Raw genomic sequence first — 53544 nt, 5'->3', positions numbered from 1 at the left:
TTGGTGCTTGTGTCTAAAGTTATACATAGATATCTAGTGGAAATTTTATTGCATCACCCAGAATACACCTAGATAGATGCCCATGGCAATATGTTGCTACACATACCATGCCATTGCAAAATGGTGTAGCAAAACATCAGGATTTCCTAGCTTTTTTAATACTTCGGAAGATATTTTTCATATTACATACTTCCATCAGATTCTAACTGAAAACTTTGTGCCACCAGGCCATGAAGCTGTACACATATTACTTTGATATCATTAAATTCCAATTAACTTTATCAATGTTTTCAGAGCCAAATTATTTGTAACTCGGGGCCACCCAACCGAAACTGAAATGCTTCAATCTGATCGACAGATTTGATATAATGATCGCTATCTTATCCTGTCCAGTAATTCTAAATTCAGTCGTCTTTCAACACGGTAGCTGTATAGTTTCACGACAGATTCTCCGGTTAATGCTAACAAAATGAGACTAGATGTGTGCATACTTTTGTTCTCAACTTTGCTGTTTTATGCGCACGGAGAAAGTAAGTCAAATATTTTGTAAACAAATGAGACGAGATAAGCTTATAGCACTCCACATACACTATACAAAATAAATCAGAATACTATTAATGATCTCAGTTGTTTTTTCAATGCGCTATTTCTGTTGAATGTTTCAATCAGGTATTCTGACAAATGCAATGAAGAAAGGAGTCTCCAAACTAGGGGAGGCTTGCATGAAGTCTGTTGGCGCTACCATTGAGGAAGTTAACACGCTGAAAAAAGGCCCTCCATTCCAGAAAAAGGCATCTTGCGTATTGGCCTGCATATTTGACAAGGTACTGGTAACATTAACGCTTTACATAGAGTTAACTTTAGATTTAACAGTATAGTTATGGGGGCTACACACAAACAAGTTTACTACTTGTCGCTTGATCAAAGTAAACTTGACTGTGTGTGGAAGTGTATGTGAAGACAGAATATATTGCCGACTTGATCAATCAAGCATCGTGCATTATTGCATTTGTGTGTGCACGTTCTTCAGTTCAGTCAAACTTACTGCGACCATCATAGAGTATGCAACCACTCAAAGACATGAACTCACCTAAAAAGTATGATGGAACTTGTGTAGCCACTATGGACAAACTGCAAAATGGATCAAGCCTCATGCAAATTGGACGGTAAAGTTGATTGTGTATAGCAGCCATTATGTTACTACCTTTCAACTACTGTTAAATCTGGGTTGAGAGGTTGCAGATAAGTGCAATTTACATGTTTCATTGGGTGACCGGATAACTCATGAAAATGACAATTCAACAGACCTATAAAAAGTGATGAAACAAAAACTAATCTACTAACTAACTGTTATATCTCTGCCTTTACTTGCAGATTTAGGGGGTATTTCACTATGTCGGGCTAAATATCTGACTAGCTAGCCGTTGGCTGGCTTTAAAGATCAGAATAACTTCGTTATTCAACGGTGACCGTTTCACCATTGTTGCCGAGCTTCCGGATAGATAACACTCGAAATAGTCTGGCAACATCGCAAAGTGTGCATTTTTTTGGTTATGTTATGTTGATTATCAGGTCATTTTAGATAGATTCGTGTCGAATTAATACATTGTTTCTTATTTTGAACACAATCAAATAATTCAGGATGGATCATACAAGCATTCAAATTCATTAGAGCTCTTAAAACTCGCGGCCTTCGCATCGCCGCCCTTTCACCTGCTTCTGTAAATCAAAAACCTCGGTATTCATAATAATTCGCAACAAAATTCGACTCACTTCTCCGCTGTCAAACTCGGAATGTTTTGACGCCATCTTTGATTCGAGGAATAGCGCCTAACGTGAGGTTCGAGCACTGATTAGTCAAATCGAACTTTAACCCGAGCGTTAGCGTTATTCAGATATAGTGAAAACGAAAAAATGACTAATCCGCGGATTAGTGCTTAGTCAGAACATAATCAGAGATAGTGAAATGCCCCCTTAGTGTGTTGGGAACTCTTGATTAAGTAAAAGGTTCTTTACAATAATTTCGTGTATTTATGTTACAATAAATAATAAGTCTGAATTTAGCTACACTGTTCATTACCCGAGGGTTGGTAATTCTCTGTTTCTAGAAGCTTGAAGTCTGACAATGATACCCCACAGGTAATAGCTACACTCTAGAGACATCTGTCGTACTCTGGAGTAAGCTTTCTGACTAGTGCCATCTATCTCTTGAATACCTAACTTTTTACCATACATCACACTAACTAACTGTTTCATCACTTTTAATGACTTTATATCACATTTTAAAGGTGTGTTGAATTGTCATTTTGAGGAGTTATCATGGAACCGTTTCATTGATATATCTATTCACATAAAATATTAACTATTTATGAGGAACAACTTATTTTGAAGGTTATTTTTTACATTAACCCCACAGAGGAGGCCCTGAGAATCATTTCCCTCAGGTCTGATGTCATCTTTGGGGATGCTTTGTGGAGGGTGTTTTTTAAGGACAGGAAGGAAAGGAAGTTCTGGGAAGGAGAAAAGTATGAGGGGTGGGTAGGAATCTAGGGATCTATTTGTTCAAGAGTGACGGGCATATGAATATATGCCCGTCACTCCTCGCAAGGCGATGGGTCAAGAGACCAGTTGGAAAGGTCAAAGGGTCTCCCCAAACCATCCTCTCTCGATCTGGCACGCCACGCAGCAGGTGGGTAGACGCACCCTGAACACATCTCACCCGATGAACTCGGGCACCCCTGCTTAATCACAAAACACAGTGAACCACTTGGGGTGATCCATGGCATAGGGATTGGTTATCCATTGAATGGTTCCCGAGGCAGCGGTACCCGAACCCGCCTCCCAAATTACCTTTTTTTTTATTTATTTTTTTTTATACATATTAACTCCACACAGGAGGCCCTGAAGAAAATAATTTCCCTCAGGGCCTATGTCATCTTTGGGGATGCTGTGTGGAGGGTCTTTTTGTGGAGAGGAAGGAGTGAACATGGGTCTTGAAGAGTCCCATGTTGTAGGAGGGAGGAAACACAGAGGCCGGCAGTTCGTTCTTCGTTCCACAGCCGAGCTGTTGAACTTAAGAACGAATCGTAGAAGCGACCCGTTCTCATGTGACAAATGTCAACCGTGTACAAATGTTGGGCGCGAGTTTGGCGTGTATCCCGACTACGCACCGGTGCCGAAGGGATCAATGACGCTAGTTCCTCAGAGCATCTTCCATTGTAATACCGATAGAACAAGGACAGCATACCTACCTGACGTCTGTGCTCTAAAGATTGCAGTCCGTTTGTTAAGATTGGGGAATCTATCAAACGGACCGCCCGTTTTTGCACAGAGTCAAGGGTTTTTTTCAGGTATTTAGGGGCTCCGGACCAGAGATGGCTGCCAAATTCGACAGTAGGGCACACTTGTGATTTGTGCAGGGTCAGCAGTTGTGTATTATTAAAGTATCTGCGGGCCCTGTACAGTACGCCCCATCCCGGTAAGACAAGAGATCCTGGGTTCGATTCCTAGTTGTGACCGTTATCTTTTTATTTTTATTTGTCTTGTTCTGTTTCATTTAGATTTATTAGTATTATCTTCTTCTTTAATGATAAAAACTATTTTCATCCATCTCACAACACTTCCCAATTAAGGATGTCATATTCTCAGTGACACATGGCAGTAGGACTGTTGTGTGGTGTTAATACAATAGGCCCGTCGTCCCACGGGTGGGTAAGCAATCCATAAACCAAATGCTGTAAGACCCTCCGCAGAAAAGTCCACACTGAGCTGCGATGCAGACCGTTACCTTACTCCAACGAACTTAAATGTCTGCGCAGGGTCTTACAGCACTCGGTTTATGTCCATTTGAAGTCTTAGTGAATTGGTTTGTATTACAGGCAGGAATAATGGAGGGAAAATCATTCTCAAAACAAGGCTTCATGTTTGCTGTAACTCCGTTTATATTCGCCCAGCCCAGGAAAATTAGAAGAATGAACGAAATATCCAATGAATGTGATAGAGAGGTAAGATTTTAACTTATTCTGTACTCCATCTGTGTTGTATCCTTTTCACCTCAAAGAACAAACTGGACGCCTGTGGAACACGATTCTGCAATTTCTAACTCCAGAGTTTTGAAGATTGCCCGAGTGCAATTTGGCAAGCGTATACAAAAAGTACCTCAAGCTCTTGTGTTCCTAGTAGATTTCCATAAATATTCTCTTTTCGGAGTTAATTATAATTCTACTGAATTTTCTTTGCTCTTGGATTTTTTGTAGTATTTATTTTACATCAACGATAATGATAAAAAAAATTGTTAAAAAAAATACCATTTCTGGTATAAAAACAGAACTCTGCAATTTGATCGTATGTCTGTAACATCTCCGCGAATATAGCTGAAACGGTGCGGCGAAACAAAAAACGCTCATAAAGGGTATGGCGGAAAATGTGTTCAAAAAGATTCAAACCCTGTCATATTTAATAAAAAAATTAAACTTTCTTACTATGATAACTCAGTTTTTTTTGTTTATTTGCATGGATTGATGTCGATGACGTTTTTATTTAATTAATAATAACAAATATTATAATTAGATAATACATTTAGTGTCACAAATCTTTGATGGGCGGACATAAGAGTATAACTGCAAAAGTGTAACTTTTCAGGAGAGCAAAAAAACATTATTATGAACCCAATTATCTCAAGTATTTTAAGTTAGTTTAATAGGCACAAAGTTGTTTATTTATGTTTTGAGTACTGGTGTAACTATACTGTTAATACCATTGATGCCGGCATACACAAGACACATTTTCTCATATAAATCGTTAAATGGTCAAAAATGCAGTTATACTGTTATGTCCGCCCATCAAAGAAATATGCCTTCATCCGGAGGTGTGACAGAGGGCGACGATGGTGCACATCCGGAAGAGACGATCGCTTCATTGTCTCATAAGATTTTGCAACAGGTGCGATTTTTCTGACGCCGAGTTTATTTAAAAAAAAAATTAATGCTAACAAAAAACTCACTCCCCACATTCAGAGGTTAATAAACACATTCATATCATTATAAGATCCAATGCAATTTGTTTTAATTTTTGCAAGTGTTTTAAAATTTGAGATGCAATGAAAGATGTGTTTGGTATCCTAGCAGCGGCTTTATTGAGGCAATTGAATTACACAGTCCAAATAGAGTAGCCAGGGTAGTCAAAGTTGTTACTAACGACGAACGACGATATCGTCATAGTAGTTGATGTGCATCACAATGGGATGCATGTATGTCACATCACGGTGGGATGTGAATCCGTGGTCCATAATCATGGCAAATAAGTCGGTCTCGACACCGCGTCGGTGGAGACCAGACTTGCTGACGTCGAACAACGATGTCATCATGGTAGTGTTAGTCTTCACCGTCTTACTCGTAGGTTCCAATGTGATGAGCATGTATTGAATTTCTAGAGCCTAATACGATTACGATTTTTATTACGTTCATTGAAATTGAAGCCTAGCCTCGAAGAAAGATCTAACCCTAAAAACACAATAATATGCTATTACCCTTATCACTTATACATTTTTCCTCAGTTTGACAACATGACATCATTTTTTTAAATATTTAATCAAAAATAGCGCACATAAAAACTGAAAATGTGGAAAAGGGTTCTATGTCGCATTATCACATATATAGATCCCTTTTCCACTGTACTAATAAAACAATGTTATGCATTCAAAGACATTTATTATCTACGTAAGGAATTTTAATTTATATAATAAAAATGATGCAAATGTGAATGGTAGCTGAAGTCGGGGACGCCCGAGCTAGTGAATCAGATACTCGAGTCGGGCCATGTCAAGAGTCAGAATAATAGAAGAGTATGTATGAGACGATGTATAAATGTGAATGAGGCAAGGAGTGTGTGTCAAAACCCTGTTTCATGTTTCGATTTGTATTATTTTCTTCTTCAATGGTTGATGGGTCTAACCTTCAAAATTTATTAAAGAGTTGTTCCAATAAAAAATTTTAATATAATATTGGTACCTATTTACTTACGATACGCTTGTCTGATATGAGTAGTTCCAATTTTGAATTTGAATAATTTTATGCATTACACGTTACTTTCGACTTACCCCCATGTACAGACAAACGAAATTAGTATGTTTAATGTTTCTTTTAATTTTAAAGATAACCAAATCAGCCAATGATGAATGCCAAGCAGCAGGACACATCGTGCAATGCTTGAAGAAACACATTCCTCAGGTGGCGGAAATAACCTTCTGACTTAGCCAGGCCAAGCTTCTCTTTGGAAAGTTGTCTACCCAAGGATTAATTCTGCCGGAGGACTTTGGCAACATTTTGTATAACTACTTTAATTTTCTCTGTGACAATATATGACTTTGTATACTGTCTTTTGTTTTATATTCCTGAAGTGGATAACCTAACCTAACAACTAACCCAAACGGTAACCGAAGTTTTGTTCCTAGAGCTGTTTAAAGTTTCGTTTCTGCATTTCTACTGTTTTCAATAATATATTTCTCCAATTAAATAAATAGGGCTAATGCAAAATATCAAACAAAACTATATTTTTTGATCTCAAAAACAGTAAATATGCAGAATCAAAACTTTCAACAGGCTGTTCTTCGGGACCGTCGAAATGATTGTAAGCAGAAGATCGTATGCAAAGATTGTAACTACAATTTGATCATAAATTTAAAAATGATCTTCCAATCTGTCTTTTATTGGAAAAATTAAAAAGGTGTTTATAATATAAATATTATAATATTATATTATAATGTATGTGCATTATTTTATTTGCAAATATTATGTACCTAGATGTATTTATTGTTAACTGTTGTTTAAATTTGTGTAATATGAAGTCTGTAAAAGCAGCATTTAATATGATAACGACAAGTATTAAAATGATTGTTCGGTATGCAGTGTACTGTACATTAAATAAATGATTACTCGTAAATTATATCAAATCTTTTTACTTAACATGACGCACAGAAACTATTATTTGTCTATGGTCATTTGAGAGTTACAATGATTTTGTTTATGATCATTTTGCTTTTGGTCATTTGAGAGTTATGATCATTTTCTTTACAATCATTTTGCTGACGGTCATTTGAGAGTTATGATCATTTTGTTTACGGTCATGTGATTATGATTATTTTGTTTACGATCATTTTACCTATAACCACTCAAACAGTTAATAAATGTACTGTCATTTATAGATTTTTACTGAAACATCCTCAACTCCTCAGGCCTCTGGCATATTTTGACATAAGGTCGGAGTATTTCCGCTTTGCAAGAAAATCCAAATAAATGGAATTTATCTGAACGCATCCGAAAACTAAAAACTTTCCGTTGTAATTAAAAAAAAAAATTATATGTGAAATGTTTTAAAATTACTGATAAGGAAAATTTTTTAAAAAACATACGTATTAAACAAATGTTACAACAGCAACCTCACCTTTTTGTCATTTCATATAAAAATAATTAATAAAAAATTCAATAATTTCGTAATCTTTTTTTCAAATTGCATTCGGAACTTTTGGTTTCATCAAGGTGCACATTTTAATTATTTTGTAGTAAACATCTAGATTTGAATATAAAGCATGGTGTTTTCACTTTCTAACACCGTTTATATCATATTTCTCACCATGACAAGAGTAAGGGAGATAGATACAAGACAATATGAGTTGTTCCCAAAAGCAAACAAATTAACCTGTAAGTAGATTAGCGAAGAGTAAACATTTAAAATAAAAAAGCCGGCGTTCATTTTTATCTTCAGATGTTTATTAAAGCAATTTTACAAAAGCAATCATTAATACACATAACACAAATTAATAACTTGACAACCTTCTGAGACCAGCAGATGATGTTTGGATTACCATTTTGACTTAACCATTCGATGACAAATAAGCGAGGAAAAAAAGTTTTCAAAATAATCATCAGCTAATGGCAGAGGTAAATAATGATTTTCTTTCAATGGATACAAAACTCTACAGCAATTATATAAGTTCAACTAATGCTAGTAAAATATACAAATAATATATATCAGGATTTTAATTGGAGGCGGATTGGATATAAACAACGATGACAGAACTGCAAAGGATATGTCATCCTATTCATTTATTCAATGATCCTTGTCAGTTTTAGTTCAAATAAGTTCACAACAACCAGGTAGAAAATTGACTATTACTAATTTAAATTCGATTATAAACAATGTAGTTTAATACCAATCAACAATGTGAAAACGGCACTGGAGCCAGTAAGACTATAGTGTCCCCAATTGGATCACCTGGCAAATCAGATTGGTCACCAAACACTGCTAAACCCATTTCAAGTAAGTTAGTTTTCTTTCACCAAGGAGATACTGAGAATATCTTCCACTTGTCAAATGGAACAATCTAAAAATACTGATGTCTAGCAAAGCCATGTTAAGGTTAATGCAACGTATATCATAATCTATGCGTTCATAGATGGAGTTAATTTAATTAACGCCATCTATGTAGATTATGACTTGCATTTACCCTTAGAGGACCTTTCGGATCAATTAACTTCAACATTTGTGTTCTTGATAGTTTTTTCATTGTTATCCAACCCACACAGTTCTAATTCTATGGTACAAACGAGTATGATGTATTGCATTAAAATTTCACAGATAATATAACAAACAAAATTAACATGATAACTATAAAGATGAAATCATACGCTAAACAGTGCAGTCTTTTCTACATCATTACAATACATAGTTGAAGGATTTTTCTCAATCTTCATGATAAATATCAATTAAACCATCATCTACTATGATCGGAATAAGTCCTGTACCGTCAACACAGAAAACACTAGATTGGACTTTAAACACAAAATTATAACTTACACCGCGAGGTGATTTTTCACGAAAATGGCGCAATATAAATTAGCCAAATATTATTATTACATATTATATACATACAGTGACACTCTCTTAAGAAGTTTTCCAAAGGACCGGACCAAAAAAACCTTCTTAAGTGTGTTGAAAATTTTTTAAATAAAGATTTTTTTATAGTATTGCAAACTAAGTTATTGGTGTTACTTATATATAAATTTCATAGGTAAAATTAATTTTAAATATTTAATTGTTTCCGGTTACGACACCAATACTTTCGTATTTTTTCAACCATAGCAGACACAATAATCTCGAGCTGCCACTAATCTCCCCCAATACGGCTCCTCTTGAATGACTCTTGGTACCCGTACGCCGCCTTGTACCACGAGATGAAAAATGATAATAAGTAGTTAGTAGGTTTAGGTACATATGTTCAAGTCCAGACGTCGGACTGTCTGAATTGGATAATTTGAATGGCGCCAATTTTCTAAAATATTTCCTAATAAAAAAGAGTAACCCTTCAATTGAGCCATGGTCGGTTTACTGGGAGTCGTATGAATATGGCTCATCAAAAAGAGCTACTCAATTGAGCCATGGTCGGTTTACCGGGAGTCGTACGAATATGGCTCATCGAAAAGAGCTACTCAATTGAGCCATGGTCGGTTTACCGGAGTCGTACGAATATGGCTCATCAAAAAGAGCTAGCTCAATTGAGACATGGTAGGTTTACCGGAGTCGTACGAATATGGCTCATCAAAAAGAGCTAGCTCAATTGAGACATGGTAGGTTTACCGGAGTCGTACGAATATGGCTCATCAAAAAGAGCTAGCTCAATTGAGACATGGTAGGTTTACCGGAGTCGTACGAATATGGCTCATCAAAAAGAGCTAGCTCAATTGAGACATGGTAGGTTTACCGGAGTCGTACGAATATGGCTCATCAAAAAGAGCTAGCTCAATTGAGACATGGTAGGTTTACCGGAGTCGTACGAATATGGCTCATCAAAAAGAGCTAGCTCAATTGAGACATGGTAGGTTTACCGGAGTCGTACGAATATGGCTCATCAAAAAGAGCTAGCTCAATTGAGACATGGTAGGTTTACCGGAGTCGTACGAATATGGCTCATCAAAAAGAGCTAGCTCAATTGAGACATGGTAGGTTTACCGGAGTCGTACGAATATGGCTCATCAAAAAGAGCTAGCTCAATTGAGACATGGTAGGTTTACCGGAGTCATACGAATATGGCTCATCAAAAAGAGCTAGCTCATTGCGCGGTTCGTCCGTTTTCGTTTGTGATGGATTCGCCGCCAAACTTTTAAAACTTCTTAAGCGGGTAGCTATTTCAGCTAAAACTACTTATGTGAAAAAAATTAATGTTTTTGCAGTTTTTTGTATAGAATTCCAGGGAACTGAAAACAAAACTTTTTAAACTTCTTAAGCTAGCTTCACTGTATATATGTATTTATATTTTAAAATCCTCCCTAGTCCCATTGTTAAAATTGATGTGACAGCGAATTTAACTTGCAGAGTATTGAACCAGTGTTGCCTGGTGCCAAGCCGTCGCTCCAGGCGCCGACCTGCCAAAGCACTGATAGTACCCAACACCTAATACGGCGCCCTTGAGGTTTTCACTAGCGGCAGGCACCGTTAATAGCAATGGATAAGTGATGTCACATGAATAATATTTTGTAATGGTGATGTTACATATAAAAATTTGTCATAACTTGACTTCAGAAAAAAGGAAGAAAGACAGAAGAAACTTATTATAATATTGCTTGTGAAGTTCCAGTGTTTTCAATGTTAACATTTCTACGTTTCCTTATGACATATAAATGCTATTATCATTAAAAATGAAGAAATTTACATGACACAATTGGTAAAAAAATAATGTAATTTCAATAAGGTGCTGTCATCATTTATTGTAATTTCAATAAGATGCTGTCATCATTTATTGTAATTTCAATAAGATGCTGTCATCATTTATTGTAATTTCAATAAGATGCTGTCATCATTTATTGTAATTTCAATAAGATGGTGTCATCATTTATTGTAATTTCAATAAGATGGTGTCATCATTTATTGTAATTTCAATAAGATGCTGTCATCATTTATTGTAATTTCAATAAGATGCTGTCATCATTTATTAGCCCTACAAAAACATCTCACCTACATATTAAAAAATTGAGTTTAAAATTATGGAGGAACGTTGCGCTAAACTTCATATTATATTCATTCGAATGAACATTTTGTTAGCAATATTTACAATAATAATTTCGAATGTCAATAATACAATACAAATGTACCATATAAAAATGGTTTACACTTCTATAAACTTAGTTTGGTGTTTGGTGATATCTTATTGAACAGTTTTAATTAATTATTTATACTTACTAATGTTAGAACCCAGTCAAAAGATAACCAAGGCTTATAGGTTTTTGCTACAAATATTAGATGATTTATTATTACAAATGAACATTTTAGTAGTAAATGCCCTATTTATAGTGAATTTTCCATTTTAATACTTTCATTGCAATTACGATTGGACATGTATTACAAATTGGCAAGACCAAATATACAAGAAAGAAATGGCATCATCGAATTATCGACGCTAACCTTTATACATTTACATATTATGTCTATAAACATGGAAATCTTTTAACTTTTGTTCATTGCATTCTATAATAGATTTAACACGTGTAATTTAATTCGCCTTAAGCTAGCTATACTAACGGAAGATTTCAATGTGAACGTTAAGCAATTATCTTAAGTTTAAAAAAAATTTAAAAATAAACAAAAATGATGACTGTGTGATTGAATTACGAAGCACAAAATAACAGCTATTTATTTTTGAATAAATTATCATTGAATCATTTAATAAATTTGTGATGAAAACTGTTAGCAATCTTGGCAACTAAATATATCATGCTGTATGGAGAAAAAATATGAGGGGAAACCTCTCTACAAACATCTTCTGGGGCTCTCTCTCTCCTATCAAAGGTTCACTATCATCAACCTACAACAACCTAGAGGCCACAGGTCGCAGCGCGGACAACTAAACTGAACTTTAACTTGAATAATCTATAATCATATTACTTCTGTTGTTTTAAAAAATCTCTGCAAACATTGTCAAGTCTTTTTTTCTCCAGACAGTTTTGCGATATAATATATGTTAGTTTTTTCAAGATGATATTATTATATTTTTACCTTTGTAATTAATATTAAGCTACCAAAGATAACTAAGTGAAACTAGTAACTATCCTAACTCTTCATTTCAGTCTTGGTGTTTGCGTTTATAACACTACGTTTATATCTTTCAGTTCAATTGCGGCGAAATCCCAAGAAATATCCTACAATTTTACAAAGATTTCCATTTAAAAAAAGGTCACATAAATTCCAATACAAAAAGTGTATTTTACGTAATTTGTTAACAAAGATGTTAAATTACATTTTGGCAGTGTTTTTTTTAGCATAATTAAGTTAAAACTCTAGAATAATTTTGTGATGAAAGAAGAACTTGTAAAAACCATGCAAAAAATTTTTTTTTTTCAAAAAAGAAATCTTTAGTTTGAAAAAAAAACACATTTTAAATAGAAAACTGTGATCAAAGCAAAGCTTTTGAAAAATAATTGGATATAATAAAGTTGGTTCTTTTTTTAAGTTTTGTATTATGTAGAATGCAGACAAATAATCAAAACATTGAACGAGGCTTAGAAAACATACATTGACTATTCACACAATTATAATTGTAGACCAAATAACATATCAACACAAAAGTGCGTAATATAACAAGTGATGATTTAAAAAAAAAACATGTACACACATAAATCAGCTACCATTATTTGCAAGTTATTTTTGTGATAAATAAATTGTAAATAAAATAATTTCACCAATACCCGTTCTTTCTTTGCAAAAGCTATTTTCATTTATGAACCAAAATTTATAGGAAACTTTAAAACAGCTATTTCATGATTTTATTTTTGTTTTTTTGAACATTATTGAAAAATGCATAATGTAACAAAACAAACATTCTTATACTTTTAGTAAACTGCTCAAAAAGCCAGAATTTGTAAAGATATGAGAAAAACATCTATTTAGTTATTTGTTAACCTGTTCAAATTTTGGTATAATAAATGTTACGTATAAAAAAAAGACTGCAAGAATCGGCATTAGAAATGAAATATTATCTGTTTGGATTACATACTTGTAACTGTAGTTAAAAATCAATTAATTAAAAAGATATCTACCTGTTAACATAACAATTTTTATACATTTATATTTACAATGAAAAAAAAAACATACAAATTTTCAATACAAAGTTTAAAATAAGATAAAATTACAAAATGATTACAGTTGTCAGTCCAGATTGTAGAATATGGTTAATTTATTTTAGAGTTAATATCCGATTAGTTGAAGTAAAGTATAATAGAATGACTAGCACTTGAAGCATATAAATATTTTTACAAAACACCCGACTGACAAAACCGTAAGACGTACAGCAATTACTGCTCACATAAGAAAAATATACCAACTGCACAAGAAATACTGGTAGGTTAACATGTTAAGAATTTAAAAGGAATCAAAGGGAAAACTTCAATTCACCTATATAGTTTGTGAATGTCTAGTTTGATGGAAATATCTATGTTTATATTATTAAACCAATATAAACTAGACTCCCTTTTTACACGGTGTTACATTCCTTGCATGTACTTAATACTCTGCATGTACTATGCGCAGAGGTTTGCGGAAAGCGGGTCAAGTCCTGCAACTGGCTAATAAACTCAGAAATCATTTTATAACAAATGATCACAACGTAGAACAAGCTCTACAATTTCAGAGACATACAAAGAACTCACAAAAAAAGCCACAGCGGTCGATAACAGAATTTTTGTTCAAATCCAGTAAAACTGAAATTTGAAAAGAAATACTCCACAGGCTCAGGAGATCTCTAGTGATGAAATCGATGTCGTAACAAACGGGCGTAAACGGGTTTGTCTATTATCTGATATTGAATAATGTTAGTTGTAATTTTTTAAAATAATATTAGGATACAATAAACAATAATAAATTTTATTTTTATACAAGGAAACCTATCCACAATTATCCACCTTGTAAAAATGGAGTCGAGTCCATAGTCGAATACATAACAAGGAAAACTTAGGAAGGAATTGGGCACTGTCAAATAGATAAGGAGAAACACAATTGACCTTTTTTGGATACGTTATGAGGAAGCAGGAATGGAAAGGGAAAGGTTGGTTATTTGCGAAGGAAAAGGGACAATTCATCAAGGCCCAGTTTTTTCGTTGAAATTCAAATGTAACATTCAGTCATCAAATGACCGTTCAGTTGTTGGCTCCGGAACTTCATAGATATTTCAAAGCCACCAGTGAAGTTATAAACAAATATTTTCTAAAGTCATATTTAGCGCAAGCGATTCTGACATTATCTTTCACACAGTTGCTTCAAACATGAGGGTTAAAATCGCTTTAATAAAATCATCGATTTTAGAATACACCGGTGTCCCAAATACAGTCCAACATGTCCCATGGACAGGCGCCATTTTTTATTTTTTTTTAATTTAGAGGTCCCTGTTAAACGCCAATTCTAGGTGAATTTAAGCTTTTTATCAAATTGTAATAATTGATTAACAACATGATAGTTGTCTTCCGCTGATAACAATTTGTTCAAAAGCTGAAAGGGACTTAGAATCGGCATTTAATGGGGACTTTTCAAATGTCAAAAAAACAAAATGGCGCTGAATGACCATTTGTTGACAACGTTACTATTAAATTTCTAATGACGTGAAACAACCCAACGCAAGTTAACTTTAAAATGGATTGTTTGAAAAATATTCTCTCAACTTTACCAGTGGTAAATATTTACAATCGGTATACCATCTTTGATATGAACGGAGATGTTATATTGAAAGAATAACTTTCTTGATAACGGAATTATCACCGCATGTATAGCACATTTAAAAGTAAGCAAGACGTTTTGATAACCCTAGAAGCTTGGAAAGTACGTATATGTAAACAATATATTGTTGACTGGTTGAAAAAGTATCTTGTTTAAAGTCAGAAATACAGTGTTTGTATAGTATTATAGTCCACAATTAGATCACATGCAAACTGTTTCATGCTCATACTGTGAATATTCAGGATTTTTTTTCTTCTTCAGGAAGGTCACAAAAAACATTCTTTTTTGTGCTCGATTGACAAAATGTTTGTGTAAACGTACCCCCACCTTCCAGATGTTTTGCAAACACAAGCGTTAACTAGTACGATTGACGCGCATAACCTTAGTGTGTAAAAAGTAAAACTAGGCTAACACTTATTAGATAAATTTTTTAAAAATACACAACGTTCGAAAAACTTAATTGTGAATTTTTCCTTTTGATTATCATGAAGTTTACGGCATGAGTTTGAGTGGTTTGGCTATAGTAAGGAACACTATACGGCAGATATAGGCTTGGGACCTGATTACAGTGCACTATTCGTAACAATGTGCATGGCCTCGGTAATGTAAAGTCGTGTCTCAATACGCCAGTTAAAGGTGGTTATAGTGCACTATTCGTATCGCTTTGACCTGGCCTTAGTCATGTAGAGCTGGGAGAGCATTATCGCCGACATCGTCGGCAGTGACTGTCAATGAAGAGATCCTGAAACAAATTAAATGTGATTATTTTAAATAAAATATGAATACATTTTATAGAACTGTTCACATCCACCCCGAAAAATTAGTTCAAACCAGCGCAAATATTTGACAGATGTTTATTTTTTTAGTTAATTTAGTTCTGATAAGTGAGACATTGACTAGGGATTTAGTTCTGATAAGTGAGAGATTGACTAGGGATTTAGTTCTGATAAGTGAGAGATTGACTAGGGATTTAGTTCTGATAAGTGAGAGATTGACCAGTGATTTAGTTCTGATAAGTGAGAGATTGACCAGTGATTTAGTTCTGATAAGTGAAAGATTGACCAGTGATTTAGTTCTGATAAGTGAGAGATTGACCAGGGATTTAGTTCTGATAAGTGAGCAATTGACTAGGGATTTAGTTCTGATAAGTGAGAGATTGACTAGGGATTTAGTTCTGATAAGTGAGAGATTGACCAGTGATTTAGTTCTGATAAGTGAGAGATTGACCAGTGATTTAGTTCTGATAAGTGAGACATTGACTAGGGATTTAGTTCTGATAAGTGAGAGATTGACCATGGATTTATTTCTGTTAAGTGAGAGATTGACTAGGGATTTAGTTCTGATAAGTGAGAGATTGACTAGGGATTTAGTTCTGATAAGTGAGAGATTGACCATGGATTTAGTTCTGATAAGTGAGGGATTGACTAGGAATTTAGTTCTGATAAGTGAGAGATTGACCAGGGATTTAGTTCTCATAAGTGAGAGATTGACCATGGATTTAGTTCTGATAAGTGAGAGATTGACTAGGGATTTAGTTCTGATAAGTGAGAGATTGACCAGGGATTTAGTTCTCATAAGTGAGAGATTGACTAGGGATTTAGTTCTGATAAGTGAGAGATTGACCAGGGATTTAGTTCTCATAAGTGAGAGATTGACTAGGGATTTAGTTCTGATAAGTGAGAGATTGACTAGGGATTTAGTTCTGATAAGTGAGAGATTGACCAGTGATTTAGTTCTGATAAGTGAGAGATTGACTAGGGATTTAGTTCTGATAAGTGAAAGATTGACCAATGATTTAGTTCTGATAAGTGAGAGATTGACTAGGGATTTAGTTCTGATAAGTGAAAGATTGACCAGTGATTTAGTTCTGATAAGTGAGAGATTGACTAGGGATTTAGTTCTGATAAGTGAGAGATTGACACAGGATTTAGTTCTGATAAGTGAGAGATTGACTAGGGATTTGGAAATCTGAACATAAGTAAAATGCACTAATGTTTGTCTAAAGTAAAAACAAAGTAAAACAGCTTACCTGTGGTTAGGTTGTGTGATGAGGAGGTCTCTAGGAAGTGGGATTGCTTCTTCCTAACAATAAACATACAGGCTTAAATTAGCTTACATTTTAAAACCCAAGTCAAATGTATATCATGGGTTAATTACTACAACTAGTAACTCCGAAATCAGCGATTTCGAATTACACAAAAACCATAACTTTATTCGTAGCCCACCTACGCCACAACACATATTATGTATAAATGGGCATGCGCTACTTTTTGTACAAATATTATTAATTAACTTCGTCCAGACCTAATGTGCTGTTTGTGCGCTTTGTTTTCTTCTAAACTACGCAACAGATTTTGATAGGGTTTTCACTATCATTTAGAGTATTTCTTCCGGAAAGTTTATAAATATAATACATGCATATTATATTTATTGAAAGTAGAGAAAAGTCAACGTTTTGTAATCAAGTCGTAAAAAAAATATTTTCAGGAACTTACATTGCTAACGCTGGCTAAACCTTATGAGACATCAAATAAAAAACGCTTACAAAAAAATTTGCATGGTATGTTTATCTTCTAAGGACAATCCCCAGCAACGCTGCGTACACGTAAGCTAGTTTATTTATAATGGAGTAGCTGACGCGTACCCGCCTTGCTCGATTTTCCCTACTTTCTATAAATATAATATGCATGTATTATATACATAAACCTTGCGGAAGAAATTCTCTAAATGATAGTGAAAACCCTATCAAAATTCGTTAAGTAATTTGGAAGACGTAAACGCACAAACAGACAGACGTGGATAGCAACATTGTATTATACTATTTAGAGATAACCACAAACTTTTAGCTACTTTAAAAGGTATAATTATTATGTATTCAAGGTATCCCCCATTGGAAGGGATTTAGTTTCGTTCAATTAAAATTTTAAAACAAAATAAAATCATCCTTTGAACGAATAAATCATCGAAAACGATGAATGAAAGAAAGCAGTAAACTCACAGCAAGTTTTCATTGGTGACAAAATTCTGGTTGTTGAAGATAGCGGCAGTGGGGTGGCCAGCTCGGAATCTAGCTGCAAGCCAAAAACACAATTATTCAAATCAAACAGCGTTGAAACTTTTCCGGAACATCGCTCTCATATCTCAGGAGAGTCGGGCAGACAAACTTAAATAACTATTTCTATGCAAATGTGACAAGTCATGTTTTTTTTATGAAATTGTGTGAAATTAGAGAATTGTTCTTAACCTTTGAACGCTGGCCAAAAATTTGAAGAACCGTGCGAAAATTACTGAAATTTTTTTTCTTAGTTTTACAAATGAGAATAAAAAATATCATTTTATTTTATTGTATCTTATTATTGTATCTTATAATTGACATAAATTTCATGTTCATGTCGTAATACGTTTTCCCAGCTTACATCTAAAAAAAAACTTAATTGTCAAAAAAATAAATTTATGTGAACATTTTTTTTAAATTTCCGATTTTATGCCCGGGTTAAATCTTCCCCATAGGAAACACTAAACCTTTCCACACACTTTTCCACAAATGATCATCTAGTCAATCAACATTATGCAAGTGCATTATATAAGCAAAATAAATACAAAACAATACAAGAACAACACGTCAACCCACCAGAGATCAAATGGGAAAATAATTCACCGAATCCAGATATTTTCATATCAGAGGGTTCGGCTCGGTAGAACTCCTAACAGGGCCTATAAATCCTACTGATCCCTCAACATAAATATTTCGTTATCCTACATGTATTCAAAATGACCGACTTTTGCATCTTTATATATAAATTTTGAATGAGAGAGCTAGGTATAATGCCAGTAGCCGAAATAACAAATGGTAATATTTTTATAGTCTGAGAATGCCAAATTCTTTTTATCTCATTTCCTAGATCTGTGTATTTTCTTATTTTTTCATTAACAGATTTTTGAATATTACAGGAATTTAGTATTATTATTTCTATCCAAAATAATCAAAAGGTGTTTTTAAAGAAATAAAGACTTTGATACACTATTGAAATCTTCTAATATTTTATTGTTTGCAAATTCAGTTGCAAGTGTCAGTTAAAATTTTCTTATGACAGTCATAGAGACAGTCATTTTCTTATGACAGTCATAGAGACAGTCATTTTCTTATGACAGTCATAGAGACAGTCATTTTCTTATGACAGTCATAGAGACAGTCATTTTCTTATGACAGTCATAGAGACAGTCATTTTCTTATGACAGTCATAGAGACAGTCATTTTCTTATGACAGTCATAGAGACAGTCATTTTCTTATGACAGTCATAGAGACAGTCATTTTCTTATGACAGTTATAGAGACAGTCATTTTCTTATGACAGTCATAGAGACAGTCATTTTCTTATGACAGTCATAGAGACAGTCATTTTCTTATGACAGTCATTTTCTTATGACAGTTATAGAGACAGTCATTTTCTTATGACAGTCATAGAGACAGTCATTTTCTTATGACAGTCATAGAGACAGTCATTTTCTCAAGGCACAGAGGTTTAAATCGCGTCTCAAAAATTCCACCTAGGGCCAAATTCCAATGTCACCAGTGCACAATTGGTTTGTAGACGGGAAAAAATTCTTGTCACTGGTGCACAATCGTTATTCCAGAGGTTAAGCCCAGTTTTTCATAAACTTAGTCAACAAATCTAGGCTTAAATATGAGAAGGATTAACCAGCTGTTAAGACTGGCTTATTTAAGACACAAACACACCAATAAAGATTGTGTTGGTAAATTGTTTTCGTTACCGAGCACGACTGCAGATCACCAAGAACAAACAACAGTTCAAGATCACTAAGGGGGTATTTCACTATGTCGGGCTAAATATCTGAATAGCTATCCGTTGGCTGGCTTTAAAGTTCAGAATAACTTCGTTATTCAACGGCGACCGTTTCACCATTGTTTCGAGCTTCCTGATAGATAACACTCGAAATAGTCTGGCAACATCGCAAAATGTTAGCAGTTACTCCATCTACTGCCACGGCTGTCATGCGTCACAGTCCGCACACCGCGAAGTGTGCATTTTTTTGGTTATGTTATGTTGATTATCAGGTCATTTTAGATAGATTCGTGTCGAATTAATACATTGTTTCTTATTTTGAACACAATCAAATAATTCAGGATGGATCATACAAGCATTCAAATTCATTCAACAAAATTCGACTCACTTCTCAGCTGTTAAACTCGGAATGTTTTGACGCCATCTTTGATTCGAGGAATAGCGCCTAACGTGAAGTTCGAGCACTGATTAGTCAAATCGAACTTTAACCCGAGCGTTAGCGTTATTCAGATATAGTGAAAACGAAAAAATGACTAATCCGCGGATTAGTGCTTAATCAGAACATAATCAGAGATAGTGAAATACCCCCTAAATATGATTAGTTTAATATAAAAGTAGGGAGCCTAAGATCACATCCAATATTTCAATAGTTAAGGCCAAGTAGAAGATACCATACTTGTTAAAGTGACATTTTGATTTTTGTGTAAGGTGGACACTGCAATTGCAGCGCATCGTGATGTGCATGGGCACAATTCTTTAACACTGCAAATGCAGGGCTCCGGTTTCTAGGGGTTAATCTTTCTTTCAAGCTTTAGTTTATTAGGAAGCTAGTTCTTTAACCCCTAGGGTTTTTTGTGCCTTTTAGTACACGGTACAATAATAGCAGAAGAGTATTTTTGTGTATTTTACGGTACAAACTGACTCATAAAAGTAGTTCCATCTCCTTTTGTATTATTTATATATTGTGAGTTCCTGCAAAAAAATTTGTTTTAATTTTTTCATTCAATTTATTCTTATTTATTAAAACATTTTAAAATGTTTTCGTTAATTTAAAAAAAAAAAAAAAAAAAAGTATTTTTTGAAGGTTCCCATGCAAGTTAGGAACCTTATAGTTCGTAAGGAATATGACCGTACCCGTACGGTAGCGCCTAAAATTAATTAATTATTGAATTTCTTCCGGAAAACCGATGGTTACTGCCATCTAGGAACAATTTGTCATAACTTGCAAAAGTTTTTAGCGATTTAGGTATATTACCAATGGAGTTATTCACAATTTAAATATTCCGTGAAGTCACCGTCTGGCAGTTGGTGGTAAACAACATTTTTATTGCGAGCGACGTCTTTTGTGAAGTGAAATTTGTGGTTTTTGTTTTTTTTTACACTTTAACGTAATCATCTTGCATTAAAAATTACCTCACGTGTTTGGATGTGAATATTTTTTACATATATTGTACCGATAGTGTTTGTTTTCAGTTTGAATACAGTTTTTGACAGTTTGAACAAAATTCAATAGTGTTAATCTTAGGACAGGTTGTTTCGGAGAATTTGAACAATTCATCAAATTTAAACGTTCATTTCCGGGTTCTGTGAAAGTCCTATTCAAGTTCTGTTATTATATCATTATAGGCTAGTTGCTTGACAAAACTGAAATAAAAACAGAACTTGAAAAAATATTTCATAGAACTTGAAAATTAACTTTGAAATTTGATGAATTGTTCAAATTCTCCGAAACAACCCGTCCTTAGTGCTGTGAACTATTTGAAATATTATTCGCTATACTGTTATTATCATTGACATTTTATTATTTTAGGTTATTCATAATTTGGACAGTGTTTTACTGTGATTTGACTTTGTGTTTCGTATTGATAACTTGTTCAATTTATATATTTTACGTTTATTTTTATAAAAAATGCTTAACCCTTTGAATGAACCAGACATTGCAGATATTTTAATCAAAAGTGAAGATGAAGATGTTTACAAAGATCTTCATGATTTGCCAATACATTCGGATAGCTCATCCGACGAATCTGATACATCTGATGAGGATGAAACTCTCCCTAGTTATTCAACATCCAAAAAGAGAAAAGTTGATCATCGTAAATAATGGGAACAGTGTAAGTTTACGCACATTATTCATGAATTCGATTCAACTAACTCAGTTATAAGAGCAAATATATACTTAGTGAAAATTCAGTGAAAATAGACTTTTTTGAGTTATTCTTCACAGTAAAAATAATTGTCAGCGAAAAAAATAAATAAGCTCAAAAATTTCTTTAGACATTTCTCAGAAGTCTAAAATGATGAAGTGAAAAGACACCACGGAGGCTGAGATATATACATTTTTAGCCACGATTATGCTTATGGGACTTGTGGGAAAAAACTCGCTGAAGAAATACAACAAATAATCCAATAATTGAAACACCTTTTTTTAAAGTATTATTTTAGCAAGATAGATTTTTTTCTTTTACTCCGAGCCCTTCATTTTTCTGATAACGATACTACGACAACCGATAAATTATTATTAATTATTGACTGCAAAACAATAATAACTCGTAATAATACGAATTATTCCCCTGTAAATCAAATTTTTGTAGCCGATTACCTCTTCAGTCGGTTCTTCAAGTTCAGTTATTAAAAGTAAATTCGTAAGAATAATACATATTTACGAATCGAATTTTTTCGAATTACCCAAACAAATATTCGTGCGCGGACAAAAATAAATTTATAAGAATTTTTTTTTGTATAAATTTAGAATTATCGGGGATCGAATTAAGGGGGTTCTACTGTATTAGGTTTGTGAAATTAAATATGATTTTTAGTATTTTATAAAAGATGTATTTTTACACTTTACATGAAAAAAAACCGGTGGGCGACAATGTAAATAAATATTTAAAAAAAAAATAATTAAAAAAAATATTTCAATATTAATTGCATTTTATTATGTACTTTTGTAATTTTTTTGTATAGTCTTTCATCTGCTTTCACAAATAGTATTACATTTTGGTAAATGTTAAAAACCAATGAGTGTGTTGGAGAATTAAAATCAACCGAATATTTATAAATAAATCATGAATCTAACGTTTAAAGTAACTGTTTATTTCCAGTCCCTCGAAAAACCTTATAATGCCGCTTGCGGTTACTTCGTTCCGTTCCCTACATTTAGATGCAATTCTCTCTCACGGCCTATCTATCCAAATGTCATTATGTGGGTAGTCTGTTAGTGATAACACAAAATGAAAGCGGTAATTAGGGTTTAGTATTAAGGAAATAATAAAAGAAATGAAATAAAAACCAACATTACAATTTTACTAACTATTGCTGGCCTCCTCGAACGACGGCCTCGTTGGAAGGGCGTCACTTGAACACATTTGTAGATCCTGCAAATGTATCGTTACAATATTAGAAATAACTCAAATATAACATAGACTAAACTAAAATATGGAAATGCAATAAATTAGGAAAAAATACATTTCAGGGCACATATAGTAGAACCCCGCTATTCGAAATCCACGGGACATCAAAAATCAAATTTCGAATTAACGAATTCCCAGAATTCGAAATTTTAAAAAAAAACCAAAAAAGATAGTAAATAGTAAATTTGTAAAAATACAATATGTATATTTCCGCGGCCCTTCAAATTCAGATATTCGTAAATTAGTAAAATTATGATTTTTTTTATTTGGCAGATTCATATTTACAAAATTATGATTTATTTTTGCAAAAATTGAATTTTTTCAAATTAGATAAACAATTTTTTGTGCACGGACATATAATAAATAAATTTAGAATTACAAATTTCATTTTCGATGAAAAATTTTTTCTGGGAATTTTTTTTTGGCGAAAATTGTGAATTACGCCTTTTTTCGAATTATTTGGGTTCGACTGTAATAACTTCACAAATAATTTAAAAAAAATATATTAACATATTAAATGAACCCTCTTAGTTTCAGAGCTTGGATTTATGGTTGCACTTGCACTGACCGGTCAGTGGTTGAGTGGGCATAGCGCTTGGGTCTCACCCGAGCGTCACGTGTTCGATTCCTCGGCTGGCTAAGTCCTCCATCACAACACAAGCAACATTTTCGGCTTTCTGTGGTGGTAGTAGGAGATTTTCAAACATTGTTGGGTTATTCGTAACCTGGGAATGTTTGTCTTTCTTTTTAAAAAAAAAAAAAAAAAAACATAGTTGTGCTAAATGCCATACCTTGTACATCTGTCACATATAACTTTGATGCATCATACAAAAGACAATGGCACAGGAAACACATAAGGCTGACATAATATACTATAGATAGGTAGTGTATATTCAATTTATAATCAAATGTCTACTTATGGTCAGTGTAAATAGGATACAGTAGAACCTCGTTATTTCGAAATCCAGGGGACATCAAAAATCGAATTGAAATTTGATTTTTGATGTCCCCTGGATTTGGAATTATTCCTTTATTTTCGCGGCCGATTACCAGCGCGGCCGGCCCTTTAAATTTAGATATTTGGTGTAAATTCGTAAAACTACGACATATTTCCACGTAAAACATATTTTCTTTTAGATTCAGATTTACGAAATTTTATGACTTATACAAAAATAAATTTCGAATTAAAAAACCATTTTGTATGAAAAAAAAATTTCTGTGGATATTTTTTTGGTGAAAATTTGGCACTACGCGTTTTTTCGAATTAACGGGGTTCTACTGTAATAGGTTAATTGGGAAATATTAGCCAGTCAGGTTGTTAACAGTTAAGAATATAAAATCAATATTTGGTACACACTTGCAGACTTTTAATATTTTGCATCACAGTATTGACGTCCAGTTCTTGGTCCATGGCTGCGGCAGCTTCCTTCTCTTCACTGTGGGTCCTCTCCATAAACCTATCAGACTTGGGCAAAAAATTGTCTTTGATAACGCTAACGGCCTCGCCCTTGACCGCATTAACGGCACTATCGCCGGTAAAACTTTGAGCATTCCTCGAGTTGGGCTCGGAATCTCCCAGCATATCCAATTTGTATTTCTTGGGTTCGGGTTCATCGTCCGGTTCGGGCGTTTTCCGTGGATATTTCAGGACAGAATCTGAGTTTCCGTGGATAACCGACTGCGGGTTGGATTGATTGACATGTTTCTTCACATCGTGACTGTCGTGCGATGATTTGAGAATGTTTTTCACGGAATACGCATCGTTGACAATGCTTTTAATAGAGAAATCACTGTTTGCTTGCGGCTTGTCATGAAGCTTCCGGTACTGTTTCTCCACCTCCAGGCGGATGATTTCTCTCCGTTTGACATCGTCGTCTCGGAGAACAGATGTGATGGCTTTATTTTGAGATTCAGACACGATTTCTACGCAGTCGTCGCTACTGCTATCGTCCAGATTTAACGAAAGTTCTCTACTTCTGGGAGTGGTTGAAGGAAAGTTCAGTTTTTTAGAGGTGGAATGACCCTCCCTTGAAGAACTTCCTTCTACAGATAGCACTCTCTGGGAGCCACTATTGTCTCTTTGGGAGCTGTTGTCCCTATGAGAATTTCCATCTCTATCTTTTTGAGCAACCAAAGTCTCCGCTGCTAAGGCGTCGTACTTCTTCTGAATTCTGTGTTGTTTAAGAACATATGTAGGCTGTGTTGGCGTTGAACTAGACATAGGCGGATGTTCCAAATGCTTTGAAGTCGGAGAAACATTCAGAGCATCATTATGCGGCGATTTGTGAACATCATTTTGGTATTTGTCACTGATTTTCACCTCAGATGACTTGTGATAATTGGTCGGAGACAGAGGGATGGAATTAGAAGATCGCTGATGATGTGACGATGATGAAGATGAGTGTTCAGTCTTATATTTGGGTTTGACAAACATATCGTTGCCGACGAGAGACTTGAAATCTTCGCTGGACAATTTAGTTTCGCCGGATCCTAAATATGCTTTAGACAGCAGCGGTAGGGGCGAAGTTGGCAGAGAATTGCTAGATTTTGTGATCAAATCCAAGCCGGTGGATATATGAGGCAACTTAGAGGATATCTTTTCTCCTGTTTTGCTGCTGTGATCAAGTGTCTTGACTCTATGTCCATCTTTACTTCCATCCAATTTGCTATTAGCGGGATCGTGAGAATTCTTCCCCGATATGATTTTAGCCAGGGTAGCCTTGCCGAAGAGAGCGTTGTTTGATTTGACCTTGATAGAACCGGGGCTGACGGACTGCTGATGACTCGCAACAACGGTGGTAGCGTTGATTTCTAACGGTTTCAACAACTGATTGGGCGTGATTGTCACCGAATTGCTTACTTTCGTCGGCAGTGTATTCTTACTCGAGTCCTTGCCAGTTGTGGCAGAAACTGGCGTTATCGTCAAGGAACTATTACTGTTTGGATGGACATACATATCAGTTTTTGGCGGCGAAGGAGATGTCTTTAAATCGATGGCATCGCTTTTCTTTTGGAAGACGCTTGTGACGCTAATAGATATGTTATCACCGATCATCGGCGAGGCAGATCGTCTGCCATCGGCGTGAACTTTATTATGGGACTTCTTATCAGGATCAATTAGATTTGGTGATACATTGTTTCTACTAACGTTTTGATCAGATATCTTTGATTCAGATTCTTTAAGGTCAGTTCCTACGCATATGGAACTAGTGACAGGGCGAGTTCTGGGTTGTATAGGAGCCATTGGTTCGGGATCGCTTATACTTCTTTCTGCAAGAGAGAATTTAACAGGCTCGGTAATGGACATCTTGCTGGAAGCCTTGGTGAGGGAAGGTTGCTGCTGAGAGGAGGCTGCCTGCTTCAAGTCAGCACTCTTGGAGTGTAATTTTGTTTTCCCGCTGTCATTCAGTGATTTAGGAATCTTTCCGAGTCTGTAACATATAACATTTGTATTAGGGCCAATAAATTAATCTTGAGTAAGAACTGAAGTGAAATAGCACAAAACAGCGCTGCACATGAGTTATATTATTATTAAAAACATAGGTGTCAGGTAGATATGTTATCCTTGTTCTACCGGTATTACAATGCTAAATGCTCCGAGGAACTAGTCACTGATCCCTTCGATGCATAGTCGGGAAACACGCTAAACGAGCGCCTAACATATGTACATGGTTGATTTGTTCTTGAGTTCAACAGCTCGGCTGTGGAACAATTTGTCAGCCTCTTCAAAGACCCATGTTCACTACTTCCTCTCCCTCCAAAGACCATCCACACAGCATCCCCAAAGATGACAAATCCTGTGTGGAGTTAATGTAAAAAAAAAAATGTAAACAGTGAGTTCTGGCTTATAGAAAGTGCACGGCACGAAAAGTTTAAGAAAGGAACACTTTAGCGATACTAAATTCTTTCAACTCAGATGCTGAATCGTTTTTGCATCACAAGATATAATCTATGATTATATACAATTTCTTCAAGTAAGGAAACAAAAAGAATAGAGAAGGTTCAGATTCGGCCAATAAACATGGATAAAGCCACTACAGGTTTTGCTTCAATTCTGAATGGCGATCAACAAAGGAAGATACGACCAAACGAACTATAAAAGTTATGCATTATTGCATGATGTGGGTAGATGCAATTTGCAGCAGTATGGGTGATGATCTATCTCCCTCGTTTCTATTATCTATGGTACCAGGGGACCAGGTGTGTGAGAAGGTGTCGGATACCAGAAGGGTGTACTCACTTGGCTTGCTGAAGGAGGGTGGGCATTCGGACAAAACCGAGGGGAAACAGCGGCAGGACCACTCGGTGAAGGTACCTGGCCATGGCTTCTTCATCATCAGATAGTCCTTGCTCCTTCACCAGGTCCGACAGCAAGGAGCTAGAATCATGTTAAAACAGTTTGCTAAGTACTATGTATATTCTTCTTGTATAGTGGGGAGATTATTATAGCTCTGTTTTGTAATAAACATCACCTCAGGGATGGTTGGCCTTACCAAATTCAGGGCCCCCCAATTTGTTATCAAAACTTTGATTTACAAGTGAATAAGTCATTTTATTAAAAAATTTATATTTGAATTTAAAGGGGCGGCCACGGAACTAGACTTTTCGGCAATTTGTTAACTCGAAATTTGGTTTATGAGATTCCCTGTTTCATTTCGAATTAACGGAGTTCAATGAATAAATATTTTTTTAAATGATCACTAATTTTCCATATAATTATGAAATCAGCCCATTTAAATAAAATGAATACATAAATTCACCTTCCTTCTCTCCATCATTTGAAACGATGGCTTAGAACCCTTGACGGATGGAAACCAGAAATAAATACTTGTTCAATTGTATTTGCTTTCCTCACGGTATGCACAGCTTATCAGCCTTTATGGACCACACACTACAGGTAACTTAACACATTACAGAACACAAATGCAGATGGTGATGAATAAACAACGGGTTCACGTCGACAAAACATGCTCAACAATCTTCCTATCCTACTTGAATGGCGGAAAAGGCATTGCTGTCTGATAATTTTAGCTATTTTTAAGGGTCCCAACATTGAGAGCAACGAGCGGGCTGACGAACTAGCAAGGAAGGGGGCGAAAGCACCACTTGTAGGATCCGAGCCGGCCGTAGGAGTAGCAGCTTGCCACACAAAATTACGTATTGATAGGTGGGTCAAATCCCAGCACCGCAAAGAATGAGTACTCATAAAAGGACCAGACCCTAGACGAACCAAGAAACTACTCGATATGGATAGAAACTCACTGAGGGAACTGGTAGGACTACTAACGGGACACTGCCATCTCAGGAGACACATGCAGATATTGGGAGTGGAAAACACCAATAGATGCAGGAAATGTGAAAAGGATGAAGAGACTCCAATTCACCTATGGTGCCAATGTCCTGCCCTGGTGGGAACTAGGCTCAGATACCTGGGGAGACATACAGTAGAACCAGAAGACATAGCCATATACCCAATGACAACCCTGGTGAACTTAAAAAAAAAAAAAAAAAGGTTCCCAACTGTGTGTTTATGTATTTAAAAATGTTAACCAAGCCTTCTCCATCTTCAATTCCTTGTCTTTTATGTGAAAGAATATTTTATCAAAAGGAAACTATATTTAAACACGTAGAACGGGAAATACAACCATACACTTATCGCACTGGAGATTGGGAAGTAATAATATATGTACATCACTAAATGGCCCAACACTGACATTAACTCCTGTACATGGAGTCATATTACAAAAGCAGGCTTATATCAGACAATAATTTTATAGTTGGGATGTTTTGAGTACGACATAAATTTTTTTTGTTAAAAATTTAATTTAATTCGCCTGCACGAGGTGTGTTAATTTAGTCTTTTCCCATGATTTTTCTAAGGCTAAACTAATCAAATATGTTTGCTACATATTTGCAACATCAGTACTCACCGAACTTGGTCATTCCAGGAGAACCTGCGTTTCGGCAACCGCTTCTCGGGAGTCTTCTTATCGTCGTCGAGCGTGGAGTTTAGTAAAACAATTTGTTTACTGAAATTAAAAAATATAGTACCTACTTAGCACAGTGATACAGTCGCTGATAAAATCTTCAATTCTTCATTCTCGTAACGTGGGCGGGACTTTTCAGATCCTCACAAAGATGCATTTTTATAATGGACTAATAGCTAGTTATTTGCAAATCAACTCATTAATGAACTCTAGAAGTAGGATTTGATTTAATTTTTAAAATTGTAAATCAATTGATGAACTCTAGAAGTGGGATTTGATTTGATTTTCAAAATTGGAAATCAATTGATGAACTCTAGAAGTGGGATTTGATTTGATTTTCAAAATTGGAATGATTCAGAGAAGCGATAAAGTAGGAAAGAATTTAAAAAAAAATTAATTTACAATTCTTTATTTGAAATGTGTATTATTTTGTTTAATTCTTTGACAAATGTCGTAATTTCTCAAGTTTACTAAGGACGGGTTGTTTCGGAGAATCTGAACAATTCATCAAATTTCAACCTTCATTTTCGGGTTCTGTGAAAGACTTATTCAGGTTCTGTTTTTATATCATTGTAGGCTAGTAACTTGACAAAACTGAAATAAAAACAGAACTTGAAAAAATATTTCACAGAACTTGAAAATGAACGTTGAAATTTGATGAATTGTTCAGATTCTCCGAAACAACCCGTCCTAAAGGTTTTAAAAGTCACCCATTGCAATGATCCTGATTTTTCACATAGAACTTACTTCAATTCCAAAATTTTTTGCGACTCCGTTTTGTAGTTTTCTAGTAAGGCAGGTTTCATTTTTTCTATTATCCCTTTAAGTCTGAAAAATAAACCATACAATATATTTAATATTATTAATATGGACACATTATCGTACAATTTTTATTGTAAACCAGTAAAAACTCGGTGCTTTCAGAGCTTTTTGAAAATCAACTTATATTTTAGTCATTTAGTATGCCAAGAAGCAGGGATGGAATGAATGAGTTTATTAACTCCTGGGAGTACAATGCTTTATATAATATACTCAGATAATTTTAATAAAAAAAAATATATATTTATAAATCCACAATTTAACAAGAAAACAGGAGGAAAAGAGAAATATACATTCTTTTAAAAGAGACTGTAATTATTATTATGAAAATAGTGTAAATCCATTTTTATTAAGTATGAAATAAGGACACATTAACCTTTACTGGTCTTTTCAACACTCTCAATCTCATAACATGGCACACTTTGACACAATGTGCGTGTTTTAGAGAAACTTCATGGATCACATATGCGACACACGCCATTGGATCATATACGCAACAACGGCGAAGATCGGGTTAAGAAGATAAAAGTAAAAAAACATTATTTTGACTTGAGATCTTGTGGATTTAGGAACAGTGTTCTACCTGTCCAAGGGGTCCGAGGAAGTATGCGGAGTCCTTATCTGCTGGTCTGCGAGCCTCCTGGCCCTCTGGATGAGTCCGGCTTTGCCCCTTCGAAGGAGAGCGGCCGCATGGGAGAAGAGGGCTTGGCGCACCGACGGAGGCACAGACCCTCGGCGGCAGTGTTTCTCCATCCTGGTGGTGCCATAACAGAATAATCACATTAACCATCTGCACGCGCTTGTAACAACAGTTGATATGGCAATACAACAGCATATTAACCATCTGCAGGCGATTGTAACAACAGTTGATACGGCAATACAACAGAACGTGATTGTAACAGTCGATACGGCAAGACAACAGCATATTAACCATCTGCAGGCGATTGTAACAACAGTTGATACGGCAAGACAACAGCATATTGACATATGGGAAGAAATCACTACCTATATTAACCTTTTACATGTGATCGTAACAGTTGATATGGCAAGTAAAACAGCATACCAAGAATGTTCCTTCATGTCAAAATTGCACTATTTGGCAGGAGTTCACAAAGACGTTTCTCTGTACCACGCAACTCTTCTTCTATCTAATACATTACATACAAGTAAGTAGTACTATTCTCACCCCAGAATGATTTCGTTAACCTCGACGCCAGACAGCTTGCCCGTGTGCGAGCTGAAATGGGCCTCCGCCATGGCCCTGAGGCGGCGCGCCAACAGGGCTGCCTCGGGGGGCAGCTCAGGCGGCAAGGGGGGCAGGGGGGCCACCAGGGGGGCGGAGGGGAGCACCGTGGGAGGCGCCACATCCCTGCAAAATTAAAATATACACATATATATAGCGGTAAATATAAATTATTCATCTTTACAATGTTGGTCTTTTCATCACAATCTGTCCTTTGTGTTGAGAAAACTTCAAGGATCGTATATTAGCAGCCGATGTGCGACAGCCCCATAGGCAAGGTTCACACAACAATGGTCCCTGCTGGACTTTCGTGAAGTTAGTGAATTAACCTTTTTTTATAAATTCCACATTTACACTAGGGATATAAATGACAAAGGTGAATTTTCACTAATATGAAGAAAAAAAGCCTGAAATTCAATTTTGATAGCCTTTTTCGTAAATTAAGATCAGTCACTTGTAGAATGCTTTGGACTTACTAGTTAAAGATAAAGGATTAAATAAAGTACCTCGAACTGTCGGAGCTGATGGGAGCTTTGTGACTGGAATCAGAAGAACAGTCGGTGCTTCCTTCCACTATGCTATTCTCCATACCAACTGAAACACAAATAAATATATATTAGATTCAATTTGGGAGGCGGATATGGATACAGCTGCCCCGGGAACCATTCATTGGATAACCAACACCTCAGCCATAGGTCGCTCCAAGTGAGTCGCTACGTTTGGAGATATAGCATGGATTCCACGATTCATAAGGTGGGGTTGGTCCAGGTCTTGGGCCGGATCGGAAGAGATCGGTTGAAGGAGACCCTTTCTCTCAACCCAATGCCTTGCACCACAGTGGGATGGATGGATCCATACGTCACTACTAAGGGGTTCCTGTGAGGAGTAATATAATTTTTTTATTATCTAAATTTACCATTTTATTAGATTCTTTCGCGCCCGTCGAACCTTAAGAGGAAGCTACAAGCCAAAAATGAGTATATTCTTGGTATACCATATATTGCAGGTAATAGGCATTAAAATCGCTTGACAAACGGAGTCCAGAAATGGTCGATTTCAAGCACAAAACTGGTTTTTATTTATTTTGTTAATAATTTCATAAAAAAGTAAAAAAGGTAATCAAGTGAAACTGTCACAGATAATCTTGGCTGTTAAAATAAGTTGTTTCCTTTACGCGTTCATACATATTTGAAAAAATATTTTTTTTAGTAGTTTATATTTATATTTTTTATTGAGTAATTTATTTTTTTATTTGTATTCTACTCAAGCGAAACGATAGAAAAACCTTCAATTTATCTAAAGCATATTTTTTGGTATTCATAATGTACACCAATTCGTTATAAAGAATAATCAAAATAGTGATTTAGCATTAAGCTTCACCTTAAGTCTGGTTTAAGGTCGTTTTAACCATACCTAACACCGTCGTAATAAATCAAGTTTTTCACTATTCTGACCTTACGGGCCACATAATATTTACACTGTGATTGTAAGTAAGGGTGTTTAGGTAAAACCCCACAAATCACTTCTGCCAAATATATGTAACAAAATCATTATTTTAAAAGGATGATCAAAACATTAAATACTAATTAAAGTTTCCCGTTAACCTTTTGAACGGTACATATTTTCAAATACCTATGCACGCAATTAAATGTCAAATTATTGCATTCTGGCATGATTTATTGGACAATATAGACAGAACAGATTATTCTCCACAATATGAAAACAAATCCTCGTGTGTTACTCTTAGATGTTTATAAAAACAAAAACATAAAATTTCATACAAAGACGTACCGTATCTTTTGAATGTGGTCCCGCCATTCACTCGGCGTGTGTGTACTTAGGTGAGAGACACAAGTGGGACACCATGATCACTTATCATTTTTAGTTATGGAAAGTTGTGAATGACATACTAGTACTAACGCCATCCGTTGACAAAAATGTAAACTAAACGACTAAAAGCGGCGCACTTGATTATCGATCTTATTTTATGAAATACAATTTTATTTTTGAGAAATTCTTGTAGGTGTCAGCATCGTGATAGTTCTACGAATGTCCAAGTGAGCAAGAAATACATTTATGACGAAAGAGAGCTGGAATATCGGCCGTCAAAGTTTCCGTATCAACTGTTGATACAGCTGCGTGTGAGTATAGACTTTTTGCCGTAACAACAGTTGATACCGGCGCGTGCAAAGAGTTAAACTGTATTGCAACACCTCAGAAACTGTCAATTATTTTTATCATAGCACCCAGAAATTTGATCGATGGCTATATCAAAACTAATAATTTCTAACACTGATATTGATGTATCTCACGATATATCTGACAACATTTTATTGGGCCGAGAAGGATCTAGTTAACGTTATTTTGGTGTAGTTAAATATTTGTCGGGTTGTGCCATTGATATTAGTACCTTTAGCCCTGGCTTCGGCCAATATCTCCCTGACAGTCTGCTTGGTGTTAGCGGGGGAGGCAGCCACGGGGGGCTCTTGATTGTTGACGTTGGGAGTCTCGTCCACAGACGTCTTCCGCTTCTTCTTCGGAAGGCCATCCTTGCCCTCCAGGTCTTTCACCTTGGCCGGTTTCGACTGGAAATTAAAAAAAAATTATATATAGTAGCCCCCGTAATCTAAACCACTACAATTTATTTATTTATTTTTGTAAGAAACAAACAGCTTTATATAATATACAATGATAGATATAAATATACAAGTTAACTGAAGTCAAGCCACAGAAGTTTCTAATGTTAAAGTTCATTAGAAATGAAGTTTTAATATCTTAAAATTAATTTGGTTTTAAAGGAAGGGGAGAGGAAGAGGAAAATAGGAAGAGGATAGGAGATGCTCCCGATACATTCCATACTCTCATATTAATAATCGATCGTACGCATTACTTCATATCGATATTTCTTTAGGTTATTACCAAAAATGTCCATGCTGTAAAATTTTGTATTATATTGTGCACGTATACGAGGAATTGGGGAATTTTTTCGAATGTTTGTTCTACACGAGGGTAGATAAAATAAATCAGATTGTCGGGTTGATCTAGACGGAATATGAAGAATCCGAACCTCCAGTAATTTATTTATTTCTTCATGTTGTAAATAAAACGGTTATACACCATCATATTACAGTAAAGAATACAAATTTGAGGTACATCTTTAAATAGTATATAACAAGGTCGCTATCCGCGTCTGTCTGTTCGTGCACTTAGTTCTTCACTATACAAACGGATTTTGATAGAGTTTTCACTATCATTTAGAGAATTTCTTCCCGAAGGTTTATATACATAATACATGCATATTATATTTGTAGAAAGTAGAGAAAAGTCGATGTTGTGTAATCAAGTTGTAAAAAAATATTTTCGGGTGGTTACATTTCTAATGCTGGCTAAACCTTATAGAGATACATCAAAATAATGTAGTACGGAATTGTATATCTTAAAAAGGCCTACAGAAAAGTCCAAGATGGTATATGTCTATCTCCCAAGGATAACCCCCTGCAATGCTGGGTACATGTAAGCTAGTATAAATATAAAAAGGTTATGGGGGCAGTTTTACTATTTTGTGACATGCATCAAAATATAGTTGGCGCGTTCTGATAGGCACAAGTCCTCGCTTTAAGTCGAGCATAAAAAAGTGAATGGAATCATCCACGAGTATACTCGTCAGGCACAAATCTTTCAAAATAAGTGGGTTAAGTATAGTTCCAGAGATTTATGTTTACTTAAAAATATTTTGTCGGCGGACTTCTAAGGTGTTGAAATCAAGAAATCTCTAAAATCTGAAACATCGGCGGATGCGGGCGGAGTGGGGAAAACACAGAATGTAAACCATTGAAAAAAAAAAGTGTGATTTTGAAGAGAGTTGAATGAGGAGAGTTCTACGAAGTTAGCGAGGGAAAAAAGTTGAATGTGGAGAGAGTTCTACGAAGTTAGCGAGGGAAAAAAGTCGAATGTGGAGAGAGTTCTACGAAGTTAGCGAGGGAAGAGAGTTGAATGTGGAGAGAGTTCTACGAAGTTAGCGAGGGCATATAACATTGGTAAATCAACAGTATTAAATTTGAAAGGAAAGAAGAATAAAATTTTTGTCTATGTAGCATCTACGTAGAGACTAACTTTCGACTATGTAGCAACGACATAGAGACTAATCTTTCGACTATGTAGCATCTGCATAGAGACCAACTTTCGACTATGTAGAATTTCATACTTTGAATCAGAGTGGGATGAGTTAATACATCATCTGAAATAATGAGATCTGTCTTGAAACCAGATTGTAAGTTAGGTTGGTTTGTTACCTTCTTTCCGTCCTCTCCAGATTTGTCAGAATCGGTGACATTGCTGGCCTTGCCGTTCTGCTCGCGCCCGTCTCCATCTGACCGGGCCTGTTTCTCGCCCGTGGACGCGTCCGACTCCCCGTCTGATCCCTCGGAAGACTGGTCCTCGTCACTTCCGCTTGATGACAGGGGGCGCTGAAATATGACAAAAATATGCATTAATTGTTGATTTCGGTAAGGTCATTTTTGGTAAGGTGGATGTTTCAGTAATTGGATTTAGTGAGACCATAGCAACCAACTAAGGAAAAGTGATGGGTAGAAGTCAGTAGAGACGAAGGAAAAGGGAACATGGAAATAACAGCCGATAAACTAGAACTAAGGCCGTTAAAACTAAAACCAAAAATCATAGGGTACGTGGGGCGGCGAGCCAACGGCTGTCAGTTTTTGCCGCGAATCAAAGGGCACTGTACGCCTGCTCGTCATTATGGTTACAGTGGTGTGGACATCGCACTAGAGTTTGGCTACTGTATCCGCAACGGTTACAGTTAATGGTTACGCAGATGAGTAAGATTGAGTAAGATTGTGTAAAAGTATCACACAAAAAAAAAGTGATGAATTAAAAAAGAAAAATGTGGGTAGCAGTTATCCAGGGTAAGTATGTAGGTTATAGCAGAAGTTGTCACCTTGTTAATCCTGCGATGAGTAGGAGGTGAGGAGTCTCCGAGATCCGTGCCCACACCAGTGATGTTCTTGAATTCCAGGGAACCGCTGTTGATGTAAAATCCTCCGCAGACCGTGTCGCATTCCGGTGGGATCATCTCATCGTACTACAATTTAATAAATGCACCATCATTATTAAAAATGAATTTATAATAATGTTGCCAGTACCACTGGTACACATCTAAAAACTACTTTCAATATACTAGCGGAAATCTAAAACAAAGACAATTCGCGACTCTCCACTTGGACGGACTACATCTCTTCACCTTGTTTGCTTACTAGCGTATCGTTTATTCAATATCTCAATCTTAATTGCGAAGTCCCGTCGTAACTTTTGAATTTCTCTAAATTTGTTTGCACGTTCCGTTTCCGTTTTAGAAAACTGCTGCATCCACATTATTAATCTCAAGCAATCCTTACTTTGACTAGATGGCAACAATGACTAGGTCGCAGGCTTTGAAGGTGGTTCTGTTAAAATTCTTTTTTCAAATGTGAAATAGTCGCGTTTAAGTGAACTTTCTTACTAGATTTTTTCAATATTATGGCTAGGAAGTGCCTGCTGAAGAAAGTTTGAAAAAAGAATTGCCATTAACCACTCGGAACATTAGAACGCCAAAAGACGTAACTATGATAATAGCGGTCAAGACATTAGTAGGTCTTTTCACGTAAACGCGCGAGATTTTACAAAAATCGATTTATTTCCATCACTAGTATACGGATTGCCATGATTTAAAAAACAGAGTATCGATAATGAATAACGCTACGCGTCTGTATTCAAGAATATCTATGGAATGTAGAGGTGCATTATCTAAGTCGATTGGATCTGTCATCTTGTTCGTTCATAATTTATTGCGTTTCTAAATAATTTATTAAAAATATTTTAGTTTGGACGGTTAATATTTTGAGGTGACTAATAGTTTTTAATTATATTTCTTCAATATATAAAGTGTTATTTCTTTATGATACTCAGAAAAAAGAACATTTTTCACAGCTTTGAAATAATGGTCAGCGATTTTTACATATTTTTGACGTTTTCAGAAAATGTATATTTAGAAACGCAAATATTTACGTAAAACAAAACAATACGATAGTGAATTTCATAATCTTTCCAAAACATTTTTTAGAATGAGGCTACGTTTCCCAAAACGTGAGTTATGAAGCTTTTAACAAAACTCGTGAATGACACAAAAATTTTCACGTTTTGACAGTTCGCAAAGGAACACAAAGTAAATAAAAGTCTTTTTCTGAGAGGTTAAGATAGTGACTTTTCTTTGGACAAGTTGTACAGTTTATGATATTTATAAACTAATTATTAAGTAGGTACGAATTTAAGTACCTACTGACAAATCTTATGATTTCAGAGGAGATATTGATTTATTAAACAAGAGTAAACTGTTCACAGAACTTTTTTTTGTGATTTGTTTTTGGGGTGTTATGCCGTGTTGCGCTAACTCCTTCTTTAGCCAACGTTTCGGACAGCATTACAGTGTCCATCATCAGGGCAGATGTGTTATTTGAGGTTGTGTTAAAATGTGAGCTTATGTATGAGGTTGTGATACCGTGTTGCCAGCTCCGACCCTCTGAGCTAACATTAACGTATCATTTTATATTTAAAGTGGCACAGAACTACTTTACTAGTAGTGATAATAATAACTAGCAATTAGAAACCCGCTATGTAGGTTTTTTGTTACTAAGCCTACTAAGCCCTGCGGGCGGCTAGTAGTTTGGTCACAAACTTCACGTTCGAAAATGGTTTTGCATACGGTGCGGCGTCAGAAATGTATACGAAGTTGGTTTCTTAAGTTTCAACTCCATATTATCTTTATATCTTTTGCATTCTGCAGTAATAATAATGAATAGTGTAATATTGAGTAGTGTAATAATGAATAGTGTAAACTCCATATTATCTTTATATCTTTTGCATTTTGCAGTAATAATAATGAATAGTGTAATATTGAGTAGTGTAATAATGAATAGTGTTATATTGAATAGTGTAATATTGAATAGTGTAATATTGAATAGTGTAATATTGAATAGTGTAATATTGAATAGTGTAATATTGAATAGTGTAATATTGAATAGTGTAATATTGAAGAGTGTAATATTGAATAGTGTAATAGTGTAATATTGAATAGTATACTCACTCCGTCAGTGTTGTCGATGAAGGAATCGTTCTCATCATAGCCAGCCCCAATGTCGGCATAGTCGTCTTGCTTGCAGCGACCCTTGGAACTACCATAAGTGCTGGTTCCTCCCTGCAACATCATCGAATAGGTACATTCCGTTCACATTCTGACAATAGAGCAAAAGGGAAATATACGACCAAACTGGACCGACTATCAAACCAGCAGAGATAAAGAAAGTTATGCTCTTGGTGTACGGGTAGAAACAAAGGCGGGGACACGCGTTGTGCGTAGATGTGATTTGCAATAGTATGGGTGAATGATGTGGCGACACCCGTTGTGCGTGCGGTTTTTAGCTAATTTCATCTCCCTTGCTTCTATTACCTATGGTTATTAAGAGGAAGCTATAAGCCAAAAATGTGTAAAAAATAATAAATATATCGTCACAAATATTCGTAATAGGCATTAAAATCGCTTGACAAATGGCGTCTGAAACGCTCGATTTCAAGCGCAAAAGTGGGTTTTATTTATTTTGTAAACAATTTTATAAGAAAGCAAAAAAGCTAATCAAAGGGAAACTGTCACAGATAATCTAAGTTAAAATATTGTATTTTTTAATTAGTTTCTTTTATGCATTCATATATCTATATTGAAAAATATATTTTTTCAAAGTAGTTTCCAGTTATATTCTTTATTGAGTAATTCAAAATTTTATTTGTATTCTACTCAACGGAAACGATAGGAAAACCAATTCGTAATAAAGATTAATCTAAAATAATGATTTAGCATTAAGCTTCGCCTTAAGTAAGATAAAACTGATTGCACAGACACAGGCCCAAACATACAAATCTAACGGTTTATCTCTTCAGTGGAAATAACTAACTTCCTAACTAACCATCATGCCGTTTCCCGCAGGGGTGGGCAGAGAGGATGGACCGCCAAACAACTCGGTCTTGGCACACACTCATTGCTTCATTCTCTTCTGTTATTCCGACTCTTGAAATGTCTTCCTTGAGCATACCCTACTTCTTCTACCCCTCGCATTCACATCATTTATTCTGTTTACACTCCTTTCTTAGCTCATCCGCTCTACATGCCCAAATCATCTAAGAATCCATTTTCTAATCATACTCATTACACTTACATCAGCCATTCGTTCTTTGTGAATCTCCACATTTCTCACACGATCATACATGGATTTACACACATACGCCTCAGGAATCTAATTTTCACAGCATTCAGTCTACTTTCGTCCTTCTTCTGCCAGTTCCATGCTTCACTGCCATATACCAGCACTATCGTGGAGTGCTTCGCTTCTTTGGACAATTTTTTGTTAGTGGCAACCACGTTCAATCCTCCATTAATGGAGTTTTCTGCAATTACCCTCCTTTCAATATCTCTATCAGCCTTTCCATCTCTCATACATATACTTCCCAAATACCAAAACTTATCTACCTACTCCAAGTATTCATCATTCTCCGTATATAATTAAACATATTGATTTCTCTTCAGTGGAAATAACCCATACAAAATATATATAACAAAACATATTGATTTCTCTTCAGTGGAAATAACCTATACAAAATATATATAATTAAACAACGATTTCTCTGGCAAGACACGATTATGTGTCACAAGGTAGGTGCGTTTTATACTTACATATTTCTGTTCAAACTGCTTGGCGATTTTCTCAACGTCCTCATCATTGTCAGAGAATGGATCCCTTAGACCGTTGGGGGCTCCAGCCTTCTTCTCCTTCTCCGCTCTTCTGCGGCCCTGGTAACATTAAACCGTAATTGAGCACAAATGAGTAAGAACGACCTGTGAAAAGGACCTTTAGGTCCCCCAGCCGATACATATTTAGTATTCTACATGCCTTAGCTATCATACACAAATGATATGTAATATTACTGTAATTAATTCTCTGTCAAGTTACATTTGTAAAATAATTAATTAAATAATACTGCTCTGTCCGCATTCCAAAAATCTATAAAGTAAAGGACAGGCAATTCGTCGCTGAAAATCTCGCAAGACTGTTTAAATTCACCACCCACAACACGACTGCCAATGTGAAAATTTTGAAGCGCTAACATTTATTTATTTAACGCCCAGAGGGCTTTTACATGGTTGGTAGTATAATTTTAATTTGACAGATACTTTGAAACATAAAAAATAAGAATAAAATTACATTTGATAAAAGGTATGCAACATGTCATACAAACACAAGAAACAAAAACAGAAAATTACAGCTATTTGTAGGTTTACATGATGTAGGAGTATTGTTGAAATAAATGTTTTAAATGATCAACAAAACTTGCCAAGTTGGTATTGAATATGTCAACATCACCCAAGTAATGATTTCCCATGATTTGAAGTCGTTGTATCGGAGAGTGGGCAATGTAGTTACGCTTATGTGTGCTGCTGTAGAATATTGTATTTTGTCGTGTTGTTACTGTGGGTGTATGTATGTTTATAAGTTTCAGGAGTTCACAACAGTCGAATTTAGAGTTAAGTATTTTGAATAAGAACGTTAAATCGTTTATTTTACGTCTATCTTCTAATGTATGTATTTTTAGAGTATTTAATAAGAAATTGTATTTTAAGTCTTCGACAGGGATATTTTAATTTAAAATTTATAAAACGTAGAATTTTTTTTTGTATTCGCTCAATGTTGTTAATGTGAATTTTGTAAGATGGAGACCAAACTACTGAGTTATATTCAATTAGACTTCTTACTAGAGATACGTATAATAGTTTAATGGCTTGTAAAGAATTAAAGTTTTTAGTTGTTCTTAATACGAAGCCTAGTGTTTTCATACCTTTGTTCACAATTTGATGGATATGATTGTAAAACAACATTGTAAAACAGTGTGATAGAAGTGATGCAAGATACACTTGCCCTCAAGGTGCTTCGCGTATGCGTCGAAAATGCACAGGATGAGTTATATATTAGCACTGCACTAATGATTTGCCGTTATGTCTATAAATTAAAAAAAATATAGTAAAAGCCTTAGGGGCGTTAAATAATAAATAAATCTATCTCGCTCATGTCACTGTTTCGGCGGTAAAACCAAGTTTTTTGCACATCGGAATATTTTTTTTTTTTTTTTAAAAGAAAGACAAACATTCCCGGGTTACGAATAACCCAACAATGTTTGAAAATCTCCTACTACCACCACAGAAAGCCGAAAATGTTGCTTGTGTTGTGATGGAGGACTTAGCCAGCCGAGGAATCGAACACGCGACGCTCGGGTGAGACCCAAGCGCTATGCCCACTCAACCACTGACCGGTCAAAACGAATATGAACGACTCATTTGTCCTTTCACCTGTGTCCTCAATTTTTTAAACCATAGCTATTATTAATCTATTGTTCGCCATCAAAGATACTATTAAAAAATAATTTTCTCCAAACATAACTAGCTATTCTGGGGAAACTACTTTCACATTATCCGGTAAGAAGGTACAATTTACAAAAACATAATTTTGCATAAAAACAAGTAAGTTATTAAGAAAATAGAGCTGGCACACGGTAAAAATTATATGTTGACGATCAAGAATTTAATAGAGTTAGTAGATATTAGGAATTAATTATCATAGAATCATAGCTTTTAAAGTCAATTAAGAAATATTATTATAGAAAATTTATATAAAATCTCATATAGTATCAATATGTAATAAACATAAAATAAAGTGATAAACAGTAAATAAACATTTTAAGCTTTGATTTGATAAGGATCACGACAGTTAAGACCATTTGACAAATTAAAAATAATCCCGAGATTATTGCAAATAAAAACAAAGCTTGCAGTCAAACGTTCTTATCAGATTTATCAACCTAACCTAACATTCAAATTAACAAGAATATATTCATACACTACGTCATCACCAGTTATAAGTAAAATGATCGTAAACAAAATTGTATACAAAATGATCATAGGCAAATAATAGTGTCTGTGTATAAGTAAAAAGATTTGATACAATTTACGAGTAATCATTTAATTTACTTGTAGATAATAATAATAATATCTTTATTTAGGAAAGTTTACACATTACAACTATACATACATATTATGGTGTACATTGATTTGTAACTTTTATATTTAAGGTTATAAAATTAACAGAATAATACAAACATAATATTGTGAAGGTAAAAAGAAAATAAAAGTACAGTTGAGGTTTCTCAAATACCGCCTCACTAGGCTAGCCTGTGTTGAGGCAGAATTTTTCGTGTTAGTTCCTAATACCTTTGAACATACCTATACTTGTATTAAAATGTATTCGCTCAATAATGTGGTGACTTCAATAACTGCGAATTTGGGTGAATGCACCGGTGAAGGCCCTATTCTTATTTTTGATCCAAATTTTTACTTTATCTTTGAAATTTTTTTGTGAATCACATTGTTTTATGCTGTCTGGAAGAATGTTGTAGAGTCTCTTCGCAAAGTATTTAAAGTTTCGTTGACCAAACGTAGTAGATAATGTATAGTACACTGCATATCGAATAATACATTTTAATACTTATCGTTATTATATTGAATGCTGGTTTTACAGAGTTTATACTACGCATATTTAAATAACAGTTAAAAATAAATGTACCTAGATAATATATGTAAAAAAAATTATTTTACGATTAAATGAAAATTACGATCTATTTACATGCAATCTTTTGCATATTATCTTTTTGCTTACGATCATTTGTTTATGATCTAAATGTCGATTACCGTCATCACCATGACTAGTTTGTGCTATTCTAACAATATAGAAGGACCACTTTAGCCAAACATACAGAAATACAATACGATTCAAAGGAACACGCTGCCTGGTCCGTCAACTCGATTCCTGATCTGTCTTTTGCTCTAGTAACAGTGTAAAATAATGTAAATACCGCACAAGAGTCTCAACTGCTCCCCACTGTGTGGGGCCAGTGGGACTATAGCATCCACAAATTGAAGGAAGTGGGGAAGGGAAGAAAATGGGAAAGGGGAAGGTTAAGAAGTAACTGGCTAGTCAGATCAGGTCACCGCACACTTCAAGCAGCATTTTGATGTTCATGATATGTTCCTCAATGGTGTTCTTTCGTCAGGGCGATACTGAGAGTATTTCAACTTTTCCCAATTAATAATTACTTCTGTGAATCTGCCTTTACAGGCTTTTCCGTTTTTGAAGCATTTCTCCAAAACAATTCTTTGAATGTGTATTTAAAAAAATATATATCAAACACCACATTGCAAGCATTGAATGTGCAAATTAAACGGATACAAAAAAAAATGTAATTGGACACAATCCTGCCAGCAAAAAAAGTTAATAACAAACAAACTCTTTAGGAATTCAAACAAAAGAAACAAAAAACTGAAAATACAACAATGCAGCAGAAAATCAGAATAATCGATTAAAAAAAAAACTGACCAAATATGAAAGGAAAAAACATGAATTTACAAAAATAACGGTTCTTATACAAGCCTTTAGCAAGGAAAGAACTCGATAGAACAGGCCGCGGCTGCTAAGCGACACGTGTCGTCGTCCTACATTCTGACGACAGCTGCAGTTACAGCGCGGAAGCGTCATCTATCTTTGGCAATGAATACAATACAGTAAGTGTTATTAGAAGGGGAGGAAGACAACGATTTGTTGCTGTAACACCAATATATTTTTTTTAAATTAGAAGATCAGTCCTACTAATATATTTGAAACATTGATAGAAAGGCACTTAAATGAGGATGAGAAAATATTCAGTAGATTGTTGCCAGTTGAATAAAAAGGCACTTGAATGAGGATGAGAAAATATTCAGTAGATTGTTGCCAGTTGAATAAAAAGGCACTTGAATGAGGATGAGAAAATATTCAGTAGATTGTTGCCAGTTGAATAAAAAGGCACTTGAATGAGAATAAGAAAATATTCAGTAGATTGTTGCCAGTTGAATAAAAAGGCACTTAAATGAGGATGAGAAAATATTCAGGAGATTGTTGCCAGTTGAATAAAAAGGCACTTGAATGAGAATAAGAAAATATTCAGTAGATTGTTGCCAGTTGAATAAAAAGGCACTTAAAATGAGGATGAGAAAATATTCAGTAGATTGTTGCCAGTTGAATAAAAAGGCACTTAAATGAGGATGAGAAAATATTCACTAGATTGTCGCCAGTTGAATAAAAAGGCACTAATGAGGATGAGAAAATATTAAGGAGGTTGTTGAAGTGCACCCAAATAAAATATTGCCGTCAGTAGCATGCTTCGAAAGTCTAAACTTTAGTACTAGAACCAGTACATTCTCTAATAGGCAGTCAAAATTCACGTAAATTTGCAAGCAAAGCCAGCAATAAAAGTACTTATGGGTTCAGTAGAAAACCATAAACAATGCAAAATACCGGCACATGACCAAGTTCAATGACAAATGCTTATATGAAGTAATAAACAAACTTATCAGCGATATAAATTCTTGCTTACTTTTACAGGAGGTCAAGGATCCCACAATCGGTCAGGTCAGCAAAACAAATTCTAGTTTGCCAACACGTCAGCAAAAAAAGATATGCTGACAGATAGGAAGTAGCTGAGAATGGCCAATAGGAAATTTAGCTATAGTCATGAACAAGGTAAGATAATCAATCTTGCAGAAAAAAATCATGTGTAGAAATGTTGTTGTGTCGAAAGTGGATTGTATTTAATTAGGTACCTCAAAATAACCTGTTGAAGTTCGGAGCATAAAATAGAAAAATATTAGTGGAACCTAACTTTTTATTAGCTTAAAGGATTCTGATTTTGTTTTTCATACATTTCAGGAAGCATTAAGATCAAAATTGCATGGAAAATTATTCTAATAAGTAATTATGACTTTACCTGGCCAGTGAAGGAATAAATTCACAAGCATGAATTTAACTGGCAACATTTTTTGGTGAATTTTGGCACCGTTTCCGCCAGTAACGTCACTTCTTGAATTCTGGCCGTTTGGGGGCGACGGGGATTCGATTATGTACATAATCAAAGTGATTGATTTGCTTTTTTAACTTTTGGGCAATCCTTGTTGTTAAGGATGATTGTGCCGCGTGCCATTTTTATATTTTATGTTTTCAAAATGAGTATTTTCTTTTCGTTTTTAATTTTTGCTTATCCCTTGTGAATCGAAAGCCATCTGCCGCTGGAGATGATGAAGTACCTATTTAATTATCACGCGGATGCCTTATTTGTGGGCCCCCTCGGTGGAAAAGGCCTCGACGTGTCCCATCTACCAACACGTTGGCAAAAAGATGATCCTTTTCCCAATAATAGCATAATCTTTGCCTTACCCCACTTTAACCTGAGAGGGTCTCAATAGCCCAGGAAATAATTTATATATGACATTTAATACCCCAACACTTTCATATGTTATATTTGGCGCCCCATCGTGTTATATTTAGCGCCCACCGTGCCTTACTATGTTATACGCTTACATGTTCTCCAGAAAACTATCGGCGTTCCACTGATTAAAATATAATTATTTGCGTATAGTTTTTGCAACCCTTTCAGCATGGATTATTATTATGATTTTGTGTTGAAGACATAACAAAATATGCAAAGGTAAAAGCCGTGGAGCCAATGACCTTGCAGTTATTTTTTCTGAAGGCGGGGTAATTTCTAATTTAATTCTCCCGAACCCATAGGAAGCCGAAGATAAGGCCTAAGTACAGAAAACACAAGATTTAAAATTAAAAATAAATACTAGATGAGTTAACCATTTCAAACCATATGTATATTTGAAAATACATAAGATTTCAGTATTTTTCCTCCCTATCTAAAGTGGTTATGCCATTTACACAATACACCTCTCATTTGCACGCAAATACAAAACCTCTGTACATTGTATGTATGTATGGAAAAATTACTACTTCTTTCTAACATACAAAACTAACTTATTGAATTTCTTAGCGTGACATATTTCAAACATACTTTCACTTCATTTTTCAAAACTTCTATGTATTAACAGTCAATTACAATTCGTGAGCATATTATAATTCTTGATTGCAATTTATTTTTTTCTCTCCACACACTATCTTCCTTTTATAACTATTACCTATTCATAAATGAATAGGTAATAATTACCTTCATTTGACCGGTCGGTGGCCGAGTTGACATCGCGCTTGGGTCCCACTCGAGCGTAGTGTGTTCAATTCCTCGGCTGGCTAAGTCCTCCATCAAAACACAAGCAACATTTTCAGCTTACTGTGGTGGTAGTAGGAGATTTTCAAATATTGTCAAGTTATTCGTAACCCGGGAATGTTTGTCTTTCTCTTAAAAAAAAAAAAAAAAAACTTTAATTTAACTTCAGTGATTTTAACTTAAAATCATTAGTTAAATTTTCAGAACAATCTCAGGCGAAATTACGTAATGATATTTTACGGACATACGCAATACGTACTACAACTATGTAATAACGAAAAATATCCTTAACTGTATCTTATTGAACTATGTATGTCTTAATAAGTAAATAAATACTCTTCTATTATTTTGACTCTTGACATGGCCCGACTCGAGTATCTGATTCACTTGATTGTGCTATGTCTTCCTTGGGAGTCCCCGACTTCTGCTACCATTTGCATTCGCATCATATATTCTCCTAACACTCCTTTCTTAGCTTATTCGCTCTACATGCCCAAACCATCAAGCAACAATGTTCTAAAATAATTATCTTCGTTCCTTTCTCCTCCTGTTCCACAATATTCCCCTATAGGGGATGCCATAGCCCCACAGACTCTGATATATTCAAATTTGATGTGTTATCGAAATAAATAAAAATATGATAATGTATAATAACATTCAATTATAGAATAATTATTCTCCTTTTAATCCCAACCTCATCCCCCATTTCTAATTTACTTGAAGTGATTTTAGACATGTGCGGTGACCAGATCTGAATAGTGGGAATACCCTATGGGAAATGCTATAATCCGACAAGCTCCAGGCAGTGAAACTATTGCGTTTTATTTATATTAAAAAAAATTATGATAATGCAAATTTTATCATCCACTTCATACATCTTATAATCTATTAAATAAATAATAATTATAAAATCTAATTAGCAGATGATATAATGAATTATTTTTTATTATTTGCTGTGTTCGATTTGATGCCACCATTGTCGACTGACGACCTCATATTCAATAATAGACATTGCGGGGTCAATCACCCCAGCATTGCCTTTACTTGCAAACATATCGTAATGGAATTGTACAGTTAGAAAATTGTACATAGTTAGTTTAACGAAGACTGAATAAATAATATACAGAAAAGACTTCGAAGTTATCGTAAAGTTGTGTCTAGGATAAATAAATTGGCACCCGCTGAGAATAATGAACAACTACAAACAATATCTAATTAATTATTAGATATTCGAGTACCTAGATACCGACTCCTTATAAAAGAGAAAAAGGGTGAATTACGAAAAGTAAATGCACATGTTAAATCAGTGATTAAAATGAAAACTGTATGTAAACATAGCATTCTGACCACAGAGTATAAAGTTGTATGTGATATTGTAATTTGAATTGAATGCGCAGAAGGCCTTGCGCAACTTCACTCTCCCGCCTTATTGCATGAGAATATCCCGACCCCGTGGAATAAAAAGGTTTCACCTGACAAAGCAATGCGATACAATAATGTGCACTAGAGAAGGTTACTTTAAAGTTCGTTATCCCATAACATTGCTCTGTCGGATGGAACCTTGTCATTAGAAGTGAGTCGTTCGCGAACGAGTCGGCTCAGTGAACCGGATCTTTACACCGATCCGTAAGATCCGGTTCCCAAATCATCCGCTCACTCGTTCGCGGATCGGTAGTGACTCACCCGTTCGGGAACGGTGAGCCGGTGACCCGGTGACCCGGTGATCCGCTTCACTCGTTCGCGAACGAAGAGCCGGTGAGCCGGTGACCCGGTGACCCGCTTCAGTCGTTCGCGAACGGTGAGCCGGTGAGCAGGTGACCCGCCAGACCCGAAGAGCCGACTCACCCGTTCGCGAACGAAGATCCGCATACATCGTTCAACGGATCTCACGGCTCGCGGGTCACTACTGACGTACTGACCGGATTGATCATATATATGACATAATAATACTGGTATTCCCGCTTGCATAACATTTTAGTTGTTGTGTCGGCACTTATTTAGTTTATTATAACAGGAACAAGGAAGAGTTATATTATGTTCATGGTTTATTTTCAGTTAATCATTGATATCGAAATAATCGTAAAAAAGTAATGTTGGCATTGAGTACTTACATGAACGACGTTTAGCTATCATTCTCACACCGAAGTATTTTGTTTCACAACACAATTTTTATATTATTATTGCACTTATTTGGGACAGAATTAATTTAAAATAGATTTAAGTTTATTTTCATTGTTCTATATTTTGATTCCATTCACCAATTGATTTTTTTAAACTTAATTTGAAGAAATTTTTTCAATATTATTGATATAGATTATAGATTTTAATTTAAAAATAACACATCTGACAATTTTTGTGGCCGCAGAAAAATGATTCCAAATTTCACTCTTTTTTCTTGTGGAAATCATGGTAAATTTAAATTAAAGCTATTAAAAAGTTCGTAATTATGTTTTCCGGGTAAAAAAAAACTAAAAAGCGATAAGAAACGTGATTCAACGATTACCGTACGATTGAAGTTTGACGTTTTGTACCAAAAACCTAACAAAACAAAAGATTTCTCGATTTCATTTTTTCATTCTAATAAAAGGGTATTCCAATAAAATTGGGAATCCCCTTTGAATGTAATCATAAATATACGATATATTGATCGATTTTTCTGGGCAAAATTTTGTCTTCGAAATATATAATATTCCCAAAGAAGCAAAAATGTCGGAATGTTTCCTCACGATAGCAAGGTCCCATCTGACGAAGCGCAGTCCTGAGAAATGACCTTTAAAGCATTTATCTTTTCAGCTCATTCTTCCGGAGGGAGCTTTGTCAGACGCAACCTGTTATGAAACATCATAAAACCCTAAAAATATTTTAAGTGCAACTTTTATAAAAGAAAAATGAAATCTCATGGTTTCATGTTTAAATACTTTTATTTTATAAGCAATAATTATTAGCCTAAAACACTCATCCACATTGAAAAATCTCCTGATAAAAGATACATGACACATCTCTTATCCGTGAAATAATTCAATATATACTAGTGTTTCAGGCTAATAATTATTGCTTATAAAATAATTGTTACCCTTTGTGCTATGCATAAAAAATCTTGTCTTAAATATTAGTTTACCAAAAAAAAATAATAAATACTTTTAATTTCACCAAAACATAAAAATAGCACATTGTATAATAAACGATCCAATTTGATTTCGGTCACAATGTACAATTAAAATAAATTTCACTAGCGAATCTTAAACATCTTAGGACACTGTAGAGTGTAGAACACATGTCGATTTCAATATCTGTACCATTGTATAATATCGACGACTACACGTATGTATTCTTTTATCGCGAAGAACTTTGTTTTTATTTTATTTATGGAGGGGGGAGGGGGGGGGGTTCAATCGAGCCGGTTCACTGAAGCGGATCTTTCAGGTGAACGGGACCCAGTGAACCGGCTCCCTCAACTGAGCCGCTTCGCCCATCTCTACTTGTCATTTTCTAAGGGTTCGATCCAAATAAATACAAGGGATAGTAGACCGCGAAATTGAAGACGCGAAAAAGTGCGATCCTTGCGGCACGAATGAGAACTACAGAGATAATACTGTAGTATTTTATTGTTTTCTATGGACGGTACGTTAGTTTCGATCCGCTCTGATAGATGGCACTATTTAAAATAACAGCTTATTCTACATGGAACACTCGACCGCGAAATTGAAGATGCAAGAGAAATGCGATCCTTGCGAAACAGATGAGAACTACAAAAATAATATTTGAGACTTTTTTGTATTTCTATGAACGGTTCGTTAGTTTCGAACCGCTCCGATATTTAAAAAAAAAAAACACTTTTATGCACGGGAATTGCACTAGTTACTAACTTTGAATTCAGAAAAATAATTACGATATACATGACAAGTAAACGAAGGCACTTCGCAAAAAAAATTTAAAAATTGTATGATACGATTTGCGATGGTGGCGAATATTGCTGTCTTTTTATACGGTCGATATAAAACGTTAATAATCATTATTTCATTATCTATCGGCAAGTGTTTTAAATAAGTTTGATAAAAAATACTTTAGATATATAAATCGTTTCGTTACGAATCAACAAATAAGTGCGCCTAATAAAGCTGATGTGTTCGTTTTTTATAAATGAAAGTAAACGTTTTGCATTTTTTTATATTATTGAAAATTAATGATTTTTTTGTTTTATTAGGGGCAGTCTACATCAATGGGGGCAGTCAAACATTGCATGCATTCCCCAAAATAAATTTAAAAGGGACATTTTCAAAATCCGCAAAAAACGTTTTGACAGATGCATCCTAAAATTATACAAAAGAAACCAAAAACAACAATATAACAGTATTTCAGATGTTAGCATCTGTCCCATTTATGTATCAAAAGTATAAACATAACTATACGGTACAAAGACGTAACCAAATATGAATAGTCATGTTCTTTCCACCTTCTGCTAGACTTCCACATCTCCCATGTACCTTCAGATTTACAAAATACCACAAATGGAGATGTCAGATGCCATAATCCCACTGGCTCCTGGCACCTGGCACTCTAGTGCGATATTCACGTAAAAAACCGTTTCAAGGTTTGTAAAGACACAAAATAATAAAGATATGACAAAAGCGAAACGTTATTCAATAAAAAAACGTCTATAAATTCGTCAAAGAAAAAGAACCGCGAAACAAAACGTTCTTCATTCAAATTTAAAAAAAAAGAAGAAAAGTCTTCAATTATTTCGTCAGAGAAAAAGTACCGCGCGAAACAAAAGCGTGCGATTTACATAACAATGTATTTACGATGGCCGCGATACAGAACAAAACATTATTTATGCAGAGCGAAAATAAAAAACCCGCCCCGCCCGCTTACCCATCGCACAATCCACAAGTGTACGCGTATTCAGATCATACGCGAAACGCGGCGACAAAATGAAGAAAGTGTGTCTGAAATCGTCCACTGATCTTATGTCCAGCTCAAATCTCGAAACAATCCCCTCCTGCATCACGAAACAACGGCTTAAGTGCAGTTATCCTCAAAACAACACCGCGTACCTACTTAAATTATCATAATCACGGCGGAGCTATTTTTAATTGCTCTCAAAAATAAGTCTCGTAATGGCAATCATACAAAAAGGCATAATTTTTGCAAGCCTTTTGTAATGCAAGCCACAATAACCAAAGTGCAGCGGTCTGCCAGTAATATGTTAAAATAAACAACATATATCATGGCTAAGCTATTTTTAATTAGTCAACCGGATAAATCTATATCTAATCTTGGTGTAAAAATTAGGGCGATACATTATTAGTGTAATAATTTATTATTGAAAACGGTTCGTTATGTATTGCACATGTCTGCTAAGTACACCACGCATACGTATAAAAGAGTACATCACGTGACATCTGTCATTGCAATGTTAAATTGTAATATCAATCAAGTAATTAAATACATTATAATGTCGGTTCTAATGTCAATAGTAGCTGATCAGAATCCAATGTTACAGTAATGCTAGGCTCGAAGTTGCATGACACTTTCAACGGGCATTATGTAGGTATATACATTCTGCATACAGCTGGTACAACAATGCCGACATTGTATATAAGTACAAGATCGGTTTAGTAGTAAATAAGAAAAATAGATAATGATTATTACGATAATGCAAAAGAATACCAGAAGGGCTTGCGGGAATAGTGCTACGTGCGGCCGAAGACCATTGGTATTATTTATAAGGGACGGGGTTAGCCTAGGTCGCGGAGTTGTCCGAACTCTAAGCAAATAAGATCGATCTCGCCATAAAAGGGAATGTCGAGACACGTCCATTAATCTCCAATCAAGTCGGGAACGTCTCGGGAGAACTTGAGAAGCTGTCGATCGACTGATGAGAGCCCATAGTCGCACCTGTCAAGCGGCCGACACCTCCCCGTAACGCGAAAACTGAATTCATCCGCTGCAAACATGGCGACCGCACACTATAATCCTTCCACCACCTAATTATCGTCAAATAAAATTCCTCCGTACGGTGACAAGCCCTAAAATCGAAATTCGCCGAAGGGCTGCCAGCCCAATGTTGAGGATTCTAAATTTCAGCTAGGCAGTCACAATTTTCAAACGGCGACGCTGACATTAGCACGAATAACTTCGAACATTATTAGAGAATGAAAAATTCACTTCTCTTGCACAAATCGTGACCATTTTCTGTGATAACTTACCTCTTCAGCTCTGACTAGTTCCTTGTAGTTGAATTCGGGGCATTCTTTCTCGTTAGACTCGAACAGATCCAACGCAATTCTGATGGTTTTTGTCACTTTTTGTTTTGTCTTCTTCGAGCCATCCACTGTTATTAGATTAGCACGTTTTTGATCAGACATTATACACAATTTTTGCCGGCAAATATGATTTTGACACACAACAACACACTCCACATTTTCAAACCGTCCAGCACATTTCTTCCATATTGAAATTTATTGTTTGGGTTGCGCGCGCACCGCGAAAAGAGACTTCATTACATAATAGAATCTGCTATTCACAGATGGCAGCAGCCGGTAATAGTTCTCTATTCTGTTCCTGACCAGCTGGGTACCGTTTAGTAATCTGTATTGGTAAGTGCCCACGCATTACACAGCTTCTTTACTGATTGCGCAATTAGTGTTCTATTATTCCGAAAGATGTCATTACTTTCGATTTACGATTTTACGAAATATGTAAAAAAAGCTGATTATATTAAAAAATATTATTAGAGTGGTTTATTTATGGTTATAATCATAACAAAGCCAGTAGAATCCTAATCTCGAACGGAAACAGATATTACATGCACAGAAAAAAAACTTTCTACCGATCATCCATTTGTATAGGCTTTTTGATTTTTAATGATAATCTTAGATGAAACAAAAGGTCTTTGCTGATAATACGGAAAGGCTACCAAAATAAAAAATGTTTTTATTTTATTTTTATAATAAAATAAACAAATTCTGTATAAAAAAATAGCTAACTTGTTATGTTCTTCATTAATTTTGATAAAACTCTACGCTGATATTTTACAGTAGGCATTTAATACTGATGACCTTCTGGAGACGGGAGACAGTCCTATATTTGCAATTTTTTTTCAAATATTTTTCCCGTCTTCGTTATTTTTATTCAATTCTTTGTATATATTCTGTTTGACGACTTCCGTGGTCGAGGGGTAAGGTTCTCGACTCTCGACTAGCAAGTTAGAGGTCGCAGGTTCAAATCCCGGCGTGCGAATCTAAATTTGAATTGATTAATTTGTGTTATTTCACAAA

General features: G+C 35.2%; 1 protein-coding gene across 1 annotated transcript; it reads right to left on the bottom strand.

The window, feature by feature from the left end:
* Window positions 1-12953: 12953 nt before the first annotated feature.
* On the bottom strand, window positions 12954-52700 carry LOC149413562 (uncharacterized). The gene is made up of 17 exons (XM_089644390.1): window positions 52474-52700; window positions 39795-39911; window positions 38157-38267; window positions 35976-36119; window positions 35314-35487; window positions 33432-33606; window positions 31528-31615; window positions 30965-31147; window positions 30362-30532; window positions 29707-29787; window positions 28903-29001; window positions 27213-27350; window positions 24330-26403; window positions 22873-22936; window positions 17753-17825; window positions 16784-16836; window positions 12954-15496 (listed from the first exon to the last, which is right to left on the bottom strand). Exons 1-17 carry the CDS (start codon window positions 52630-52632, stop codon window positions 15483-15485), a joined length of 3918 nt encoding a protein of 1305 aa, XP_089500516.1. The 5' UTR covers window positions 52633-52700; the 3' UTR covers window positions 12954-15482.
* Window positions 52701-53544: the final 844 nt, after the last annotated feature.

The sequence above is a fragment of the Hesperophylax consimilis genome, chromosome 21, assembly GCF_061612785.1.
Source record: "Hesperophylax consimilis isolate HC1 chromosome 21, BYU_Hcon_1.0, whole genome shotgun sequence".
Lineage (NCBI taxonomy): Eukaryota > Metazoa > Arthropoda > Insecta > Trichoptera > Limnephilidae > Hesperophylax > Hesperophylax consimilis.
The sequence above is the reverse complement of the archived record's forward strand: the minus strand, read 5'-3'. Positions and strand labels throughout refer to the sequence as shown.

What these genes read in the sequence shown, in the direction of transcription:
- LOC149413562 (XM_089644390.1), bottom strand. Translation starts at nt 52,632, where the DNA reads ATGTCTGATCAAAAACGTGCTAATCTAATAACAGTGGATGGCTCGAAG. An exon ending in CTCATCGCAGGATTAACAAG is followed by an intron (nt 35,488 to 35,975) that starts GTGACAACTTCT and finishes GTCATATTTCAG; the next exon opens with CGCCCCCTGTCATCAAGCGG. An exon ending in GTTCGAGGAGGCCAGCAATA is followed by an intron (nt 17,826 to 22,872) that starts GTTAGTAAAATT and finishes TTTGGCTTGCAG; the next exon opens with CTAGATTCCGAGCTGGCCAC.